This window comes from Nicotiana tabacum, chromosome 23, assembly GCF_000715075.1.
Source record: "Nicotiana tabacum cultivar K326 chromosome 23, ASM71507v2, whole genome shotgun sequence".
Taxonomy (NCBI): domain Eukaryota; kingdom Viridiplantae; phylum Streptophyta; class Magnoliopsida; order Solanales; family Solanaceae; genus Nicotiana; species Nicotiana tabacum.
The window spans coordinates 91,804,128-91,876,216 of NC_134102.1; the positions used below are offsets into that span (position 1 = coordinate 91,804,128).

The 72,089-nt window shown below is 38.1% G+C and overlaps 3 protein-coding genes across 3 annotated transcripts; 1 reads left to right on the plus strand and 2 right to left on the minus strand.

Moving 5' to 3' along the window:
• The first annotated feature begins 22,846 nt into the window (after positions 1–22,846).
• On the plus strand, positions 22,847–26,090 carry LOC107822850 (uncharacterized). The gene is made up of 3 exons (XM_016649422.2): positions 22,847–23,036; positions 24,049–24,477; positions 25,070–26,090. Exons 2-3 carry the CDS (start codon positions 24,427–24,429, stop codon positions 25,913–25,915), a joined length of 897 nt encoding a protein of 298 aa, XP_016504908.2. The 5' UTR covers positions 22,847–23,036; positions 24,049–24,426; the 3' UTR covers positions 25,916–26,090.
• Positions 26,091–30,042: 3,952 nt separating this feature from the next.
• Positions 30,043–32,472, minus strand: LOC107787005 (GTP-binding nuclear protein Ran-A1-like). Its single transcript, XM_016608521.2, has 8 exons — positions 32,367–32,472; positions 32,153–32,222; positions 31,795–31,851; positions 31,586–31,703; positions 30,993–31,082; positions 30,706–30,885; positions 30,474–30,551; positions 30,043–30,375 (listed from the first exon to the last, which is right to left on the minus strand). Exons 1-8 carry the CDS (start codon positions 32,367–32,369, stop codon positions 30,306–30,308), a joined length of 666 nt encoding a protein of 221 aa, XP_016464007.1. The 5' UTR covers positions 32,370–32,472; the 3' UTR covers positions 30,043–30,305.
• Positions 32,473–40,001: 7,529 nt separating this feature from the next.
• LOC142177270 (uncharacterized) lies at positions 40,002–43,017 on the minus strand. Its single transcript, XM_075245742.1, has 6 exons — positions 42,900–43,017; positions 42,329–42,626; positions 41,509–42,217; positions 41,315–41,439; positions 40,485–40,834; positions 40,002–40,240 (listed from the first exon to the last, which is right to left on the minus strand). Exons 1-6 carry the CDS (start codon positions 43,015–43,017, stop codon positions 40,002–40,004), a joined length of 1,839 nt encoding a protein of 612 aa, XP_075101843.1.
• Positions 43,018–72,089: the final 29,072 nt, after the last annotated feature.

Genomic DNA, 72,089 nt, shown 5'->3' on the forward strand with positions numbered 1-72,089 from the left:
TCCGGTGGATGGGAATCCCAACAGCGATCTGTGGTGGTGGCCCTGGTGGTGCTAGAATCTCAGCTAGCCAAGGACGGACTTCCTCTTTCAGTGCTCACTTCTCCAAATAATATGTTAGCTCAACATCCTCAAAGCCCAAGTACGGGTTTAGTGTATGCTGATCAAACCTCACCTTGAGGTTGTGTATTTTGGTAACCTTTGTCCCTTTCTTTATATGAGCCACATTGGCATAGAATTCATGGACGAGATATTTTTTGGCATCCTCTACACTCTGGGTGAACCACATCCACCCCTTTCGTGCCCTGAACTATCTCAATATAGCTGGGTTGTATTTCTCCAAGTCCTTTAACAGAAACTGTCGCTCAAGAGTTAGCGATCTCACTGGCCACCACATACGGAAGCTGGTGAAGGTGGCTAGGCTGACAAAGCGATCCTCCTAAATCTCTTTCTTCTTAGATCTTTCAAGGCCTGAAGTTGTAGCATCTCCGCATATGCCATTATCGGGGATATCATGTGTAATTTGTGCCTCAAGGACTGGTGTAGTCGATGGCTCAGAAGCCTGACTATCACTCTCCGATCAGTCGGAAGTGCTGTGAGATGAAGACGGCTCGTCCCTCAGCTGGCATCTCCCCTGTGGCCTCGACTATGTGGTCGGATGCTCCTCTTGAACAAAGGCTGAATTTCCCTCTGACACTTCCCTAGACGGGATATATGAGATAGACTTGGAGAGGTCTGCACCTCTCCCTCTGCCTGCTGGTGTTTTCTTTCTTATCGTCTTTGGCTGGCCAAGGGGCAAGGCATTTTTGCCTCGACCCCAAGAAGATTCACCTCCCCCTTTTGAAGTTTTGCCTCGTCCTCTTGATCGAACCATTGTCTGTATCAAACATATGAGATTTTTAGTTGCAATTCGATGTTCAAACACATACAAGATTCATATAGGTAAGGGAGAAACACTTGGACACAATGGGGTTATGAAGTTAATACATGTTTGCAGGATAAAGGATCTGCGGTCCGCACATTTTAACTTGTGCGGCCACAGATGGGTGTTGCGATCCGCAAATCTGGTGTGCGGCACATTTTGACTTGCAGCCGCACTTCTGAGTCTTAAAAATGGTGACTCTCTAATGACAGAGAATGGGCTGATCTGCGGCCGCAAAGGGAATTCTGCGGTCTGCACATTTTAACTTACGGCCGTAGATTCCTTCTTCACCGAGTTGCCCAAATTCAACATCTACGAACCACACAAATATGACATGACAAGTAGACATGACAACATTGTAAAAATATGAAATTGTACTGCCCCAACCCCCACTAAAGCATGTATCATGGTTACCCAGTCCAGATCTACCCAATATGGACACATAATGAAACTCTAATAACAGATGGCCTAAAAAGAACTAAAAATCTACAAATTAAACTAATTAAAAAGATTATTATGAAATTGAAGCATACCAGATAGAGTGAATGTAATGAGTGAGTGATCTAGGTGACTGTGTATGTGGACAGTTGAAATCTCCAAGAATATTTAGCAGGACAACAGTGTTTGTTCAAAGTGGGAAAAGAGTAAAATGAGCCCTACTGTTCTATTTATACCGTTCAAAAAGGCAAGGGATCAGAGACATGTGCGGTCCGCACTTTTTAACATGGGAGATTACTTTTGGAAACCATTTTGTTGTCCGCACATTTTTTGGGTGCGGCCGCAGATTTCTCGTGCGGTCGCAGATCGACCTCCGTACTAACAAGCTCAAACTTCATAGAGTTTGTGTTTTTGACATTTCAATTCTGCGGTCTGCAAGATAAATGTGTGACCGCAATGCTCATCTACTATGGCACCTAAAAATGTGCGGTCCGCACTCTTTTGAACACTCAGCCATATTTTTGTCCACAATTCCTGTAAGTCACACTCACCCCTGTAGCACACTTCAAATCAAGTTAGAATAAAAATAGCACCTAACTACAAAAGAAAAAGGAAAAGAAACATGGGTTGCCTCCCAAGAAGTGCCTGATTTAACTTCACGGCACGTCGCAAAATACCCTCAAGTGAGATGAATGATTGCCACCATGTGGCCATATCCAACCTTTCCCAAGTAGTGCTTCACCTGGTGAGCATTACTTCATTACTTTTGTTCTTCAAGTCAAATGCACCAAAAGGTGTCACACCCACAAATTCAAAAGGACCACTCTATTTGGATTTTAGCTTCCCGGGAAACATCCTCAACCTTGAGTTGAACAACAATACAAGATCGCCCATCTTGAACTCTTTGTTCCAAATGTATTTGTCATGAAGATATTTCATCTTTTCTTTGTACAAGGATGAACTCGCATAAGCATGGTACTGGAACTCATCCAATTCATTCAAATGTGCAACCCTCAAGTTAGCGACTACATCCTAATCAAGATTCAACTTCTTTAGAGCCCACATGGCCTTGTTCTCTAGTTCCACCGGAAGATGAAAAGCTTTACTGAACACCAACCGGTATGGTGACATTCCGATAGATGTTTTGTAAGCCATACGATAAGCCCATAATGCATCATCAAGCTTCTTGGACCAATCTGTCTGATTAGCAGTCACCGTTTTGGACAAGATACTCTTTATCTCTCGGTTGGAGAATTCCACTTGTCCACTAGATTGTGGGTGATAGGGAGTCGTGACTTTGTGAGTAGCAGTATACTTTCTAAGAAAAGTGTCGAACTCCTTGTTTCAAAAATGTGACTCCCCCCCCCCCCAATCGCTTATAATTACATGTGGAGTACCAAACCTTGTGAAGATATTCTTCTTCAAGAAATCCACCACACTTCTTGCCCCATTGTTGGGTAAAGCAACGGCTTCAACCCATTTGGACACATAATCCACCGCGACCAAGATGTAGGTACTTCCACAAGAACTCACAAAAGGGCCCATGAAGTCAATACCCCACACATCAAAAATATCAATCTCCAAAATGATTGTGAGAGGAATTTTATTTTTCTTTGAGATTCCACCTGCCCGTTGACATTCATCACATATTTTCACTAACTCCCTAGCATCTTTGTAAAGAGTAGGCCAATAGAACCTGCAACTAAGCATTTTGGTCGTCGTTCTTGCTCCACCATGATGACCACCATATGGCGAAGAATGGCAAGCCCCAAGAATTTCATCTTGCTCTTCTTCCGGTACACATCTTCTAATCACCCCATCCATACAAATCCGGAAAAGGTATGGTTCATCCCAATAATAATCTTGACAATCCCGTTTTAGCTTCTTCCTTTGGCTTGAAAAGAACTCATCTGGAATGATTTCACACACAAGAAACTTTGCTAGATCCGCGAACTATGGCACCTCTTTCATTGAAATTGCCAAGAGTTTCTCATCGGGGAATGAGTCATTAATTTCAAGTCCATCATGCGGCCTCCGCTCCTCCTCCAAACGAGATAAGTGGTCCGCCACTTGGTTTTCACTACCTTTCCTATCGTGGATGTCAATATAAAATTCTTGCAACAAGAGCACCCATCTCATCAACCGAGCTTAGGAGTCCTTTTTGCTCATAAGGTAACGAAACACTGCATGATCCGTGTGGACAAAGACTTTTGCACCCATCAAGTACGGGCGGAACTTCTCAATTGCAAATATAATAGCAAAAAGCTCTTTCTCCGTAACGGTATAGTTGACTTTGGCACTATTCATGGTCTTACTAGCATAGTATATCGGATGAAAATTTTTTGTTGATGTGTTGCCCCAAAATAGCCCCAACCGCTACGTCACTTGCATCACACATGAGTTCAAAAAGGACACTCCAATTTGGAACGGTGATGATGAGAGTAGTTGTCAACTTGAGCTTCAAAAATTCAAAAGCTCTCATGCAATCATCATTGAATTTAAACTCAACATCCTTCTCAAGAAGCCTGCACAACGGGTTCACAACTTTAGAGAAGTCTTTGATGAAGTGCCGGTAAAAACCTGCGTGGCCTAAGAAACTCCGCACACCCTTCACCGAAGTTGGAGGCGGAAGCTTAGAAATTACCTCAATCTTTGCCTAGTCAACTTTAATTCCACTCCTTTAGATTTTGTGGCCAAGTACAATACCTTCCTCGACCATGAAATGGAATTTCTCCCAATTGAGCATTGAATTGTTTTCTTTACATCTAGCCAACACTTTGTCCAAATTTGCAAGACAATCATCAAAAGAATCTTCAACCACCGAGAAGTCATCCATGAAAACTTCAAGGTAGTCCTCCACCATATCCGTGAAAACAGCCATCATACACCTTTGAAAAGTCGTCGATGCATTACACAAACCAGATGGCATCCGCTTGAAAGTAAAAGTATAATAGGGACATGTAAAGGTTGTTTTCTCTTGATCTTCTGGAGCAATGAGAATTTGGTTGTAGCCCGAGTACCCATCAAGAAAGAAACAGAAAGCACGACCGGCCAATCTATCGAGCATTTGATCTAAGAAAGGAAGTGGAAAATGATCCTTCCTTATGACTTTGTTGAGCTTGCGATAGTCCATACACACCCTACAAATGGTCACTGTTCTTGTAGGAATAAACACATTCTTGTCATTGGTGACCACTGTCATGCCCCCCTTCTTTGGGACATATTGAATCGGATAAGTCCACGAACTATCGGAGATGGGGTAGACAACCCTGGCATCCAACCACTTGATAATCTCCTTCTTGACAACTTCTTGCATAGCCTCATTGAGTCTCCTTTGATGTTCAATAGATAGTTTGGCGCCATCCTGCAACTTGATCTTATGCATGCAAAAAGCATGGCTTATCCCCCGAATATCCGCCAAGGTCCACCCAATTTCCTTCTTTCTCTTTTTTAGCACCGCCAAAGTAGAATCTACCTGCATGTTAGTCAAACAAGAGGAAAAAATAATCGGTAAAGTAGAACAAGGACCAAGAAATTCATACAGGAGATGTGGAGGCAATGGCTTCAACTCCAAAGTAGGAGGCTCTTCAATAGAAAGCTTTATCGGAGGAGTTGTTCTATTTTCAAGAACCAAGGATAATTTTCGGGGTGCATAGTTGTACGACCTCATTCCTTGCAAAGAATTCACACATTCCATGAAGCCATCCATCTCGTCATCATTAAAGTTGAGCAAGACGGCCTCCAACATATCACCAACATTGATTGTAGTACTTGTTTCATCAATAATAACATCGGTTACCAAGTCCACAAAACAACACACCTCATTGCTATTTGGTTGCCGCATGGACTTACACACATGGAATATCACTTTTTCATTACCAACCCGGAAAGTGAGTTCTCCGGCTTCAACATCACAAAGAGCCTTACTCGTAGCAAGGAAAGGTCTCCCTAGAATAATTGGTACTTCATAATCAACCTCACAATCTAGAATGACAAAATCTGCCGGAAGAATAAATTTATCAACTTGAACCAAAACATCTTCAATCACTCCCAAGGGCCTCTTCATGGTACGGTCGGACATTTGCAATCTCATAGAGGTGTGTCTTGGTTTCCCAATTCCCAAAGTCTTGAAAACCGAATAGGGCATCAAATTGATACTTGTCCCAAAATCACAAAGAGCTTTAGCAAACTCGGTACTTTCAATTGTACAAGGAATCATGAAAGAACCTGGATCCTCCAACTTAGGAGCCATTAAATGTACAATTGCACTCACTTGATGAGTGACCTTGATGGTCTCAAAGTTCATTGACCGATTTTGTCACAAGATCCTTCATAAACTTTGCATAACCGGATATTTGTTCCAAAGCTTCAACTAATGGCACATTGATTGAGAGACTCTTCATCATTTAAATGAATTTCTTAAATTGATTCTAACCATTTTGCTTGGCAAGTCTTTGATGGTATGGAGGTAGAGGCTTAGGCAATGGTGCCTTATCCTTTTGCACTACCGGCTCCGGTATGTCAATAATGTGTTCCCTAGACGGGTTCACCTCCTCTTGAGTATCTTCCACACTATCATTAATATCAATACTAACTTCATAATTAAGTTGCACTACATTGTTCGAGATCCCTTCGTCTTTCATCACTTGATCATCATCAACAAGTTGCCTTCCATTTAAGGTGGGTGCGTTCCCGCCTCTTCCACTTCTTATGATAACCGCCATGGCATGCCCCGTGTTATTACCACCCTTTGGGTTTACCACCGTGTCACTTGGTAGTGCCCCCTTAGGATGAGAATTTAAGGCTTGTGTGAGGCAGGTTGGGCATCCGAATCGACATTCTTTTCCATCATTTGTTTGAATATATTTTCAATATGCCCCATCTTATTGTTTGAAGAACTCGAACAATGGGAAGGATAAGTATGTGGGTTGCTTGGTTGTTGGTACATTGGGGCGTTTGAAAACCTGACCCTCGGTTGCCTTGATTGTTGTTCCATCCGCCTTAATTGTTACCTCCCCAATTGCCTTGGTTGTTTCCACTCCAATTTTCTTGATTATTGTTGTTATGCCAATTCCCTTTATTGTTGTCTCCACTCCAATTTCTTTGATTGTTAGAATTATAATTGCCTTGATTATTTTGAGGTCGACATTGTTGTTGGCTTGGGCCTTGGGAGTTGTTTTTTTGCCCTTGAAAATTATTCACATATTGAACCTCCTCTTCTTATTCTTATAGGAATCATCTTGCTCAAAACTACCATCTTCTTACACATAGTTCTCCACTCGATTTTGCACTTGTGGACCCTTGGTCCTTCTTTTGTTCACTATCATGTTTACTCCTTCCATAACATTGACTTGCTTAGGATTTTGCACTTGATTTAGTTAGGCCTTCGCTAGTTGAGTCATGGAAGTTGTTAATTCGGCAATGGCTTGCCCATGGTCTTACAATTCTTTGTGAAGGTGGATCATATTCGGTTCCCCTTGTGGAACATTAGCCCAGGATTGCCAAGGCGATGACGTTTCCGCCATCTCATCCAAAATCTCACACGCCTCCGCATAAGGCGTAGTCATAAAGTTTCCATCGGCTAGTTGATTCACTACACATTGGTTGGTTGTGTTAATCTCATGGTAGAAGGTTTGTTGAATCATGTTTTCCGTCATATCATTGCTGGGACATTCCTTGACCATAGTTCTATAGCGTTCCCATATCTCGTGTAGTGGTTCATTCGGCTCTTCCTTGAATGTTAGGATCTCATATCGAAGTGTAGCCATGTGTCTGGGAGAGAAGAACTTAGCAATGAACTTTTTCGCTAACTCATCCCAAGTGTGAATTGAATGGTTCGATAATCGTTCCAACCAATCTAAAGCTTTCCCCCATAGAGAGAAGGTAAAAAGCCTTAGCCTTAGTGCATCCTCAGAGACATTTATTTGCTTGCTCCCCAACAAGTGTCCACAAACCCCTTCAGATGTTTATAAACATTTTGTGTTGGAGCACCGGTGAAGAATCCCCGTTGCTCAAGCAAAGTGAGCATCACATTGGTGATTTGGAAGTTGCCTGCCCTAATACGGGGAGGGACTATTGCACTAACATAACCTTCATTGGGAAATATGCGGTATGGAGCTGCTCGTGGTGGAGGTGGGGGTAGAACTGGCACATTTTCATGAGGTACTCGGCCTGTCCGATTGGCTTGTGGCTCATGAGGTATCTCCTCTACTTGCTCGTCCTCCGCATCCAAATCCCCCAAAGGCAAATTTCTGAACTCATTGTTCGCCATGGTTGTACCTAAGATTTCTCACATAAGTTAGTAACACGGAAGGAAAAGAAGATATTCCAAAAACAAATCCAAATATATAGCTAACACCGCTTTAACTCCCCGACAACGGCGCCAAAAATTGATCCACGTCCAATCCGCACTCAATAATGAGTGGAAACGGTCGTAGGAAGAATAGTACCAACAAGAGTCGGGGTCGATTTCCACAGGGAGTTACAATGGGTGTTAGGAGTATAAACTTGATGGGAGTGAATGGATTAACTAAATTTTCACTTCCACCAAAGGTTTTGATTTCTAATTCTACTTTTACTCTAACAATTGTAAGCTAAGATAAGAATCTAGAAGCGAATGATTGTTTTGGTATTTTTTCAAATAGTTAAAAAGCCTAGGGATGTGACCATAACCTAGGTGTTCGCCTAATAAGTTAAATACGTTAATACTTGTTTTGTTGATTGGGGTGTATTATAGCTCTCAACTTTACGTTACTCACTCAATACCTCTCGGTAGAGAGTGATTTTGCCTAATTTTGCTTTCTCAAGTCCAAATGGGTATCAAACAAAATAGTTGATATGAGCTCAAGTCGGGTTCTTACTATCTCTAGTTTGAACTCTTTAATTAGGCTAACCAAACTCTCAATTAACCCAATTCCTTGTTAGCCAAGTTATCCTAGACTAGGTCCATTTTTCTCAAGTAGAGACTATGTCAAAAAGGCATGAATCAATGTTTGCAACCATTAATTCTAAAATTGAAGCATGAACTAAGCTAAATAATTAACACCCAATCATAAACAGACATTAAATTAAGTACCCATAAGGTTTACATACTAGGGTTGGGTCACAACCCTAGTAAGACTCTAGCTACTCGTAGTGGGAATTGAAGAAAATAAAGAAAAAATACTAATTAAACCCATAATCAAAGATTAAAATGATAAAATATAATGTTTAAACACTAAAATAATCACAAACTTCCTAAAATGGCAAAATGTAACGGCTACAGCAGCCCAAACTTTGAAACTTGACCTAAAGATGTGAAACTCGTCTATTTATAGTGGCCCAAAATTCACTAACAAAAATGTCCCTCGGGAGGTTCTATGGCCGCCCAAATCTATGTGCGGCATATATTTTCAGTTGGCATGAGCTTGGATTTTGCAGCCACACATTTCTGGATTGCGGCTGCGAAGCATCTTCTACGGCCGCATAATTCTTGTACGGTCCGCACTTCAGCAAGCCTTCAGGACATGGTCTTTTGCACACTCTCTGAACTTGGAATCATTTGTCAGTGCAGACGTTGTTCTGTGGACATACATTGGCCAAAGTCCTGTTGGGTTCTTTCACTTGGTTTGCGGCCGCAGATGGAATTCTGCGGTCTGCATTTTCTTCTGCGGCTGCAAAAATCCTTCTACGGACCGCACTTCTTTGATTCTTCGCCCTTATTGGCTTGTGATTCAGAACACTCCTTTTTGAGTTGGATTTTATCACAAGAGACCAAACTTCCAACATTCCTGCAATTTGCATATTTTTATTAGTTTTGGGAACATAAACCAATACTATCAGACTAAAACAAAAGCAAAAAGGTGCTAATAAGTAGTTAAAATCCCCACTTATCAAGAGGTTTTTGAGTGTGTTAGAGAGAGAGAGAGAGATGATGGGGCTGGTAGTGAGTTTTGAGCATGGGGTTCTTGGGAGGGGATTTAAAAGGGATTGGCGTGTATAAAAAAGGAAAGGAAACTCTTAACTGGCCTCCCGAGCTTGGATGCAGGGCCTTTCTTGCAACGGGGTCAGCAACGCAGGGGATGGGGAAAGGGGAAAACTGGGCAGGGCGAGGGCTATCACGAGCCTGATCTCGCGCCTGGGCAAGCGGCACCAGGATTTGCACGAAGGGGTTGGGGGGTCGCGACACAAAGGTTAACGCGAGATATTTCTCGCATCTAGCTAAGCAACGCCATGCCTATAGCGAGATCCCTACCTCGCTGGGCGGGGCCCGAAATGCACACAAATAATTTTTAGTCCATTTTTTGGACTCCTTTATGTGTTTTGACCTCCCTATTTCGCTCCCGATCATATCGTTCTATTGGATTGCACTCATGACTATTTAAACACCAAAAATCAACCCATCAGTACCTCAAAATCAAAAATAAAAATCTAACTAAGCTAAACTACTCTATGAATTGGGTTGCCTCCCAACAAGCGCCTTAGTTAATGTTATGGCATGACATTTACAACCTCACTATGAGTTGCCTCCCACTAAGTGCTTGATTTAACCTCGTGGCACGACGCAAAATATTCCTTCATGCATCCACCAAGTTTATCGAGGTTTTGTGATGAGGACCCTCCCCTCCCCAATAATGTTCAACTCTTTGACCATTGACTAAGAATGTGCCCCCACTTTCAGGATCCCGTAACTCAACAACTCTATGCTTCATAACACGTACCACTTCAAATGGACCTGACCATCTAGACATAAACTTCTCATGAAAAAGCTTTAACCTTGAATTGAACAATAGAACGGTTTGACCCGGTTCAAACTCATGATGCATAATGTGTTTGTCATGCCATCTCTTTGTCTTTTATTTGTACAACTTCACATTCTCTTGTGCGTGATACCGAAACTCCTCGAGCTCATTGAGTTGCAACAATCATTATTTCCCAACTAGATCCATATCAAAATTGAGCTCCTTGATTGCCCAATATGCCTTATGCCCAAGATCAATGGGCAATTGATAAGACTTATCATAAACCAATATGTACGGAGAAGTACCAATTGGAGTCTTGTTAGTAGTTCGATACTCCTATCGAGTTCCATCTAGCTTACTAGCCCAATCGTTTCTACTTGCATTCACTATTTTCTCTAAAATTTGTTTTACCTCCCTATTTGAAACTTTGACTTAACTACTAGTTTTCAGATAATTGGTTGTTGCGACCTTGTGTTTCACCCATACTTAGCCAAGAGGTTTCCCAACAGTTTGTTACAAAAGTGAGTACCTCCATCACTAATCAAAGCACGCGAAGTTCCAAATCTCGTAAAGATGTTGTTCTTCACAAAGTTCACCATAACCCTTGCATCATTTGTAGGCAAAGCCATGGCCTCTACCCACTTGGACACATAATCAGCTACAACCAAGATGTACTTGTGACCATTGCATGATGGAAATAGCCCCATTAAGTCTATTCCCCAAACATTGAAGATTTCGACCTCAAGTATGCCCTTCAGGGGCATCTCATGCCTCCTTGAAATTATGCCCGTTCTTTGGAACCTATCATATCTTTTCACAAAATCATATGCATCTTTGAACAGAGTGGGCCAATAGAATCCCGACTGCAACACATTTGTAGTCGTTTTGTCTCCACCATGGTGCCTTCTATAAGCCGATGCATGACAATCATGCAAAATTACTTCCAACTCTTCCCTAGGAACACAACGGTGCACCAACTGATCCGCACAATGCTTAAATAAAAATGGATCATCCAATAAATAAAATCTAACATCATGATTGAATCTTCTCTTACCATCCAGTGACAACTCTGGAGGCGTCACCTCACTTATGATGAAGTTCACATAGTCAGCATACCATGGGGCTACGCTAGCCGTAACAACTAACAATTGGTCATCAGAAAAACTTTCTTGGAACTTACCTTCTTCATCAACATGCGTGCGAGTTTCCAAGCGCGACAAGTGATTGGCCACCTGATTTTTGGTCCACTTTCGATATCTGATTTCCACACCAAATTCCTGCAAAATAAGAACTTATCGAATTAGTCTAGGCTTAGCATCCTTTTCTCAAACAAGTACATGATGGTTGTATGGTCCATGTAGACGATGATTTTAGTTCCCACCAAGTAGGCTCTAAATTTGTCAAACACCCATACTACCGCCAACAAATATTTTTCTGTAACTGCATAATTTATCTCTGCTAGATTCAGTGTTTTGCTAGCATAGTAAATAGAGTGGAATGCTTTATTTTTTCTTTGGCCCAAAATGACCCTAATTGTCGTGTCACTGGCATCACACATTAACTCAAAAGGCTCCTCCCAGTCTGAGGCGATGATAATTGCTTCAATTATCAATTTCTTTTTTAGCTCCTCATAAGCCTTCAAACAACCGTCACCAAACTTGAAAGAAGTGTCCTTCTTAAGAAACCTGCACAAGGGAGCAAAAATGGGCCGCAAGGAGTGTCCTTCTTAAGCAACTTGATGTCAGCTATGGTCCATCCAATCGCATAATTTTGCTCTTGAAGCACGTGAAATAGCTTTTTTTCCTGCAAATCAGATAACTCAAAAGATATAATAACAAGTAATATTTTATTAGAACTCAAATAAGCATAATGGAGGTGAGAGGGTAAGGGCTTGAGCTCCAACTTGGGAGCTTCTTTGATAAACAGTTTGGGTTGTGGCCTAGTAGGTCAATCTAGGGGCTTGAAATTTATCGTCCCTTTTATGTTAGCACATGCATCTAGATGATGTACCATCTCTTTGACCTTATCATCCAAGTCAATGTTGTCGAAAAACATAAGTACTTTCTCTAGAGGGCCATCCAGATATGCACCTACATCACTTTTTTCCTTTTTCTTTTCAACCACAAAAATCGTTGTGAAGTCTTCATAGTGACTTGGAAACTGAATTGCCTTGTACACATTAAAAACTTCTTCCACATTGTCAACTTTGAGAATTAATTTTTCCTTCCCGAACTTTTATCACTACGTCAGTGGTGGCCAAGAGAGGTCGTCCCAAGATGATTAGGACATGTTCATCAGCTTCGTAATCTAATATGATAAATCTGTCGGGAGAATAAATTGCCTAATTTGTGATAATATATCTTCCATCATCCCCTCGGGATGGACAATATATCTATCAGCAAGCTACAATATGATTGTGGTTGGTCTTGGGCCCCCCAATCCCATTTGACTGTAGACCGATAAGGGCATTAAATTTATGCTTGCCCCCAAATCATAAAATGCTCGTGCTTCTCAGTGACTTTGTTTTCTTTGTGGGGATTTTTTTATCAAGAATTTCCATGCTAGATCATCCCACGTATGGATTGATCTTGCTGGCTCTTTCTTCAACCATTCCTTTGTTTCTCCCAACATAGAAAAGGGAAACAAGGTTAGTCTGACATAATCTTTGGAGACGTTCGGATAGTTGTATGTATTCATAATCTCCAAAATGTTCTGTATATGCCTTTATGGATCTTCATGAGATAAACCCACAAATTGCCCTGTGGACTGGACTAGTTGTACCATGTACTGCTTCAACTTAAAGTGATCAGTTATGTCAGGATTCACAATAGCCTGAGTCATGTTTCCTTAACTTGTGAAAAAGTCTTTGGGGTTCAGGCTCATGAGGGGGAAGATTGTTCAAACTATTACTTCTTATTAGCATTCAATGTGAAGACATGTAGGGTCAAAAACAGTAAAGAAATTAAAACTTGAACAAATAACGAATAACAGCTTATTTTAGATAAGTAGCTAATTTCTAAATTCCCGGTAACAGTGCCAAAAACTTGTTGGGGCCAAACGCATACGCAAGTATACGCGGTCAACAAGTAATAAAGTGATGAGAAAGTATCATCCCACGAGTATTTATGATTAACTATCGTCCAATCTAAACTACTCATAAGTTAATTGCTCAAGCGGGTATGAATAAGTTGATTGTGATTTTTACTACTAAAAATTCCTACGAAACTAAGAAATAAGCAAGAAATCAAGGATGCAAAGCAAGCAAACAAACACTTAGGAGAAATTTAATGAGATGAAATTATTCCGGGGTTATGGAATTAATGTCTCTCTTATTGTGTTCTTTCGGTTGATTCAATTACTTGATGTATCTAATTTGTTGGTTAACATGATTTATTGTGCTTGTGAAGTTCTTTCAATGCTTCGCTCGCCTATTCAAGCCAACCTAATACTATACGTCTATAGAATCAGAATTAATGAGAATGCATATATATCTCCTGAAACATAACCAAGTAAGGCAACTGGAATATGTTTATCCTAATCGTGAATCTATTCTCTGATGTCCGGATTCAAGAAATTACTCTATTCAATCTTATATGCAATCTATAGTTCCCATTTTTAAGTTCAATAATAAATTCATAGATAGTATTCTACTATTAGCTACGCTGTAAAATAATGAAGTGCAAGATTGAATAAATTAATTAATATGATAATTCAAGCAATATAATCTGCCGTCAAACAACAATAATCAATAACAACCCATAACTCCAGAATAATGGGGTTCTTAGCCGCTCATGTTCATAACAACAATCAAAATATTATTTTTAAATATAAAAGCTATGAATACTAGATGAAGGATGGAAGAATCGATGAAATCCGTGCTCTGTTCATATTTCTAAGCCTTTTCCGCCTTCAAAATATGACCAACCCCTCACTAATCATGTTTAGGGGATATTTATTAGGGGTGGGTATAAAATCTGATAAAACCGGATCGGACCGAATTAATTCGGTATTTTGGTATTGGTTCTTTGATTATTCGGTACTACGTTTTCAAAAGTTCGGTACTTTGGTATGATTTTCGGTATTAATCTTTCGATACTTCGGTAAACCAAAATACCGAAGTACTGAAATACTTAAGTAAGCCTGCCCAACAATGAGTTTCCTGGCTTTTCTTTTCAATTACATTGTTCTTTCTAAATTGGCGTTGGCTGTTTGGTTGCATCAACTATGTTGTTTGTCCTTCTATCTTCTACTTCACTTATTAATTTATACTTTAATATCTCATAAGTTGATTGTAATCTTTCTTGTTTCTTTGTTTCTTGGCCATATGAAATGTAACGACCCAACCGGTCATTTTGAGATCTAGTGCGTTGTTCAGAGGTTTGAGGCCTTGAGTAGCTTCACTTCAGGTATTATGACTTGTACGTGTGGTCGTAATTGAATTTCGGGCAAGTTCGAAGTTGATTCGGATGGAAAATTTTAAATTCGAAAGCTTTAAGTTGGAAGAATTGACTAAGGTATGACTTTTGAGTAAACGACCTTGGAATCGGGATTGGGAGGTACCAATAGGTTCGCATGATGATTTCGGACTGGGGCGTATTTTCGGATTGAGTATCGGATCAACCGGGAGCATTTCAGCGCTTATTATGGAAGGTTGGTATTTTAAAAGTTTAAGAAATTCTAAGTTTGACTTGAAGTAGATTTAATGTTATCCATGTCCGTTTGGGATTCCGAGCTTTGGAATAACTTCGTTATGGCATTTATGACTTGTGTGCAAAATTTGAAGTCATTCCACATTGATTTGATACGTTTCGGCACAAGATATAGAATTTGAAAATTTAGAAATTTATAAGTTTTATTCGAGGCGCGATTCATGATTTTGATGTTGTTTGACGTAGTTTAAGGCTTCGACTAGGTTCATATTGTACTTTGGGATGTGTTGGTACGTTTGGACGAGGTTCCGGGAGCCTCGGGTGCGAATCAGATTGAAAACAGATCGAGTTTGGACTTGGGAGAAATGCTGAAGCAGCTGACATCTGGTGTAACCGCACCTGCGAGGTTTTGGCCTCAAGTGCGGAGCCGCAGAAGCGGCCAAGGGGGTCACAGAGGCGGCCAGGCGTGACTGGGGCTGGGGTCGCAGAAGCGAGCAGGTGGACCACAGAAGCGGAGTCGCACCTGCGGCGGATCGATCGCAGAAGCGGAAAGTCTGAGAGAGGGATGCTTTGCAGAAGCGACAATGTTGCCGCAGAAGCGAGTCCACAAAAGCGGACCTTTTGTCAACAGAAGCAAGGGAAGCCACAGAAGCGAGGAGGAGCATCGCATCTACGGAGCCGCATAAGCGGCTAATGGACCGCAGATGCGAGAGGTCGCTGGGCAGTAAAGTTTGTATAAAAACGGGACTTGTCCTATTTTCTTTCATTTTTACTTGGTTGGGGCGATTTTGGAGAGATTCAAGGGGAGATTTTGATCAAGCAACACAAGGTAAGTGACTCCCACCTATTACAAGTTAAATACATAGTTTGTATAAGGATTTAAACATAAAAATTTATAGAAATTGTGGGGTTTTGGTGGAAAACCTAAAATTTGATATTTTTGGATTTTGACCACGAAATTGGACGTGAAATTGAGAATAAACTTTATATTTGAGTTCGTAACATGGTGAGTAATATTTATCTTCAGATATTTTTGGAATCCGGGCACGTGAGCCCGAGGGTTAACTTTATCGACTTTTAGGACGGAGTTGAAAATTTATTTAAATTGATTATGGGTATTAGAGTATTTTTTGATTGGTTTGCATATTGTTTGACCAGTTTTGGACCGACGGGCATTGGTTTGAGGTGTTGAGAGGCTTTGGAGCCGGTTATGGAACTTCAAAGTAAGGTAAGTCTCCTGTCTAACCTTGTGAGGGAGAAGATAGCCCCTAGGTGACATTTATTATTATGTGCTACTAGTTGTGGGTGCTACGTACGTACGAGGTGACGAGAGTCCGTACGTAGCTAAAGCATGTTTATGTCCGGGTAGACTTAGGATCTCATCATGAAATGTTTGAATTACTTGAACTCATTCTGCTAGCTTAATTAATTGAAGTTATAAATGAAATTGATTTAGAAATAAATATATGTACACTAGGCCAAGCCTTAACACTTTGAGTTGTGGACGAGTAATTTGAGAAATGGTAAAAATATTATATTAAGTTGATGCTCATGCGTTGTCTTGTAAACACGTGTCTCGTAATTCCGTGATTTCTTTCCTTTTCTTGTGGAGCGTACCGAACACCTCGGCAGTATATAGATGCATCTATGGATCGTGCCACACGTCCCTCGGCAGTGTACACGTTATTCTGGATCGGGCCAAACGACCTTGGCAGTATCGTGTATTATATCGCTAGTAGCCCGAATATTTACGAGCTTGATGCCCGGCATTTTATGGTATTTTATATTTATATGATAATGACACTTGACATTTTTTTTCTGAGTTGTTAAGGTAGAATATAAGGATTAGAAATTCATGCTTTAAAAGAGTAATTGGAAGGTTATGTAACTTACAAATTTACCCCATAATTGTCGTATGCTTCCTATCTGCTCATGTTTTATTATATTATTTTATTGGACCTTTAGTAAGTGTCGATGTCGACCCCTCGCCACTACTTCTCCGGGGTTAGGCTAGATACTTACTGGGTACGTGTTGATTTACGTACTCATGTTGCACTTCTGTACTAAATGTGCGGGATCTGACAGGTTCATTGATGATTACCTTAGCGCGTAGGCGCACCTGTTGAGGAGACTTTAGGTGAGCTGCATTTCAATCTACGCATCGCAGTCCATCGAGTCCCCATCGTACTATTTATTTTATTCTGTCTTATTACATTCGGGACAGACGTTGTATTATTATTATATTTCCTAGAAAATGCATGCCACTTGTGACACCGATTTTGGGACTTTCTCCAGGTTATTCATCATTGTGGTTCGTGTAAATATTTTCATTTACTCTGTAAATTCTATTTTATACTGTTCAATTAAGGAAAATTATGATTTTAAAAATACTAAAATGAGTAATTAAATTGGCAAATCACCATTGGCTTGTCTGACGCTGACGTTAGGCGCCATCACGACCTATAGGGGATTTTGGATCGTGACATGAAACATGCAAAAATGTGGGAATATTGACATTTAAGGAGTTAACTCAACTAATTCATGCTATGGTGGACCTGCTGCATTGTTCAACTGTGTGAATTTGGTGGAGAGATCTTCATGGGAATGGATGCTATGGATTTGTTGTATGCACAGATAGTGAAGTAATGATCATCACCTATAAACATTTTCATAGCATTTGTACTGTCTAATAGACTTTGAATCAGTGGCATGTAGCTAGAAATAGATTGGGGCCTCTTAGTTGCAGTTGTATCCATCTTCCATTTAATATGATACATAGGTATACTTGTAAAATGTGTTCATCTTTAGGTCTATGCCGAAGGACCTGCTAGGCCAATGGGAGTTGTTGCTATTGCTATGCTAATTGGCTAGTGATCTTATATTCTTATGTGATTTCTAATGAATTATAATTCACCATTTTTGTTCACAAAGACTTGGTATGATATCGAAATCGTACCGAAACCATACCGAACTAAATAAGAAAATACTAAATCGTACCGACTACTTTGATATGGTATTTGGTATGCATAATTGATAAAACGAATACCGAAATACCGTACCAAAATTCTTAAAAACAATATCAAAGTACCAAACGCTCATCCCTAATATTTATAGGGTAGGGTCGGAGTCTCCATGTCCAAAATCAAGTAGGAAATACTTAATTCACGGAATGGGAAAGAGTCCAAGCCCCTAAGCTTGCGAGGCCTGGAAAGGGGCGTGCTAAGGACCTCGCTAGGAGCCAGGTGTTGTCTGGCCTGGCGCCCGGTTCTTGGTCTTCTCCGATTTTTGCCTTTTTATGCTCTTTTTATATATTTTTGGCATCTTTGTGTGCAACCTTTACTCATTTTCATCTTCCAACGATCCTATACATAATACAGTTCAATTAATCTCAAACGTCGTACATATTAACATTGAAACACCAAAATGTAAGGTACTAAAAATATACATTTATAACCAAATATCACCAAACATGGGCCCAACATGTGAGCTAGTGTACCTTGACATGTTTGATTCAAAATAGTGAAATTTTAGTAGAGAAATCCAAGCTTTCAGTTTGCGTATCTTGTAGATAAACTGATCTAAAATTATATTATAATAGTATTTTAGATCAAATATGCATCTAATTTTAAAAGCCTGTAAAATAATAATTCACGTGTAATTTGATGAACTATGTTAGCTGATTTTGGATATCCTTAGAAGGAAAAATATTTTGTTTCCAAATAATTCGAAACTCTTAAAGGAGTTTTACACTCACATAATCGGGAATTTATAAGTCTGAAAATGATTTGCAAAGTGAAGTGTTTGTATTTTCTTGGATGATCCAATAAGTATATATAAACAACTTAAATGTTTGTCCTTTTCGACGGACCGTAAAACTTTTTGAAGAGAATTCGTAAGTCTAACTTTACGACAAATCTTGTCAATGACGACATCAGAGACAAGTCAAAAATTATTTTAACCAAACTCTCTGATGACATTCGTTACAAGATTAATAAAATTAAAAAAAAAATATTTAAAATTTCGATAGTTCTCATCGAAAATTTAGCGAAAACCATGATTATAGCGAAAAATCATTTGTAAGGTAATATTTAAGCAAATATGTCAGTTTTATAGGTAAAAGACTATAATAGTAGAATGCAAGATTGATGAAAAATAGATTGTCAATTGACAATACCATGATAAGATGTTGCTGTTGCAGAGAACCTAAAGAAGAGACGTTGGATCATCTATTTGGGGACAGTGAAATTGCAACAATTGTGTGAAGATTCTTTTGCAACATTTGTGGTGTGAAATTAAGCCCTATTCTTCGACATAGGATCATGGTTTGGTGGCTGCAGAAGCCTATGAACAAGGTTGAAGAAGTAATGTTCCAATGCCTGCCGTCTGTTTGGAAATCCAGGTGTTCAACTAAATATGAGGGCACCAATATTTCCTACAGGTATGTTATTGATCAAATCAACTATATCATGATTTTATTTTCTTAAACTCGGCTTTTCCTGCTCTATCTTTTAGTGGGAGATGGTTGGAGGTTAGCGCAACTACCTTTTGATTAAAAGGCGTAAATGGATAAACCAGAACTTTTTGAACTTAAGTTGAATATTGATGGTTGCTCTAAGGCGGGTTGCTTCGATGGTAAGCACCGTTCACTTCCAATCAAGAAATTGTGAGTTCGAGTCACCCTAAGAGCAAGGTGGGAAGTTCTGGAAGGGAAGGATGCCGAGAGTCATTTTAGAAACAGCCTCTCTACCCCAGGGTAGGGGTAAGGTCTGCGTACACACTAGCCTCCCCAGACCCCACTAGTGAGATTATATTGGGTTGTTGTTATTGTTGTTGTTGTTGTTGCTCTAAAGGCGACCCAGGACAGACAGAAGCAGGAGGTGGAAGGGTCACAAGACATTATAGAAGAGATATGAGGCCAATGCTCTGCTATTTGGGATCAGTTGGTGTATCCAAAATCAATTCACAGAGTTAAAGATTGAATCTGACTCTATGTTAATTGCGAACATGGTCAAAGGAAAAATTAAATAAAACTGGCAATTGATGGAGATTATTATAGGGGGTGTACATAGATCGGGTTAGTTCAAAATTTTCAATTACTAAACCAAACCAATAAAGTCGGGTTTTTCAATCTCGGTTTTTCTCGGGTTTTTTAATTTTTTCGAGTTTTCGGGGTTTTTCCCGGTAAAGTCTTAATAGCACAAAATATGTAACTTATGCTCCAAATATTTATTTTAGTCCTAGTAGGATACAATTATATAATGTATTTTTCAAGAAAATAAAATAATAATATGAGATGAGTCATAACATTGTAATAAAATATTCAATAACATAGATAATAAAATCGCATAAAGAAAATATTACTAATTAATACATCATAATAAAAATTAACATAATCTAAAAATACTATATAGGTCGTGCTAAAATAAGTACAACTAATAAGTACTATTAATTACACAACTAAGTATAAAAAAAGATAAATTAGATTATACATTTTCATTATAAATCAATGCAAAACTAAAAAATAGATATCCAATACTATTGTCATTCCTAGTGTTGAATTGAATTTCCTTTATTAGCATTAGTATTGATTTGAATTTTATTTGACTTACTACCTTTTTGGGCTATAAAATTTATTGGACCATTCGAAAATGTTAAGTCTAAACTTTAAATAATACTTTTAAAGATAAAAATGTGAACAAGTTTAAGAAATATTTATAAATTATATTACAATAAATATTTATATGCATAAAATATATTTTTAAATTATATAAATGTAATGTCGGGTTGGTTTGGTTTCGGTTTGACTTTTTTTAGTTAAAACCAAACCAAACCAATTATGGTCGGATTTTTTTTCCCAACACCAAACCAAATCAAACCAAACCACAATCGGATTTTTTTTCTCAGTTTGACTCGGATTATCGGGTTGGTGCGGATTATCGGTTTTCTTTGTACACCCCTAATTATTACCATTATCAGAAAAATGGTAATCCAAGGACATTTTGTTATTAACCACTGCTATAGGGAATCCAACATGGTTGCGGTTAATTTGGGGGTGATTAATAAAAATAGAACTATTTTCACCTATGGCAGTAACTCTGCCCGGTGAGCTTCAGTGTTCAGTGTTCATCTTGTTAAAGAGGACTCTCCCCTATTTCTTTTTAAGCATAGTCATCGGTGGCGGATTCAGATTTTTTAACTCGTGGGTGCTCAATTATTTTTCCTATAAAGTTACTACAGAGATTGGGTGCTCAGTTAATATATTTATATGAATTATTAGTTTTTCTATCTAAATAATAGTATTTGGTTCCAAAGTTAATGGGTGCTTGAGCACCCATAACCTTAAATGTAGATCAGCCACTGATAGTCATAGTTTAGATTGCACTACCTACATCTCACCCTCTCTTTTGTGCAACTATTGGTAAGGGTCTGCCAAACCCCCCTCCACCTCAAAGAGGCTTGAAAAGAATATATTTTATCTCAAACTCAGGAATGCTCTATACATATATATATATATAAAATTAGGAGAAGTATCATAAAGAGGAAAGGCACAATTTTTTCATAGAGCATGAATCATTTGTAATACTCTTTTTGGAGAATTTTACAAGAATGTATATGAGCATACTGAATTCACACCTTTGCTCAGAACAACGAATCTCAATTTGACTGCAATACCATTAATCAATTATTTGGCCCGCCTAATATTGAGGCTGGCAAGTACATTATCCTTGGAGAAATGAGGATATATGAAATTATGATTACGCTTCGCCTTAAGACCTTGACGAAATATGCAAGAGAAGAAAGTGTATCTTTTAAGGCGCAATATTGAGTGTAAGGCTCGTCACAAGAACAACAAAAGTACGTATTACATGCGAAGTCTATGCTATTGTAACTACCATTGAGATTGATGTTGGTTTTTTTTGGGTGTGTATCTCTAATATTTCGTATTTTGTGCATACTCTTTACGTCTTGAGTTTTAATCTTTTCTCTTAAATGTTTGCTATATGTGATTACGATGATCTACGAGATGGACCTTAATTTTGTGAATTAAAATTTGCTTAATATGTAATGAAATTTTGCGTTGGGTAAATTTTGTAAGAAATAATATTGTAAAATATCTCTTTAGAGTCTGTTTGGAAAGTCACCTAGGAATTGGATTTGAGTGTAATTGGATGTAATTATATAGTTTGGTATGTTTGTCTGGCCAAGTAATTACTTGGTCGGCATGGAATTGGGCATAATTGAAGATGTGTAATTACACTCTCCAATTCTCAAGGAGGAGGTGAGACTTGGTGGTAATTACACTGTGTAATTACAAGGTTACTTTTTAATTTCTTTTTTGTTTTTATTTAATTTATTTTCTTTATAACTTTTTATTTCCATTATTTTTATTTCTTATATTTATGGTTCCAATTTACTTGTTTCAGTAGTATTTACTTATCATTTCACATTGCATGTTGTTCATTTTTTAGTTAGAATTGATAGATAAGTTTTGTCGAACATTTGCATAATGTTATGACATTATATTTATAAATATTAATTTATCTTATCAAACATGCATTTCATGATAATCTTAAAAAATGTATATTTAACTAAATGAAATATTATTAATTTGAAAAATATATATCAATTATTTTTACAATATTAGTTATAAATATATGATTACAAATTAATGTATATTAAAAAAAATGCATCTTTAATATCAAATCTAATATCATTTATACTTATAAAAAAATATTTATAGGCATATATTTATTATATTAACTTTTAAGTTTTGATAATTACCTCACTTAAAATTTAATCTAATTGTGCAATTACACTTGTGACCAAATAATTAGCTTGTAATTACATTGTAATTCCGTTATGACAGACAAACAAGTCATTGTAATTACTAGGATGTGTAATTACTGTCCTAATAATTACATCAATTTTAATTATCGGGTTGGTTCTCAAACAGACCCTTAAAGAATATGCTTGACTTTGTTTTAATAATTAATTAGATTTAGAAGGTAAGTTAAACTTTTATATTCAATTCAAAACCGCTGGCAAGAAGGAAAAAGAAGAGAATTAACAAAGTAGAGGCAAGTGAAAACACGCTCTATTTGACAGATCTTCCCAAAGTACCCTCACCCCAATATTTATTCACTGATCTATCCTTTCTCCTCGAACCCCAAAATATATTTGAAAACCCTAGAACCGCAATATCTAATTATAATTTCTAAAAGCTTTGTGTTCTCCGGGAGCAATTACAATCCAGAATACTGAGAAATACTTGTTCAATTAAATATCTATTTCATCAATTCTTCGATAAAGGTGCGTTTTCTTAGCTTATTACCTTGTAATTTTTGGGTTTTTGTAACCCTAATTCTTCCATATTTGGGAACGTATTGAGTGTTTTATTTCATTTGGGGTTTTTAATTACCTTAAATTGAATATATTATTTCTGTGCTTAACTGAATTTCTTAAAATATTTTGGGCATTTATTGTATTTTTTTCTTTATTTGCTAAAAAGTTCCCCCTCATTGTTTAGGGTTTTAATTTCCGCAATATTCAACCGATTACTTCTATTTGATCTTATCGAAATTTCTAGTTATATAAGTTTTAGGAATTTCATAGATTTTTTTGTGCTAATCATGATCCGAATCTAATTAAATATTTCTTTTATTTTGTATTTTTTAGGGTTGTAAATTTCATAACTTCAGTTCACGACTTCTATGAGATTTCATCTGAATATTTTCATTTTTATTGTTCTAGGGAATTTCATCGAATTTATTTATTGCTAATCACAACTTTAAGCCAATTACGAGAATTGTTTCTCTAATTTTTATTTTTTTTATGATTTTATTGGGACCATTTTCCTTATTTGATAATCAATCCTAATTTCTTCAAGAAACAGCAATAAAATCCTTAAATCTCGAAAATCCAAAAAGATTATGAGCTAATGATTTAACAGTTGTGCAACTTGGTTCAGTATTGCAATTAATTTGTAGGCGATTTGGCATATTAAACGATTTTTTCAGGTAATTGTGATGTTTTGAAGGCTTCTTTTTAGTTCGGGGTCTATGGTCAACTTTGGTTTTGTCTATTTTAACTTATTCGTTTTGTATAATGAAGGAGGGTTGTGTATAAGTTTTTTGAGATATTTAGCCTATCGGTTTACTGAGTTTTTGGTATAATGCGTGAACAGTTAACATAATAGAGTTTTCGACTGGAATTCAAACATGTTCTCCTCTAGTCTATTTGAACTTAATTTTCAGTGCTTATGTTGTATTGGGATCTTTTTACAGGATTTTGCTTAGTATTATATCTTTTTGTCTTATCACAGGTTGTGGCTGTTGGAAAGAATTTTTTCTCACATGAGGTTCAAAAAGGGTGATAAGGTGGAAGTAATGAACAGAGCTGAGGTGCCAATCTCATGGCGTGCTGCCGAGATAGTGTCTGGTAATGGCCTCACTTGCAGTGTTAGATATGGTTCTGGTTCACCAATGCAAAGTGAAAATATCAAAGAAAGGGTATCAAGGAAGATGATAAGGCCCTGCCCCCTGTAGTGCAGTGTGTGGAAACTTGGGCACCTGGAGACATTGTGGAGGTATATAATGACTGCTCTTGGAAAGTTGCGATCGTGCTCAGTATTTTACCATGTGATCGTTATTTGGTGAGACTACTTGGTTGCTCTCTGGAACTTAGCATTCATAAATCAGGCATGAGAGATCGACAAAATTGGAAAGATGGCAAATGGATTTTTATAAGAAAGGTACATATTCTTTTTCATTTTATTATTATGTTTGGCTTTACAGAGAACAAGCTTGTTATAAAAGTTTGTAATAACTTGGAGTTGCTCTCATCATTTATTTGCTCTTTTCCCTGCCTTTGTTTTTAATTAGAAAAAGTTCATTTGACAGGATTATTTTGTATTGCTGTCTACGTCAGATCCATTATGTTTTGTTTGAGTCCATATATGTTTTTAACTAGATCTTTTTGTGAGAACTGTTTCATTTGTGTATATGTGTCTCTATGCATTCGTTCTCTGGACAAGGTATAGTCCGTGTAGCTTGAACAATATGGGAAGTGGGTTTGACCCTGGTGGTTAAGTGTTCTAGATTATACGCATCATATCAAATTATAAAATTATTATTCTAATTGATGGCAGTTCTATGTGAAGAGGGAACACTTTTGAACATCTGTTTAGTTGTCCTTACACAGTATTGTATTTGATGTGCTTATAGTAATAAGCAGGTGAATTTTTTATTTTATGCATATGGCGTATCTTTCAATAATTTGTATAAAAAATTCAGAATCTATTTCTTCCTTGCCTTCCCTGATCTCACTATTGTTTTCTTTTGTAGGGTTGTGATAAAGCTGGGACCCAGAGATCTAACAAAATTTCAGCTCAAGATTATAGTCAGAAGACTAAGTCGCAGCCGCTGCAACTTGATGCACATACTAAAGGTCTTGGAGAAACTGATGGTTTAGCCACTGAAGGAAAAAATAGAGGACAAGAGTCTTGTTTAATCTCATCAAGATCCCTAAAGAGAATGTCTCCTTATTGCACATCTGGTGTTGATTCACTTTATGAGAATGCTCAGAAACTTCAAGCAATCGAGACAGATAATCGCAGGCAACGAGCAGCTCTGGTGACCTTACAGGAAAAGGTAGATGCTGTTGCTTACCCAAGAGGAACTCTGGGTGAAAAATACGTGCATACTTCCATTAACATTAGATCAAATGGATTTAATGAATTGGAGAGAGAAGATTTAGGTGGTGTCATTGGCTTTTTCCCTAGGAGAAGTTTGGAACCTAGCGATTCCGATAGCGATGCCTGCTCTGTTGATAGTTGTAGTGTCACTAGTGAGAGACCAAACGAATTATTAGGTCATCTTCCACGAGTTTCACGTCGAGTTTCAGGTGGCCTTTGTAGTGATGCGGAGTCAGTTTGTGGTTCAGGTCCTTCAGGATATAAGGAGAAAAGTCACAATAATCCTCCAGAAGAGGAATTGGCAACAAGTGTTCATAGATTAGAGTTGCATGCTTATCACTGCACCCTGGTGGCATTATATGCTTATGGACCATTAACTTGGGAAAAAGAAGCATTATTAACTGATCTTCGTATAACACTGCATATTTCAAATGATGAACATTTGATGGAGCTAAAGAACCTAATTTCTTCTAAAGGTTCATATTATATCAAATAGCGGCTGTAATGTTTTTCTTTCTTTTCTTCTCTATGTTAGGTTCCTGTTGCTAACAGAATTGTAAAAAGCTAGTCATGTTATGTTTTGTAACTTGGGAGGTTCAGTTAAATACAGTTTTTCTAACTGTTCACTTTTGTAGTATGGGATGTTGTATCTATTTTTTTTATATTGGAAACATGTATCAACATATCATGGTGAATGACTGTACTGATTCCTGTCCTTGTGCGGTCAGGGTTTTCTTCAGTTCACTTTTATCTTGTGATTCCTATATGCAGTATAGGAATACATTGCAGAAATTAGAAATATCTATTTTAGAGGCAAAAACATCCTGTAGCACAAAATAAACGAGATGTGAATGATGTTTTAGCAACAGCAGGTATAGGAGTGATAATACACTGTATCCTTCATTGAAATGTGTGTTAAAGTTCTTTCGTACCTCTTAAATGATTGTATGAGGAGCTTTTGCAGACTAGATGCCAAAATATTTGAAGGAGGGCACATGCCCATTAATGTAGGCTGTAGTTGAAGTTTAGCTGATACAAATAGTTGAAGGATAAGCCTGGAACTTTTTTATCTGATTATTTAGTTTGTACAGAAGGTTGTACCTTCAGATGTAATTTGGAATGTTGCTTACCTGTATGAAATGGTGGTTATAACTTGGGACTAGAAACTTTAAGTCTTATCTACGTTTTCTGTGAATCTTTGTATATGCTCTAATTCTGCACAACTTCCCAATTTTACTAATGGTTTTAACTATGGATTTATGGGCAGAATTTTGCTGTCTATAAAAAATTTGGCAGCATATGAAGCTCCTTTTTGAGGATATTATTAATCAGTCCCATGCATATTCCAGGGCCAAAAATTGAAGCATCATCCCTTGCTTCCATATTTATAAAGATGATGCTGGGATTTGCGGCCATTCAAGTGGCATAAAATGGGGATACTGTATGCATCCGCTTTCCCAGAAATCTGCAAATCTCTCATATCACAGGTTTCCTATTTTGTTTTGCAGTTTAACATTGTTTGTATCCGAGCTTCAAATCTGCATAAATTCCGTTTTTTCGAAGGAAGTAAAAGAGTTGATATGTTTCATTGCAGTTCCTCATGGAAGATTTGTTGTTGGAAAATGTAGACATGTAGTGAATTTTGTTTGGTACATTCTGTATAACTTTAGGTAAGCCCACATTTGCTATCAAATAATTTGGATTTCATTACCGTGGATGGTGGTTAGATTTAAGATCTTCTGGTGATTCTATAATGTGGTTTATTTCTGTATCTGTTTACCATGTTTCCGTATTATAAGTAGGTCAATTGCCACTGTTTCCTTTGCATTGTGAATTATTCCTTGAGCAGATATATAATTATAGCAAATTTTAATTTCACGCTGATGGTGTATTCTTCTTATTCTTTATTTGTCCATTTCAGGCTGTTTGTTGGTTTATGGATAATTTTTTGGCATTTGGAAAATCTATAGCAATTTATTGTTTCATATTGGAATTTTTCAGGCAGGTTCTCATAATATGTTCCTTATAGAAAAAAGGGAGAATTCTTTTTTTTTTTGTTCTCTTATAAATAATAAGAAAAAGTGAGAGAGAGAATGCAGTATATGTGCTGGAATGAGTTCTTAGCTTCATCTTATTAAGTTTTGGAGCAAATAACAAACAAGTTAAATAAGCTTGACAAAGTTTTTTCACTACTTTTACGATGTCAATCAATTGGTAACATGTTAAACTCCATGCACGATGATGCCATTTAAAGGAAGTTGGTTCCAGTTCAGTTCTATTAAGGCTGCAGAATCGTATTTATTGATTTTTAGTCCCCAAATATGAATCATTATATCTGTTCCACTCTACTCAGACCCCCAACAAATTCATTACTATGTGGATTCATCATAAATTGATTATATTCCTGCAGCCTTAATCAACTACAAGGTAAGTGCTAAACATAATGGTTGACCTTCTCCTAACCTTGCTTACCCTGGCTACACTTTTCATAATATTAGTTAAGGAATATTACTCTCTCAAATTTTTTCTGGTTGTATTGGGTCGGGGAGGGTGGGACTGTGGTTGAAGGGGCGTTTCACTTGGCAGAGGTGCCAGTTGATACCTCAAGTGATGATTCCAGATATCTGTTTGGTAGTCATCCTTGTTTTTTCTTTATTTTCAATGTGATCTTATCATCCTGCCCAATTTGATGATTCTCTCATCTACCAAATTACTCTAGGACATCTGCACTTTGGATATTTCTCCAAGCTAATGTTATACATTTGCACTTTAGCAAAACTATGTATTTCAAAACGAGAATCTGCTCAAGTACGAATGCTTAAGATTGCTCAGTTTTAATGAATTACACCCAGATTTCTATACTTCATGAATGATTTTTGGCATTTCTCTATGTTCTCTGTTATGATGGAAGAGAGACAACAAAAAGTTGAAGGTGTTCAGGATTCCATTATTGCCCTTTGAGGTGTTGAGTTCCGGTTAGACCTTTTTGAGTTTCTATCTTTTGAAAGGTGTTTACAGCAGGCCAAATCGGGCATGTGGAAACATGATGAGGGGTTTTAGATAGTGGTGTTGCCTTTTTTTACTTTGAGAATGCCTTGATCCACTATTATAATGATGCTGTAACTGTTAATGATGTGCTTGATCCTCTCTTTTGTACTTCTATAGTACCTTCTTTGTACTTCATATTATAAAATACCTTATTTTACGACAGAAAAAAGGAGTTGAGGTAAGGAGTTTGCAATCTTATTACTTTGCTCCGCAACCACGCCAGACGTTTTCTCTTTTTCCTTTTGTCGAGGCATGGATTGCTCAAGCTTGTAAACAAGCCATTAAAACTCGGTATGCATCAGCCTTGTTATCTTTGCAGCGCCCCGAGACAATGAATTGTCTTATAGAAACCAATTTGTTTTCCTTTATGCAGTTAATTTCACTGCCTGGGAGTTGGGGACATGACAATTGGCACTGAGATCTTCTAGGAGGAATGATTGCAGCAAGTAACAGCAGAGTATTTGATCTAAGAAAATGAAGTGTTTGTTATGTTGTATGTAGGGTATGTTTCATACTTGATGTTTATAGATGCTCTACTGCAATATGGATGCTCATACCGCATTTATATACAATGTTCACAAGACCGGCGAAGCTATCATTTAGTAGTTGAGAATCATAATGGGAATTGGGAGAAATATTTGAGAAGTGATGCTGTTGAAAGGGGCTTAGCCCCACCCCGTCATTGGCACCACCCTCAATTCTGTGTTTCTATGTATAACAACATGCCTCTTGAATTCAAAGTATAATTAGCCGGAGAATATGCCTTTTCAGTCTATGCGTTAATCCTCGTGTTTTTGTTTGTAATCGTGGTTGCATTTTCTTGTTGTTTTACTTATGGCTTTCAGAGAACTTATCTAAAGTTAGCTGTGTTTGAATTTGTATTTTCAGTCTGTTAATCCTTGTGTTTGTGTAGTCTATATGTTTAAAAAGCACAGCCGAAACTCCTCTGTTGATGTAAGAATTCCGACGGTAGACGCACTGAAATTTGTTCAATCATTTATCTTATTTGTCAACTACTAAGCTTCCGTAGTTTTTCCAACTGAAAATAGTGCCGATGTTAACTCTCCATGGAAGAGGCGCTTCCTTCTCACTCGATAGGGGGGATCATCAAGCCAACACCATAGTTCATTAAGAAGCAATTATTGTTTAAAATTTAATTGATAGTAGCTCAGATCTTGATTCTTTTTGCTATGTGACAATCAACCTACTAACTTTGTCATACATTAAAATAATTCATTTAAGATTTTAACTTTTCGAACAAAGAGCATGGTAATAAACATTCTTTAATCCCCGACTTGAAAGGATTCATCTGGAGCTTTTTCGGGTGACTCGTATGAGAGCCCAAGTAGGGATAACAAGGCGGCTGTTAAGTTTAATGCAACGATCTTTTATTATGTCTCTGTTCACCTATCATTCTTATATAAAGCGCATGCACATTACCTCATCCGAAAGATTAACATCATCCAGAACTTGTTCAATCAAACTTCGTAGCTTCTGCATGGTCGGAGCTACAAAGTAGTAACACATTTCTAACTAGGATAGAACGGAAATACTGTTGAACAAGAACACATAAAATAAGCAACCACAGTAGCTTCATCTATCCAAATCGGTCCATCCAAACAAATCGCAATCCACATTCAGAAGATATGAATAAAAACTTCATACCGTTCCCACAAACCAGAAAGAAAATAGAACAGAGTTCAAAAAGCCTACATATTCTGGAACAGAGAGTCCTCAGAAGCCCATCAATGGTGGGAAAAAATGGGACACCAGTACATAGGAAAAAAGAAAAATCATAGCTGCATCCACAATGCTGTCTGGGAAGGCTGATTACTCTCTTAATCAAAGGTCTCATCATCGTCATCTGGGAGGGGTTGACTGGCAGCAGCTGCAAGCTCAGCCTCATGCCTGCAACAACACATCACAGTTACAATAACATATGGAAGACATGAAATCAAAATCTAAATAAAACTGGAAGAGAAGAGGTAAATTGGTGAAGAACTTACTGTTGCTGTGCAGCCAAGTCGATTTGTACTTCAGGAGGAGCAAGGGCAGGAGACTCCACAAAGTGCAAGTTAGGATCCCTAAAACAGGAACATCATATTGAAAACATCATCAAAATCTGATTCTACTATGTTTCTTCTACAGAATGGCACATTTTAGCTAATAGTCGAATGATCTACTATGTTTCTTCTACAGAATGGCACATTTTAGCTAATAGTCGAATGAAGAAAGTACCCAGCAAGTTTCCTGGCAAGGTAAAGAAAAGGCTTCTCAAAGTTGTAGTTACTCTTTGCCGATATCTCATAGTATTGCAGATTCTTCTTCCGGTGGAAAGTAACCTGCTTAGCCTTAACTTGACGGTTCTTCACATCAACCTTGTTCCCGCAAAGAACAATCGGAATATTTTCACAGACACTGATTCAACAGATGTAAATATCTATCAGTTTGAAAACAAAACAAGAAAGTTTGAAAACACAAACCAGAGAATAAAATCAATTGAAAAATAGGATGCTTAGACATACCGGCAAAGATCCCTATGCCATGTGGGGACATTCTTGTATGTCAATCGGGCTGTCACATCAAACATGATGATAGCACATTGACCGTGAATGCTGCAGACATGCAGTAAAAAATCAATATGGAATACACACAGCACACTTGAAAATACATAGAGATTCCATAATGGTACTGTAAAAAGAACACTGAACAACCTTCTGCTATGCTCATTTTACAAAAACAGTAGACCCTTACAGCTGATAAAAGAGATGCATTTAACCATACAACATTCCACATTGGGTTCAATCAGCATGTAATACATCTCACTTTAATCTTGGAGAATGGTAAGCTATTTATGGGAACCCAAGAAATACCCTAACAAATTACTTTAGGTCCATTTTTTCCTCAAAAAATTTATTTAGGCTCATTCACTTAGCATATAATTAGCAGTTGGAATTAAAACCACAAAAGAAACGGGTTATATTGGAGCAATACATATCGCCTCATAAAACAACAATGGAATAGGTATTTTTTAAGTATTGCATATAACGTCATTGCAAATTATAGCTATACCAATAACAAAGAGTACAGAGTGAAATTAAATGGAATGACTACTTACTAGTATCCATCCCTAAGGCCACCAAATTTCTCCTGACCAGCTGTATCCCAGCAGTAAAACCTAATCTTCCCACAGTTTGTGAAGAAATCCAATGGGTGCACCTCCACTCCAATGGTGGCTGTTCCAAAATACAAAATTAAAATCAGTATTACAAAGACAAAAGGCCAAGAAATAACAACCAAGTTGTGCTTCATACAGCAAACACTTACGTTCATATTTCTTTTCGAATTCACCAGTAAGATGCCTCTTCACAAATGTAGTTTTTCCTATACAAAAAGGAAAACTTCCAAATCAGATGAGCAATTAAAAAACAAGAAAAAAACTAAACAGTTTAATCCACAAAACCATCATTCCTTTTCCAACCCAACATAAAAACTAGTTAGAACAGCAGCTCAATAGATCTAAGACTTTCACTAACCATACTGATTTAGAGCCACGTATAAACATACTCTCATTAGAGAATTCACTTATACCGAAATCAAACAAATCATTCTAATCACAGCCTAAACACACTTCAAATTAATTAAGATACAAGACTTACTCCTCAAAGAAAGAGAGAAAAATTACCAGTTCCACCATCGCCAACAATAACAAGTTTAAAACTGGGATAATCCACGGTTTGCTGATTTGGAAGAGCCTACACAAAAAACGATCCACATAAATTACAAGACATTCAGATACATAAAAAAAACACAAATCGACAAAAGAAAAAACTAAATATATAACAGTCCAAAATAGCAGCAAAAACAAAACTTTTGAGAGATAAAGATAGCGTACTAACCATGTTTGTTTTGAGGAGAATGCTGCGAGGGTTTTGAGAGGAATGAGGAGGATTAAGGAGGAGGGATATATATAGTTGGGAGAAAAAGGGTTTTGTAATCAGCGTTTTCGTTCACATCATAGCTTTGCCCAAACGCGATTCTCTGGACCGTTGGATCAGTCTGTTCCTCGATTCGGCGCTGCTGCACGTGACTCTCACGTTCTTCTCCAAATTTGAATTTCAAACTACAAGAGCTTTGTTTTTTTTTTCCAACCGTAAGTTTGGTTGGATAATTAAAACCATTATGTGATTATTTAAATAACGGAAAAATTATTTGAATAAGTAACAGTTAAATATTTAATAATTACTATTACTATTTTTTGCACATGCAACAAAAAATTCGATTCAGAAACAGGTTAATTAGACATCTAAAATATAACTTGTTTTCGAGAAGGTATAAAAGTTCTGAACACCAAGTATCATACTCCTGAAAACTTTGATTGTTTTTGGTTGAATAGTTCTCACTAACTAACATAAGTTTTTAATTTAAAAAATAAGCTTATTTTGAAAAGTGTTTTTCTTAAAAGTATTTTTTGTGAGAAATTATTTGTATTTGGCTAATTAATTTTAAAGGCACTTCTAAGCAGCAATTAGTATTTGGTCAAATTTTTAAAAAGTATTTTAAGTGTATTTTTCTCAAAAGTATTATTTTAAAAAAGTACTTTTAGGAAAAAAACTATTTTTTTCTGCTTCTCTAAAATTGTTTCTGCTTCTATCCAAGAATATTTTTTTTTCTTCTAAAAATTTAGTCAAACACTTCAACTTTAAAAAAAATATTTTTTCTTATAAAACAAATACTTTTGACTTCGTAAAAACTTGACCAAACAACCTATTAGAGTAGCACCACTCAAGTGTTAACCTTAAATTCTTCTCACGCTACGGCACGGTTTTCAGCATAACACATTTATGATCATGGTCTTCTGACATAAAGTTTGCCCTCTTGTGTTTTTTAGCTAGGATCTTCCGGAAATAATCTTTCTACTATTATAAGATATGGGTAAGGATTGTGTAAACACTATCTTTTTCAAACTCCACTTGTAAGATTTCATTGAATTTGTTATTGTTGTCGACATAAAGTTTCAGCATAAAAATAAATCGTTAAGTCTTTTGGAATACTTAATTAGGTTGTGAAGAATAATTCAAACCAAATTGCTTCTTACAATTAAGGTATTAGAATTCTCAACTTGAATCCGTATAAAAAAGATTGGTGCATGTCATGATTTAAAGCTCAAAATCACATTTATATGAAATATTTGGCGACCTTAATCATGTTTGTAATTATGGCCAATATTTTGGCTAATGGTGTCCATCTCACATAAGCATAAGCATCTTTGCAAAGTTTAAACTTTGTTAGCAATATTCTTTGGGACCCAAAAATATTGCATTGTGTGGTGGACATCATTTGCACAAGTTGTATCTCTTCTTTTACACCTAAGAAGCCAACACTTTTTTGCATATAAAAGGGAAGGTCATTAGTTCATTTTAGACACACCAACAAGACTTGAGTCTTCATTTCTTGTTTATTCCTTTCCTCATTTATTAAGAGTGTTTTGTATGAGAGTTAAGTGTTGGGAAGCACTTGTGTGAACCATTTCTTTTGAGTGATCTTGTGAGGTTATTCTCTTAGGGTATTTGGGATTAATTAGAGTATTTACTCTAATTTTATACTCTCTTTTGTACTCTTGTTGGTATAGTGAAATTGCTCATCTCCGCTAGTGGACGTAGGTCACTTTGACTGAACCACGTTAAATTGGTGTCTTCTTTATCTGCTTTAATTGTCGTTGTTATCAACTTTCATTATCTTTGTTATTATCATTATACCATTGTTTGGCTAAATTCCGCATTACCCGAGTTTCCGATCCTAACAAATTGGTATCAGAGCCGAATCTAACCGGATTTATTTCAGTAGCTAATATGACTTTAACAAAGACTTATGTTGAGAAATTTGACCGAAGTGCAAACTTCACAATGTGACAATTAAAGATGGAACCTATCTTAATTCAGGATGGCTTAGACTTGGCGTTGCAAGGAAAGGAGAAGAAGCCGGATAAAATGACGAACGAGGAGTTTGCCTTCATAAATAAAAAGGCAAAATCACGTATCATCTTAAATCTCTCGAATGAGGTTATACATGAAGTTTCTGTAGATATCACAGCCAAAGGCATGCGGAAAAAAATAAAAATCTTATATATAAAGAGGACAGTGAAAAATAAACTTTACTTGAAGCAGAAGCTTTATACAATTCGTATGGGTAAAAATACTTCTATTCTCTCACATCTTGACACCTTTGATTCCATTCTTATGGATTTGAGTAATATAGATGCTGAAATTAAAGATGAGGATCAAGCTGTGTTACTCTTTTGTTCTCTACCCCCATCTTTTAAGCATATAAGAGATACTATGCTTTATGCAAAGGATAATATCTCTTATAATGATATTAAATCTATCTTAAAATCAAAAGAATAGATAGATAATGATATTACTAGGAAAACTAGTGGAACTCAAGCAGAAGTTGGCTTATTTGTTAGGGTCAAATCCGACTCCATATCCAGATATAATAATTTAGAGTGTCGCTATTGTCATAAGAAAGATCACATTATCTCTGAATGCTATAAGCTGAAAAATAATGAAAAACATAAGGAAAGAAAAAATGAGTACAAAAATACTGACACTACCGAAGCAAGTGTAGCTGCTGATGAGACTGAGAGAACTGTTATTTTAGCAACTAATAATAGTTTCAAATCTAACAATGAGTGAATTTTAGATTTGGGTTGTTCTTATCATATGTATCCCAGTCGGAATTTATTTACCACATATGAATCTATTGGAAGTGGAGTTGTCTTGATGAGTAACAATGTTGCCTGCAAAGTTTTTGGAAAGGGTACAGTCCGAATCAAAATGCATGATGGTGTGGTGAGAATTCTCACCGATGTTAGATATGTTCCTAACTTGAAGAAAAATCTCATCTCTTTGTGCACTCTAGAATCTCCTAGGTGCAAGTACGCAGGTGAAGGTGGAGTTCTGAAAGTTTCTCATAGTGCTCTTGTGATCATGAAAGCACACAGATCTGGTTCGTTGTATACTTTATTGGGATCCACTATTATAGGCCCTACTACAGTTTCGGTATCAGGCAACTTGTCTGATTTTGATGGCATTAAATTTTGAGATATGCCCATTGGGGCTTTTGCGGAGAAGGTGGAGCAAACTTACTATATCTGCCAAAATTAGGCCAATGTGGAGATTTGTAATTATGGCCAATTTTTTGGCTAATGGTCGTCATCTCACATAAGCATACACATCTTTGCAAAGTGTAGACTTTGTTGGCAATATTTTTTGGGACCCAAAAATATTGCATTGTGTGGTGTACATTATTTGCACAAGTTGTATCTTTCTTTTACACCTAAGAGGCCAATACTTTTTTGCATATAAAAGGGAAGGCCAATAGTTCATTTTAGGCACACCAACAAGACTTAAGTCTTCATTTCTTGTTTCTTCCTTTCCTCATTTATTAAGAGTGTTTTGTATGAGAGTTAAGTGTTGGAAAGCACTTGTGTGAATCCTTTTTTTAGAGTGATCGTGTGAGGTTATTCTCTTAGGGTATTTGAGATTAATTAGAGTATTTACACTAATTTTATACTCTTGTTGGTATAGTGAAATTGCTCCTCTCCGCTAGTGGACGTAAGTCACTTTGACCGAACCACGTTAAATTTGTGTCTTCTTTATATACTTTAATTGCCGTTGTTATCAACTTTTATTGTCTTTGTTATTGTCATTATACCGTTGTTTGGCTAAATTCTGCACTACCCGAGTTTCCGATCCTAAGTTGATTATTTCTATTGAAACTTCATTTTATAGCAATTAGAACTTATTGTTCTATTGAAAGTGCATATTTCGTGATAAGGCTATAAATTTAAGCTACATGCATGTTGATATCTTACTTGCTCAAATGAAAATTATGTTTATCAAATCATTTAACTATTTGACGTTTCATGCAACTTATGTTGGCCAGATGTTGTCAAATTAATAAACCTTTTTAAGATTGATTCAACTAAAATTTGCAGTGTAATGAAACTTTTGCAATATCAGCTTACTCTATTGTAAAAAAGTAACTTGCCTTATATATTTTCAAGTTACTTATTCCAATTGCTATGACAAAATTACTTACTATTATCTTTCAACTGTTCTAACTGTCACAAAAGTAGACTATTTCCAAATATATCTATTTTTGCACTTTTATCTTGCTTTAGATTAATCCATTATTTCCCCAACACATAACAATAGATTCTTTATTCGCATACGTATAGATACTGGTATTTTCTCACTATATCTTAGGCATAAAATTTAATATGAATTTCTACCTGGGGACTGTTAAAATTGTTTCTAATTATTTTTCAGTAAATTCACATGTTACCTAAATTTTGCAAAACTATGGTTCATGTAACTATTTAATGAGCATATTGCATTTTAGTATCTAGTCTGTAACGATTAATTCGTTTTATCTTTTTTATTAATTGTGCATAAATCAAATGTCCTAAATTAAAATTTTGGTGTAAATATGGAACTCTGTCAGCTGTAAATGAAAAAAAGGCCATGTGATCCGGTATATCCACTTATCAGCCGGAAAGATAGTAGGGGTATTATACTTTTAGCCCACGCCAGAAACTATTTATATTCGATAGCCGAAAAAGTGTATAAAATTTATATAATTTTTGTATATAACATACATAATGTATACATATACAAAAAATACATATTTTTTTGGCTATTATTTTGAGAGCGGCTATACAGTGTCATTTTCTCAGGATAGTAAAATTTTTGCTTTATGCTCCAAAAAATTTTAATAGTGGATTTTATGATATTCTTTTAGCTTAGACAGTATTAAAATTTGAAGGAAGAAAGAAATAATTTTAAAATCTTAATAAATAAATAAATCAAAGATATAAATCAAAGAGTGCCTACTTTTTGACATTTAAAATATTTTAGAACTTTGATTTTAAGCCACTCAAATATTTGTATTAGTAAATAAAAATTTTACAACGATATCCTAGATATTGTATTGCAAACACATGGCTAGCATTTTATTAATTTAATTAACCCTTATCAATATAAATAAAATATTACCATGTGAATCTTCACTCTTATTCGGTCTTACTAATTGTTAAGAGTAATATTGTGAATTATCCCAATCATGAAATCTAATACATGCGATGGATCATCATAATATTTTCGCAGCATGAAAACATGGAACACCGGGTGAACTGCTGATAAGCTGGGTGGCAATGCAAGTCTGTAGGCCACCTCACCAACTTTCTCAAGAATCTCAAAAGGACCAACATACCTAGGGCCCCTTCTTCCAAATCTCATCACACTTTTCATAGGTGAAACTCTAAGCAAAACTCTCTCTCCCACCATAAATGCTACATCACAAGTCCTCCGATCAACATAAGTCTTCTGCCTAGACTGTGTTATACGAAGCTGATCCTGAATCAACTTGACTTTCTCCAAGGCATCTCGAACCAAATCAGTGCCCAACAACCTAGCTCCCCCGGATCAAACCAACCAACTGAAGAACGACAATGTCTCCCATATAAGGCCTCATAAGGAGCCATATGAATACTCGATTGGTAGCTATTGTTGTAGGCGAACTTGCCAGGAGCCAATTATGGATCTAAATTCAATTGCAACTGGAATTGAAATAAACACTTTTATGGGACAATTTTCTGTATTTTATAAACTATAAATTGGAGCACAATTACAAGAGAAGAAATAAGAGAATTAAACTAAGAAAACATAAAAATGAAAGTCGCCATTGCCACTGGGAATATGCAGAATTAGATGAGAAGAGAATTAGAGTGAGATCGGAGAGAGAACAGAAAGTCAGAAAGAGAGTGAAGGTCGAAAAGAAATGAGGGAGAATGAACTACCGAAAATTCGTTATCGTCTCTCTCTTGCCATTGGGGTTTTATAACAACCTAATAACCTGCTGACGTGGCACGATTGTGACCCTTTCTGCTTATTAGCGAACTTATAATCTCGACCCTTTGTTTGAGTGAATTGAGCATTCCCTTACCTTCCGAAATTCAGGTTCGAACCTCCCTAACTACAATTTATTTTAGTAATAAATTTCGGAATCTCTAGATCATAACATTCTCTTCCCCTTCAAACAATCCTTGACCTCAAGGATTAGAATCAAAACCAGGAAATTTAGTCTGCAAATATTGGTAATCTACCCAAGTTGCATCTTCTGGAGGAAGGTTGGACCATTGGACTAGAACCTTAACCGCAACCATATTATTCTTCTTAACCAACTGCCTTTGAAGAATAGCTACTGGTCGAACCAAAAACCGGCCATCATCCCCAGTAATTGGAAGAACAATTTGCACCACCACTCGATCACCAACCATCTTCTTGAGCAAAGACACATGGAAAACTGGATGAATTCTGGATGTAGGAGGTAATTCCAGCTTATATGCCACATCACCTACTCTAGAAAAGATCTTATAAGGACCATAGTACTTGGAACTTAGCTTCAAATTTCTTCTCAATGCAATAGATGTTTGTCTATAGGGTTGAAGCTTCAAATAAACTAAGTCTCACACCTGAAACTCCCTATCAGTTCTTCTATTATCAGTAAAGAACTTCATCCTTTCTTGAGCTATGCTCAAATTATCCTTTAGCAATTGGAGCATCTGTTGTCTTCTCATCACAACATCCTCAGCTGCCGGCACAATAGTTTCAAGCAAGGGACCAATAGATAATTGAGGAGAAATGTAGCCATATAAAGCTTCAAATGCGGTGCATTGCAAACTGGTGTGGAAATTAGTATTGTTCCACCATTCAGCAGTTGATAACCATTATTTCCACTGGTTTGGCCTACTAGCAGTCATACACCTGAGATAATTCTCAAGACACATATTCACTCTTTCAGTTTGGCCATCACTTTGTGGGTGATAAGTTGTACTGTAATGCAGTTGAGTGCCAAGGAGCTTGAATAGGGATTGCCAGAAGTTGCTCAAAACGATCATGTCCCTATCAGTAACTATGGTTTCAGGTGTGCCATGTAGACTATGTATTCTTTTCCAGAACACCTCTGCCACTGTTGCTGTTATATACGGATGTGTTAGAGCAATAAAATGAGCATATTTGGTGAACCTATCTACCACCACTAATATCACTTCCTTGTTCTTAGATTTGGGCAGTCCTTCAAAATAATCCATGCTAATATGGCTTCATGCTTGATTGGGAATGGGAAGGGGTTATAGGAGGCCAGGGTAAGCTACATTGTCGTCCTTACTTTTGTGACACACATCACAACTGGACACATAATCAATCACCATTTATTTCATTTTTGGCCAAGTGAAAAGTTGAGCTAGTCTTTTAAGGGTGCTCAGCTGCCCAGAATGCCCTCCACAGGGAGAATCATGGAAGGAGGCAATCAACTGATGCCTGAGGTTACCATTTTCACCAATATACACTTTCCCTTTTTTTCTGAGAATTCCAGCCGAGTAATGCCAAACACTAAGACCTTGCAAGTCTGTGGAGAGTTGGAGGATTAGTTCATGTACCTGAGAGTCCCCTTCATAGCTAGCAGTCACTTCATGCATCAAAGTGGGAATGGAAGCACTGATGGCTAAAAGCTGCCCTGAACTCTTGGCTTGGTTGATTGTCTAGCCCTTCCCGCTGTCTCGAAAGTGCATCAGCAACTTTATTCTCAGCTCCTTTTTTGTATTGCACTTCATAATCAAGCCCAAGCAATTTAGTTAATCCCTTCTGTTGGATAGCTGAAGTCACTTTTTGCTCTAAAAGATACTTCAAACCGTGATGATCTGTCCTAACTACAAAATATTTGAACTGTAAATAGTGCCTCCATTTATCCACAACACTCAATAAGGCCATGTATTCCTTCTCATAAATGAATTTTTCCCCATGTTTCTGAGCCAAAACCTTACTAAAATAAGCCACCGATTTACCCCTTGCATGAGTACGACTCCAATTCCCCCATGGCTGGCATCAGTTTCTACCACAAACTCCTTAGTATAGTCAGGTAATACAAGCACTGGGGTTGAGGACATGACAGACTTGAGAGCTGAAAAGGCCAATTCAGCCTTGGATTCCACTTAAAGACATCCTTCTTGAGAAAATCAGTGAGGGGTCTACATATGGTTCCATAGTTAGCCACATATTTTCTGTAGTAGCCAGTCAGCCCCAGAAATCCTTTGAGCGCCCTAAGGGAGCTTGGTCTTGTCCAATCTACCATTGCCTGAATCTTATTAGGATCAGTAGAGACTCCTTCCTTTTTAATGACATGGCCTAGGTATTCCACTTGTGCTTGTCCAAAGGAACACTTGGACTTCTTAGCAAACAAGGCATGCTCCCTCAATATGTCAAACACAACCATCAAATGCTTTACATGATCCTCCAAGTTCAAACTATAGATGAGTATGTCATCAAAGAAAACTAAAACAAACTTTCTCAGATAAGGTTAAAAAACCTGGTTCATTAGGGCCTGAAAGGTTGCTGGTGCATTTGTGAGCCCGAAGGGCATCACTCTGAACTCATAGTGTCCCATGTGTGCTCTGAATGCAGTTTTGTGAACATCATCCACCTTCATCCTGATCTGATGGTATCTAGCTCTGAGATCTACCTAAGAAAAAATTACAGATCCATGAAGTTCATCCAGTAAATCATCCACAATAGGGATGAGATATTTGTCCTTAATAGTAATGTCATTCAATCCCCTGTAATCCACACAGAATCTCCAAGTGTCATCTTTCTTCTTGACTAGCAAAGCAGGTGAGGAAAAGGGAGATTTGAATTTGTTGAATGATTCCACTGCCTAGCATCTCATTCACCTATTTTTCTAACTCATCCTTCTGGTGGTAATTATATCTATAAGGCCTCAGGTTGACTGGTAGCTTCCAGGCTTAAGATGTATGGCATGGTCCAAAGCTCTGACTGGAGGTAAGGATTTTGTTTCTGCAAACACATCAGCATATTGACTCAACACCTCCTGAATAGCTTCATCAGTATGCTCCTGATCATTTTACACCTCAACACCCATCATGAACAAATGAGCTATGAGAGCTTGCCCTTTCTTAAGCACCTTACACATTGATCTACTAGTCATCATGTTTAATCTACCTTCCTCTGTAATGCCATGCAACACCAGTTTGTTGTTCTTCCTACCAATAGTAACACACTTTTTTTCATGATCAAACTTGATAGGATTATGCTTTTTCATCCAATTGTTCCCTAAAACTAGATCACACCCTCCCAATGGAATGATGAGAAGATCTTCTTGGAATGACCTGCCATGCATTTTCCATATGAATCCCTTGCAGTGGGTAGTGCACATAACATAATTGCCATCAGCTACTGTCACCCTCACTGGTGGACAAAAACTAGCTTGATAGCCAGTTTCCTTCACAGTATGCTCATCTATGAAACTATGTGTGCTCCCCGAGTCAATTATCACCGTTATATGCCTTTTTTTCACAGTTTCCCCTATTAAAATAGTATTCTCTCCTTGGTTATTGCCAGATAGTGCATTCATATAAATGGCTTCCTGAATTTCTTGTTCTACCCCTCCTTCAATAATCAAATCAGGTGGTATTGGTACTTCTGTAATCTCAAATTCATCTAGTTGAGCTTCAGCTTCCACTTCTCCTTTGAGACAATTCAATTGCCTTCTTTTACACTGGTGATCAGGGGCATATTTTTCCCCACATATGTAACACAAGCGATTGTTCTTCTTGTGTTCATATACCTCAGGGCTTAGCCTAAATGCAGTGGTCCTGTTCGCTGGTAGGTTTCTAGTTGTAGTTGTGTTATTCACGATAGGTAGGCTCTTTGTATTAGCCTTCTTCTTTTTCTGTGCAGCTTCAATAGCTTTTTCCTATAGCCTAGCCTGTTCAATAGCAAACTTCAATGTCTCAGGCTTGAACAACTTGATACCAAACTTGATTTCCTCCTTAAGAGCCCCTATAAAACTGGATAGGAAGTGAGATTCATTCAGTTGAGGATTTCTAACAAGCATTTGAGCTTTGCGGTCTTCAAATTTACCTAGAAACTCATCCACAGTTCCCTTCTGAGAGAGCTTATTAAACTCCTCTACTACATCCTCATCCAACACCACTCCAAACCTACTGACCAGTTCCTTGTTAAATTCAGCCCATGTCAACACTCCTTTACTTAGCAACAAGGAATGATACCACACCTCAACTAGTCCATTCAAATGGAGAGCAGCAACTTCTACTTTTTGATCTTCCTGAGTTTTATACAAATTAAAGTATCTCTTATATTTGTGGATCCATACCTTGGGTTCATGTCCTTCAAAGCCGGGTAGTTCCCATTTAGGAGGTGGTATGGGCACATTCTAAGGTCTGTTCTGCCTGTTTTCCAGAATTGGAATAGGTAGCAATCCTCCTCACTTGTTTTGGCATGCTGAAGCTCTTTCTAGTGCTGTCAACCTCTCGAGGATCAGCTCCAAGGTACCTTGAATCCCAGTCTGAGTGTTTTGAAATTCCTCCTGGTTGTTCAACACATCAGCCAATAGTTCATCATGCCTAGCAAGCTTGTCATCCATCAGCTTCAAACGAGTTCCTTCTACCATTCCTACCACATAAGTCACAAAATTGCTGCTCTGATACCAATTGTCAGGAGCCAACTACGGATCTAAATTCAATTGCAACTGGAATCGAAATAAACACTTTTAGTGGGACAATTTTCTGTATTTTATAAAATGTAAACTGGAGCGCAATTACAAGAGAAAAAGTAAGAGAATTAAACTAAGAAAACATGAAAATGAAAGTCACCATTGCCACTGGGAATCTGCAGAATTAGATGAGGAGAGAATTGGAGTGAGATGGGAGAGAGAACAGAAAGAGAGTGAAGGTCGAAAAGAAATGAGGCAGAATGAATTACCGGAAATTCATTATCGTCTCTCTCTTGCCGTTGGGGTTTTATAACAACCTAACAACCTGCTGATGTGGCACGATCGTGACCCTTCCTGCTTATTAGCGAACTTATAATCTCGACCCTTTGTTTGAGTGAATCGAGCATCCCTTACCTTTCGAAATTCAGCTTCGAACCTCACTAACTACAATTTATTTTGGTAATAAATTTCGAAACCTCTAGATCATAACAGAACTCTGCAAGCGGTAGAAATTGATCCCATGAACCTCCGAAATCCATGACACGGGTATATAGCATATCCTCCAACATCTGAATAGTGTGCTCGGGCTGCCCTTCTGTCCGGAGGTGAAACGTCATACTGAGCTCGACCTGTGTGCCTAACTCACGTTGCACAACTCTCCAAAAATGCGATGTGAGCTTCATGCCTCGATCGGAGATCATGGACACCGGTAAACCATGAAGACGAGCAATCTCACGGATATAGATCTGAGCCAGCTGCTCTGAAGAGTAGGTAGTCACAACCGGAATGAAGTGTGCAGACTTGGTTAATATATCCACAATAACCTACATTGCGTTAAATTTCTTCGAAGTCCATGAGAGCCCGACAACAAAATTCATGGTAGTACGCTCCCACTTCCACTTGGGAATCTCAAGTCTCAGAAGCAAACCGCCCGGCCTTTGATGCTCATATTTCACCTGCTGACAGTTTGAACATCGAGCCATAAACTCTACTATATCTTTCTTCATTCTTCTCCCCCAGTAGTGATGCATCAAATCCTGATACGTCTTAGCGGCACCCGGATGAATATAATACCGCGAACTGTGGGCCTCCTCAAGTATCAATTCACGCAACCCATCCACATTGGGCAGAAAAATTCGGCCATGCATCCGCAACACCCCATCATCTCCAATAGGAACCTCCTTGGCATCGCTATGTTGCACCGTGTCCTTACGGACAAGAAAATGGGGGTCATCATATTGACGTGCTTTGATGCGCTCATACAAAGAAGACTGAGAAACCACGCAAGCAATAACCCGGCTAGGCTCCGAAACATCCAACCTCACGAACCGATTGGCCAAAGCCTGAACATCCAATACAAATGGTCTCTTTCCGACTAGAATATATGCAAGGCTACCCATACTCTTAGCATTTGTATGTCGTTCCGACCATACACTGGTTTACTGTGTGCAATATATTCCCATCAAGGGAATAAATTGTTGACCGACTAATCACTGACAAGAACTTAGGGTATGAAGACTAAAATAAAGCTAAACCTACCTACAACCCCATTTCAAAAGCAAACGTTCTGATATTTAATAAAGCACATCGCGTTAATTAGTGATGGGTGGTGATATCTATAAACCTAATGCCAAATATCATAAGTAATGTAAAATGAATCTTAGGGGATATCACTTGGTCGGGTCATCCCGAAGAGGATGGATATTGTTGGTGAATTATGGAACACACAGTTTCTATTTTTATGACATGTCCACAGCAACATAAGACAATGGCATAACTTGCTCATGTACGAAAGATTGATAACAGATAAGGATTTTATTGGTGTTTGTGATGGAGTTTCAAAAGTTTTCCTATTAGAAATATTAGGAAAAGGGAGATATTAGTTTATTCAGTCAAGTATCAAGATAGTAAAACAGTTATTCAGCATCCAATTGATCAACATACCCTTAAAGGCAGAATCAACACCACTATGTTGGGCCACGTGAGGAATGTTTTATATTTCGTTATCAAGGAAAATATTTTTTCGACTGTTATACTAGAAATCTTTTAGAAGTTGTCTTTAGATACTAATTTTGTTAAGCCCCTTCTTATATGGTAAACATTAATAATATTCCTAAATCTGCTAAAGACTCTTGTGCTCTAACACCTTGTTGGGAGGAGGTTTTGAGATTGTGATTTACGTTGTCGTGATTACCCTATGATAATATTTACTCCTCCTTTTTGTCTTATAAATTGTGGAGAGTAGTATTATGAATTATCTCAATAATTGAAATAATATTGTTAAGTCTCTAAAGTTATATAAAGTTTCAACTATAAGCCAGTTTACTATGCCAAACCTATCCCCATCAGGAACAAATCGTTGACTGACTACTCACTGACAAGGTCTTAGGGGAATCACGTCCAGGATTGCATTTGAGATCATTAGATAAAAATCCGAAGATGAAGAGAGAAACAAAAAATACGTAAACGAATAGTTGAGAGTAATCATTACACAATCTCCAAGATGATTTTTTTTAAAAAATAAGTCATCCATATAAGTGCAAAAATTAATGCAATTAACATGCATAGTTAATAACCCTATTCCCTTTTAGGCATGGAAAACAATTACCCACATGGATATATAAGCATCAATTAAGCATGATCTTGAGATTTTGGCATGTATTAAACCTTAACCTAAAAGAAAAATTAAAAGTTGAAGAAAAAAAAATCAAAAGATGAAATTAATGTAAAGATTTGAGCATACCAGATGTGGATTTGTAGTAGGAAATAGCTTCTTGACTATGAGATATGAAATTGAAATTTTACGAAGTGGGAGATGAACAGTGGCCTATTTCCCTGAGAGCGTGAGTTCGAAAAAGTGTAAAAGACCTAAGAACTTTCTATTTATAAAAACCCCAAAGGTCACCTGAGCGCGGTCCGCATAATTCCACCGCGTCCGCGCTTTTTACCTTTTGAAGAACCTTTTCAGAAACAAGTCCGCTGAGAGTAGAATAACGGGCGCGGCCGCATAATATCAACGCGAACCGCGAAATTACGAACGCGGACGCGAATACAACTTCAGAGAGTTGATATTCTGGACTTTTCAAATCCGCGTTCGTTGACAATATACGCCCCCGCGAAAAGCTCTCGCTGACCGCAAAATTTTGAGCGTGATCCGCGTAATTCCCCACTCTTAGGCAAATTTTTCCAGCAACAGTCCTGTACTGCATAAACAATTCCTACACAAAGCTCACAACCAGTTAGTTCAAAATTAAGCCTGATCTAAGAAGGAAATCAAAGAAGAAAGAAAACACATGGGTTGCCTCCCAAGAAGTGCCTGATTTAATGTCGCGGCACGACGCATGTTACCAACATCATTGGAAATTGATCAAGGCTACCACATGGCTGTCATCAAACTTGCTGAGGTAATGCTTCACTCGGTGCCCACCATTTTTGTTTTTCAAGTCAAGAGCACCAAACGGAGTCACGTGTACCACCTCAAAGGGGCCACTCCATTTTGACTTGAGCTTTCCCGAAAACAGTCGTAACCGGGAGTTGAATAGAAGAACCAAGTCACCCTCCTTGAATTCTTTGTTTCAGGCATATTTGTCATGTAAGTAATTCATTTTGTCCTTATACAAGGACGAGCTGGAATAAGCATGAAACCGGAATTCATCAAGTTCATTGAGTTGCTCTACCCGGAGGTTGGCTGCTACATCCTATTCAAGGTTTAACTTCTTGAGTGCCCACATGGCCTTGTGCACTAACTCAACCGGAAGATGGCATGCTTTCCCAAATACCAACCGGTATAGAGACATACCAATTGGAGTCTTGTACGCAGTTCTATAAGTCCACAAAGCATCGTCAAGTTTCTTTGACCAATCCGTCCGATTTGCATTGACAGTTTTTGATAATATGCTCTTTATCTCCCTGTTGGAGACCTCAACTTGCCCACCAGCCTGGGGATGATAAAGGTTTGACACGTTATGATTGACACCATACTAGGAAAGCAAAGTGCAGAAAGCCTTATTGCAGAAATGAGAACCCCAATCACTGCTGATTGCCCGAGGGGTGCCAAACAGTGTGGAGATATTTTTCTTTAGGAATGCCACCACACTCCGTGCCTCATTGTTGGGCAAAGCTACAGCTTCAACCCACTTGGAAACATAATCAACAGCAACCAGAATATAAGTGTTACCACAGGAACTCACAAATGGCCCCATGAAGTTTATCTCCCACACGTCAAAAATATCGATCTCAAGAATAGTGGTGAGAGGCATTTCATCCTTCTTGGAAATTCCACCAGCTCTTTGGCATTCATCACACCTCTTAACAAGCTTACTTGCATCTTTATACAGGGTAGGCCAATAAAATCCACAGCTAAGAACCTTTGAAGCAGTTCTCGCCCCACCATGATGACCACCGTAGGGCGAGGAATGGCAAGTATCAAGAATATTTATTTGCTCCTCTTCCGGGACACATCTCCGGATCACACAATCATTGTAAATCTTGAAAAGATAGGGCTCATCCCAATAATAATCCAAGTTGTCCCATTTGAGTTTCTTCCTTTGGTTAGAAGAGAGCTCACTCGGGACAATGCCGGTCACAAGAAAGTTAGCCACATCGGCGAACCAAGGCATACCATTCAAAGACACGGAGAAGAGTTGTTCATCCGGGAACGAATCATTGATTTCAAGACCATTGTGGGGCCTTCCCTCCTCTTCTAAGCGGGACAAGTGGTCCGCCACTTGGTTATCACTTCCTTTTCTATCAATGATTTCAAGGTCAAACTCTTGAAGCAGAAGAACCCATCTCATCAACCTAGCCTTTGAGTACTTCTTGGTCATTAAGTAACGGAGTGTCGCGTGATCGGTGTGTACAATCACTTTGGCACCCATGAGATATGGCCTGAACTTTTCCATGGAGAAGACAATGGCTAATAACTTTTTCTTAGTCACTGTATAATTGACTTGGGCGTCATTCATCGTTTTGCTTGCATAATAGACCGGATGAAATATCTTGTTGACCCTGTACCCCAAAACTGCTCCTACCGCAACATCACTAGCATCGCACATAAGCTAAAATGGTAAGTTTCAATTGGGTGCGGTGATGATGGGAGTGGTTGTTAATTTATACTTGAGAAGCTCAAAAGTTTTCATGTAATCTTCATTGAACACAAACTTTGCATCCTTTTCTAGCAGCTTGTACAAGGGGTTCACCAATTTTGAGGGCGGATCCTACCTAAGCGCTAATATAAAGCTAATATGTCCTGTTGCGGCGTGCAACCCGATCCCATCAATAATAATAAAGCCTATAGGGCCTCCTTCGACGTGCAACCCAAACTATATAATAATATATATAAAGACAATATGGCCTGCTACGGCATGCAACTCGATCCCATCATGAGTCAATAAAATCTGTTGTGGCATGCAGCCCGATCCCATCAATATCACTCACATTCCGGCCCTCAGGCCCCAACTCAGGCATCAATCTCTCCAGTCTCTCGGGCTCACAAAATCTTTTGCCAATCAGCCCAAACAATGATAACATGATGTGACAACAAATGATAACAGAGACTGGGATATGATATGAAAATGAATGAATATGACTGAGTATGTAATTGCAATTTAAGCAAATAACTCAACAGTAGAAATGACCTCAGTAGGTCCCAACAGAATAAGCATATAGTCTAAACATGGATCACAACTCAATTACTCAATCACGCAGATATTTCATGGATAAAAAGAAGATTAGGTAACTACACAGTACCACAGAATCAACCAAGTCATAATTCACACGGTGCACGCCCACACACCCGTCACCTCGACACCAAACACATAACACGTATATTCAGGGGTTCATACCCTCAGCACCAAGTTTAGAAGTTTACCTCGAACAAGACGAATCCAATATCGAGCAAGCCAAACAATACTCTAGAAATTCCATCCCGCGCGTGCCGACCTCCGAACAGCTCGAAACTAGCCCAAAAGCAACTCAAGAACTTCAAATAATACCAAAGGAAACAATCTCAATCGATAAATGTCGAATCTTTAATCAAAAGCCCAAAGTCAACCAAAAAGTCAAACCCGAGCTTGCACATCGGAACCCGACATAACTCACAAAATCCAACAACTCATTCAATTACGAGTCCAACCATACTAGTTTCACTCAAATCCGACTCTGAATCGATGTTCAAAACTCAAAAATTCACTTTAGGAAAATTTAGACAAAACCACTCAATTTCTCTTTTAAAATTCATACTCCAAATGACAAAATCAAAGATAGATTCGTGAAATATAATAAAAAAACGAGTCAAGAATACTTACCCTAATCCATGTGGTGAAATTCCTCTCCAAAGTTGCCCCAAAACTGAGCTCCAAATCTCAAAATGTGAATAAAATGACCAAGCCCTCGATTTATAGCTTCTGCCCAGATCTTTTCGCATATGCGGAACAGTATTTGCTTTTGCGACCAAAAACATGCTTCTGTGAAGAATCACTGAAAACCCGCCCATCTCACCTGCGGAATAAGCCCCGCTTCTGCGCACACATAGGTGCGACAACAAATCATGCTTTTGCGCTACACTTCACTTCTGCGCTCCATGCCCCGCATCTGAGATGTCGCAGATGCGCTAAAAATCCCGCTTCTGCGGAGGTAGCCAAACTCTAGCCTTCGTCACAGGTGCGGCCAAATTTCCGCTTTCGCGAACACCGCACCTGCGCAAAACCAGCCGCAGATGCTATCACACCAGATCCTGCTACAAACCAGCCTTAACCAATAAGTTCCAAAATGATCTGAATCATGTCAGTAACTCTCCCAAGCCCCTCGGGACCCCTGATAAGTAGGGATTTTGACCACTTATTTTCTCTCTTTTACTTACGTTTTAGCTCAAAAATACTTAAAGGTATTCCCGAAAACTAATAAAATGTGCTTTCTTGCAGGAATATTGGGAAACGAGCTAAAGAAGTGAAAATCAACTCAAAAAGAAGTAAAATTGGACAAGAGCCAAAACAAGGCAAAAAGGCTACAGTGAGGATTGCACAATACTGTGTGCGACCGCAAACTCTGAAGATGCACTGATAGAATTTCTTCACAGAGTGCGGACTGCACAATTATTGTGCGGCCGCAGAAAACTAGATTCAGAGACTTGTAGTTTGGGAGCTTGAAGATGTGCGGACCACACTATTATTGTGCGGCCGCACTCATAAATGTGCGGTCCGCAGAATAAAGCCCAGATCCAGTCCAAGAGCAAGAGTGCAGCCGCACTCAAAAATGTGCGGTCCGCACAATTAGAGGAAGTGCGGCCGCATCTCGCTTTTATGCGACCACAGAAAGCCAACCTGACCAGTCAATCTCAAATTGCGGACCTCACACATAATTGTGCGGCCGCACAACCTTCACAGGGGCAATTTTGTCAGATATTTTCAACTGGGTATAAATAGATCTTTTTGTCATTTTTAGGTCAAGTTTGGTGCACCTGAACACTTAGAGCTATTTTTATTTACTGTATTGGGTAACTTTGTGCTAGTTTAGCATTTAAACATTAGATTTTCTTTCCTTAATCAATTATTATGTATTTTATTTTAGTTTCTTCTTTAATTTCTTCATTTTCCATGAGTAGTTAAACCCTTAGCTAGGGTTGTGACTCAATCCTAGTATGGGTACTAAATGAATGATTGATTTAGGGCTTATTTATGATTGAGTATATGATATTTAGCCTAGTTCTTGCTTGAATTTGAGAATTGATGGTTGTAAATGTTGATTCATGCCTAATTAACTTAGTTTTTACTTGAGAAAGTGAGACTAAGTCTAGGAAAACTTGGCTAACAAGAATTTGGGGTGAACTCAAGAAATTGATAGCCCTAATTAAAGGGTCGAATCTAGAGATAGTAAGACCCTACTTGAGCATTTATCACTTGTTTCGTGAGATACCCATTTGGACTTGAGAAAGCCAAATTGGGAAAAATCACTCAAACTACTGAGAGGTATAGAGTGAGTAACTGAGTGTGATTGCTATATTGTAGCCCAATCAACCAAACATGCCCTAACGCTCTAAATCTGTTAGGTAACCAACTAGGCGGAAGTCGCAACCCTAGATCTTTTATAACTTGAAAATCTACCTAAACCAAAAACATTGTCTCTTAGCTTTACAATTACAAGCATTAGCGTAAAAGTAGAAATAGAAAAAACAATTGAAAATGTGGAAGTGTAATTTAAGCACGTCGTACATTCACACTAGGTATATATCTAATCCCATATCAAGCTCCCTGTGGAATCGACCCCGACTCGCGTTGGGTTTTTATTATTGCATCGGCCGCCTCACAACCAAAATTAGTGGTGTGAGTTTGGGCGACATCAACCCGTCCGAACGTACCAACAAGTCCTAAAATATAACGCGGACCTATTCGAGGCCTCAAATCACACATAACAACATCAAAACCACGAATCGTCGATCAAGATCAATCTCTTAATTTCATAAACTTCAAACTTCGAACCAAGCGTCGGATTCAAGCCTAACCAATCCAGAATGAACCCACGACCTGTGCCCCATTAGCACAACAACACCCAAAGAAGTAATCCACACCTCTAAGCAACTGAGTGAATCATTTTTCTTGGTATATTGCATCCTTCACGAACAACAACCCTAGTCCATTTCCAAGACTCTCATATATCCATATGGTGAAATACATCATGCATCCATGTCAATAAGTCATCCTCAAAACCAACGTCAACAAGTCATAACCGACCCACAAGTACATCTCTATGCCTAAATTTTCAATGTGCATGTGAAGTCCTGAATGTCACAAAACCGTGTAGCATGAGGAAATGCATCTCCATGCCGGTATGTCAAGTATGCATATCACATGCAATGCATCACAGTGATGAACTCATGTACTCACACTCTCATATGCTCAATCACTCAACACTCCCAATCACTCAACACTCTCAATCACTCGGCACTCGCTTCACTCGGCACTCGACGGTACCTGTGCTCACTGTTGGTATATCAGACTCCGGAGGGGCAGATCCTGCCCAAGCGCTAATATAAGCCAACATGGCATGTTGCGGCGTGTAGCCCGATCCCATCATGAATCAATAAAGCATGTTGTGTTGTATAGCCCGATCCCATAATCATCACTCACAAACAGGACCTCGGCCTCATTCAGTTATCAATCTCTCCAGTTTCTCGGGCTCACAAATCTTATGTCAATGTGCAGCCTGATCCCATCAATATCACTCACAATCTGTCCCTCAGGCCCCAACTTAGGCATCAATCTCTCCAGTCTCTCGGGCTCACAAAATCTCATGCCAATCAACCCAAACAATGATAACATGATATGACAACAAATGATAATAAAGACTGAGATATAATATGCAAAATGATGAATATGATTGAGTATGTAATTGTAATTTAAGCAAATAATGCAACAACAGAAATGACCTCAGTGGGTCCTAGCAGAATAAGCATATAGCCTAAACATGGTTTCTAACATGGATCACAACTCAATTACTCTAGCACGTAGAAATTTCATGGATAAAAACAAGATTAGGTAACTACACAGTACCACAAAATCAACTGAGTAATAATTCACACGGGCATGCCCACACGCCCGTCACCTAGCATGTGCGTCACCTCTACACCAAACACATAACACGTATATTCAGAGGTTCATACCCTCAGCACCAAGTTTAGAAGTGTTACTTACCTTGAACAAGCCGAATCCAATACCGAGCAAGCCGAACAATACTCTAGAAATGACATCCCGCGTGTATCGACCTCTGAACGGCTCGAAACTAGCCCACAAGCAACTCAAGAACATCAAACAATGCCAAAGAAAACAAACCCCGATAAAGGTCGAATCTTTAATCACAAGCCCAAAGTCAACCAAATAGTCAAACCCGAGCCCTTACCTCGAAACCTGACAAAACTCACAAAATCCGACAACCCATTCAATTACGAGTCCAACCATTCTAGTTTCACTCAAATCCGACTCCGAATCGATGTTCAAAACTCAAAATTTCACTTTAGGGAAATTTAGACAAAAACCCTAAATTTCTCTTAAAAATTCATACTTTAAATGACAAAATCGAAGATAGATTCGTGAAATATAATCAAAAACGAGTCAAGAATGCTTACCCCAATCCATGTGGTGAAATTCCTCTTTAAAGTCACCCAAAAACCGAGCTCCAAATCTCAAAATGTGAATAAAATGACCAAGCCCTCGATTTATAGCTTCTGCCCAGGCCTTTCCGCATATGCGGAATAGTAGCCGCTTCTGCGGAGGCACTTTTGCGACTAAAAATACGCTTTTGCGGCGAATCACTGAAAACCCGCCCATCGCACCTGTGGAATAAGCCTCGTTTTTGTGCACACGCAGGTGCGACAACAAATCATGCTTATGTGCTACACTTCACTTTTGTGCTCCATGCCCCGCATCTGCGATGTCGCAGATGCACTAAAACTCCCGCTTCTGCGGAGGTAACCCAACTCCAGCCTTCGTCACAGGTGCGACCAAATTTCCGCTTCCGCAACCACTGCATCCCCGTAAAACCAGCTGCAGGTGCTATACACCAGATCCTGCCACAAACCAGCCTTAACCAATAAGTTCCAAAATGATCCGGATCATGTCCGAAACTCTCCCGAGCCCTTCGGGACCCCGTCCGAACATACCCACAAGTCCCAAAACATAACACGGACCTATTCGAGGTCTCAAATAACATATAACAACATCAAAATCACGAATCGTCGATCAAGATCAATCTCTGAAGTTCATAAACTTCAAACTTCGAATCAAGCATTCAAGCCTAACCAATCTAGAATGAACCCAAATTTTTCATACAAGTTCCAAATGACATAACGAACCTATTCCAACTCCCGGAACAACAATTCGAACCTAATATCATCAAAGTCAACTCTCGGTCAAACTTATGAACATTCCAAACCTTCAAATTTTTAACTTTTGCCAATTAGTGCTGAAACCTTCATATGCCAATTAGAAATATCCAAACGCAAATCTGAGCATATGCCCAAGTCCAAAATCACCATACGGACCTAACAGGGCCATCAAAACTCCGATCCGAGGTCAAATACTAAAAAGTCAAACTTGGTCAACTCTTCCAACTTAAAGCTTCCTAGTTGAGAATCATTCTTCCAAATCAATTTTGAATCACCTGAAAACCAAAACCAACGATTTACACAAGTCATAATACATCATACGAAGCTACTTAAGACTTCAAATAGCTGAATAAAATGCAAATACTCAAAATAACTGGTCAGGTCGTTACAAGTTGGGTCACAACCCTAGATAAAATCTAGCTACTCATGCTTGAATACATATAAAATAAAAATATAAGAAGTAATTGAAGACATAAAACTAAAATCAAAAGATAAAAGTAGGTTCTGCGGTCGCACAATTTGGTGTGCGGACCACATTTTCTTCTACTCTTGCAATGGGAGGAGTTTTGCGGTCGCATAATAATCTTTGTGGCTGCACTTCAGCTTCTACGGCCACACATTTTGGCTCCGGACTGCATTCTTAAGAGGCTTCACACTTGGTCTTCTACAACTTCTCTGAACTTTTTAGCTTGTCAATGCGAACTACTTTTGCGGCCGCACAATTTGGTGTTCGGACCGCACCTCTGCTAACTTCCTCTGAGGCTTCAAGGGTACATCTGCGGCCGTACTTGCATTTCTGCGGACCGCATCTCTATCTGCGGCCGCAGAATAAGTTATGCGGACCATACTTTCCTTTGCATTACTCCTCTTTGCCTTGTTGAGTTGGAACACTCCTTTTTTAGTTAGATTTCTCCATTGATCTTGAATCCTCCAACATGCCTACATTTCACACAATTTTATTAGATTCAGAAAAAAAAAATCACTACTTTTGGACTAAACACTAAAGCAAGAAGGTACTAATAAGTGATTAAAATCCACACTTATCAACTCACCCAAACATAAGTCTTTGCTTGTCCTCAAGCAAATAGATTAGTTTTCACCACCTCTAAGTGAAAGGTCATTTTAAAGAGTCAATTGTAAGTCATTAATACTCAGTTGAGACTAACAATTACCCATAATACTCATGCATTTTCAACAAGGTGAACAAATATATGTGACTTGAATATAATTCTAATATTACATTTGAGCTTAAAGAATTGACTTCACTCATCAGGGACTCTTGTTCTATCATGTAAATCATGGTGGACTCCAAACTCTTCCTCTTCTACCTTCCATTTGCCATGCTCACTTCAAGATTTAATACTCAATATCTAGAGCAATAAAGTATTCACTCTTCTCTCATAAAGAAATGTTACAAATAAGGCTTCAAGTACCATAGACTTGCCTCTCATGTAGATCTCCACTAATGTAAGCTCACTCGGTTCAAAATCAAGTAGGACTCCTTTCGGGTTGTAAGAGAGGCTTTTGGATTAGGGCAGGATACCATATGGGATAATTGGTTATATCCTTCCTTAAGCACTCCACTATTCATTTCTTGGCTCACATTTGCCAAACCCTTAGAGACATTTCTTTTTCTTGGGGGCTAGAGATTTATTGTTCATTTCATTCTTTTTCTCCCTTTGATGCTTATACTAGAGATAATTGCCTCTTTTTCAATTTTTTCAATCTCCCTTTTTATTTTCTTTTTGTTATTTCTTTTCTTGCTTTCTCTTTTCATGGAGATCATTTCTTTTCTCTCTTTTCAGTGCCTTGATACCTCTTTTAGATTTCTCAACTTTTTCCCCAAACTTAGGCTTTGAGCCACTTATTACATATGAGTGTTAAGGAAGGTTCGGGTGCCAAGAGAGGATTATCAAAACGGGTAAAGACTTGTAGCATGGTTACCAATAGAGAAAGGCTAAAGGCACAAAGGGGTTGACTAGAGATAACGATCATATGATGGCAATAGAAAGCTCAAACGGTCCAAGGAAAGCCTACAATCATCTTTCAAACCAAGCAAACTTAGAATTTCGCCTTGAAACATATTCAGGGCAAGTTCTAGACTGTTCACTCAAGTACTTGGACTAGCAGCAAGAATTCACCTTACCTCTCATGCAACTAGACCGTAAAAGAAGATAGAGTCTAAAGCCCACAACGATCACAGTCAAGTTAAAGATCACTATGGTCCATTCAACCACCTAATGATTATCAAAGTCAACTCAAGAACCTCAAAGTCACTAAACTAGAGCTATTTTCTTCCAAAACCTTATTTCAAACCATAAGCATGCAGTTAAATGTGTTGGTGCCAAATGAAGCATGAATAACTCTTTTTAGAGAATGACTTAGTTAAAGCTTTTATTCATTACTACTTACTACTATTATTACCTAAACATGAAATAGACTCATTCCTTTAAGAAAGTTGTCACGCTATCCATCCTCGGGAAGAGTCACCCAGTTCACACAAAAGACCACATTTGGAAAGAACTGTGGCATTAAGAAAACTAAAAGCTTATTATCAACACTACTAAGAAAAACATAAAAGCTACTAAACCAAACACAATTAAAGATACACAACTAAAGAAGCTAATGAAAGTAACAACTATTAAAGATAAATAAAAAAGTAGAATCATCCAATTATTAGGACCCTAGATAAAATCTAGCTACTCATGCTTGAAGACATTGAAAATAAAAATAGAAGAAGTAATTGAAGACATAAAACTACAATTAAAAGATAAAAGTAATGGGTCTTCTCTAATTTTGATCACAACTTTCCCAAAGCAGTAAACTATAACCGCTACAGCTGTTAAGAATACAAAAGTTGCCCTAAAAAGTATTTCTCATCTATTTATAGTGTCCAAAAATTCGCTGACAAAAATAACCTTCGGGGGGTTCTGCGGCCGCACAATTTGGTGTGTGGACCGCATTTTCTTCTGCACTTGCAATGGGAGGATTTCTACGGTTGCATAATAATCTTTGCGGCTGCACTTCAGCTTCTGCGGTCGCATATTTTGGCTGCAGACCGCATTCTCAAGAGTCTTCACATTTGGTCTTCTGCAACTTCTTTGAACTTTTCAAGCTTGTTAGTGCGAACTACTTTTGCGGCCGCATAATTTGGTGTGTGGACCGCACCTCTGCTAACTTCCTCTGAGGCTTCAAGGGTCCATCTGTGGCCGCACTTGCATTTCTGCGGATCGTATCTCCATCTGTGGTCGCAGAATAAGTTCTGCAGACCGCACTTTCTTTTGCATTACTCCTCTTTGCCTTGTTGAGATGGAACATTCCTTTTCGAGTTAGATTTCTCCATTGAGCTCGAATCCTCCAACATGCCTGCATTTCACACAACTTATCAGTCATCAACTTGCATCCATTAGGCCTAATCATGACACTGAATTTGAGAATGCTAAATTTGTTGAATTTTGTGGTGAGCATGGTATAGATCATAACTTTTCTGCCCCTAGAACTCCACAGCAAAATGAAGTGATTGAAAATAAAAATAGAACTCTAGAGGAAATGGCAAAAACCATGTAAATTTCTAGTAATTTGCCTCATAACTTCTGGACAGAAGCTGTAAACACTGCGTGATATATCATAAATAGGTGCATGATTAGACCTCTTGTTGAGAAAACTCCCTATGAATTACTTAAAGGGAGAAAGCCCAATATATCCCACCTTAGGGAATTTGTATGTAAGTGCTTTGTTCACATTAATGGAAAAAACTCCTTAGGAAAGTTTGATCCTAAAAGTGATGAGGGAGTATTTTGGGATGCTCTTCATATAGTAAAGCCTATAAAGTATATAATAGAAGAACGATGTGTATAGAAGAGAGTATGCATGTTGTATTCGATGAATCTAACATTCTCTTTGAGAGGCAGGAACATAAAGATAAAGAGATTGGACTGACCAAAAATTTCAATGGTGAAGACGCAGTCCAGCCAGAAGCTGCACCACATAAAGGAACAGGTGATGGACCAGGTCCTTCCACCCATGGCAACCTGACAGGGGGAACTAATCAGCAAGGAACAGATCCTCAAACCTCGAAGGAATATGTCCCTGAATTTGTTCCTAAGCATCAAGGCAAGGAAGGAACATCTAAAGAAAATCAGCTGGTTGTGAAACCCTACTAGATTCATATTGGGTGAATGCAATGCAAGATTAGCTCAATCAACTTGAAAGAAGTCCAGTTTGGCATCTGGTACCAAGACCCAAAGACATATCAGTAATGGGTACAAAATTGGGCCTTCAGAAACAAACTAGGAATAGTTACAAGTAACAAGGCAATACTTGTGGTTGGAAGCAATTAGACTCCTTATGGTCTTTACTGCTTATATGAAATTCACTCTCCATTAAATGGATGTCAAGAGTGTCTTCCTCAATGGCTATTTAAAGGAAGAAGCTTTTGTCAAGAAATCTCCTGGCTTTGAAAGCAAGGAATGTCCTGAGCATGTGTACAAGCTTGATCAGACACTCTATGGGCTTAAGCAGGCTCCAAGAGCATGGTATGAAAGATTGTCAAAATTCTTGCTAGCATAGATAAAAGAGAGGCTTATATATCAAACAAATTGCGAATGGAACTATGATCCATCAACAAAAGTATGAAAGAGAGTTGTTTAAAAGGTTTAACATGGATCACTCACAAAGAAATTGACACCCTTATTGCCACAACAACATTATTAAATTTGGATGAACCTGGTTCATCGGTGGATTAGAAAATGTATAGGGGGATGACTTGCCTCTTTGTCATATCTCATTGTTAGTAGAACTGGCATTGTTTTTAATCTAGGACTTTGTGCCAGGTTTCAGACAAATCCAAATGTGTCTCACTTGAAGGCAGTCGAAAGGATCTCGAGATACTTAAAAGGCACAAATGATATTTGCCTATGGTATCTAAAAAGTAGTAATTTTGATCTAGTAGGATATGCTAATGTTGATTATGCACGTTTTCTTGTGGATAGAAAAAGTACTTTAGGTATGACATATTTGTTTTAGCTCATGTCTTGTATACCAAAAAGCAAAATTTAGTGGTCTTGTTTATTATAAAGCTGAGTATGTGGATGTAGCATCATGATGTGCTTAATTTTTGTGCATTAAGAACCAATTAATGGACTTTAAAATTGATGTAGATTGTATTCTTATCTTTTGTGACAACACAAGTGCAATCAGCATGACCAAGAACCCGGTTCATCACAAAAATAAATAAGCACATAGATGTTAGGCATCATTTTCTAAGGGATAATTTTGAGAAGGTTTTGATAACTGTGAAATTTTATGCTGCTGATAAGTAAATTGCTAACATCTTCACAAAATCATCAAGTAAGAATCACTTTGAAAGAAACATGTTAGAATTAGGCTTGCTTAAGATCACCTAAAAGAAATCGTTTCTACCTCAATGATTGGTTAGATGATTTGTGAATTTTATAAATTATTAGATTAGATAATGCTCACTCTCATACATTTATTAGTATACTCTTATGCCATATTTTAAAATTTCTCACTGATGTCTAATGATATTACCCTTATTTTCTCAGAAAATTCAGTCTTACACAAGAGAACTTTCAGTGAAGAACCTGGTTTATCTATCTTATAACATATGTATTATACACTCTGCATAAGTTAAAATAATTGCTAAAGGATCATGATCAAGAAATGTAACCCACTTCACCTCAAACTCTTTTAAACTAAGCAGTTGTAAATGAACTAGTTCCCACCAATCAAACCCCTACGTGCCATGATTGCTAGGATTTTGGAAGAGTACAACATCTTTTCAAACTGACACACCCAATAAGAGAAGACCTCTAAGTTAAAAAGGCTGTCGTTGGACACTCAAACTCTTCTCTCTTTAAATTGATCTGACATTACCCTCTTTTTTTCCAAAATTTGAAAGATCAAAATTTCAAAATCCTAAAACATTAATCACCACTCACAGAAGCTCCTACGTTGTCCAAATGGCCAACACCTCTAAAAATCCAAAGAAATTGACAAACCCCTCTTCTCCAATAAAATATCCATCACTTCTATCATCACCCACACCTTAGCCTCTCAAACTCCGAAAAAATATCGCTTCAAAATAGTAGCGCATAAAATAGTGCTGAGCACAGAAAAACCATAGAAATTGAATGAACAATCTAAAGCTAGTCAAGTAGAGAAACCCCAGAATTCTGAAGAATCTTTCCAGTCTGTGACTGAGGGGGAAGAACTAGTTTTATTTAAAACTGAGAAGGTAGCTTCTGAGGTTCCCTCTTTTGTTATTAAGTCTGTGATAGAAGAAAATAGGGAAATAAGATTTGTTTTGGTTGGGTCTATGGTTGGCACTAAAATAGGAGCTGTTGGTGATGAGGATATTGGTGGTAAAAATGAAAAAAGGAAAAGAAAAAGGGAGTAAGGATGTTGAGGTTGATGCGATGGGAATGATGGAAGAATAAGTGGTTGGATTTGATTCACTCATTAATTATAGATTACATGAGGGGACAAGTGCAATGGTGGTCTGGAGTAAAGAGATTGGTGATAATAAGGAGACTATGGATGAAAGTATGGGGATAGAATCGTAGAAGATGTGTGATGGTTTTGGTGATAGAAGTACGGAAGAGGGGCTAGTTAGGATAAGGAAACGGTTTCATGAACCAGTGCCTTCTCTTGCTAAAAATAGACAAGAGTCCCTTCATGATCTGCTGCAAAAGGTGTCAGATAGTTACAATCCAAAGAAGAACAACAAAGTTGGAAAGGCTGCAGGAAAGGGCATGGGTGGCACTAAGAGAAAGACTGCTCCTTCTATCCATGTAGCAATTCCTCCCACAAGAGGAAGAACTACAAAGATCCAGAAGAAGCAAAGTGGGGTCAATATAAATAAGGCCTTAGCTGAGAGTGACAAGAAAGCCACTTTGAAAGGAAAGAAAAGGTTGGTAAGCCAAGTGGAGTAGTCCAGATTGAGGAGATAAACCTGGTTCTTGAAGATGAAAATGAGGATGTGGAAGTACCCACACCTAGTGCAAAAAAGAGAAAGATTTCTCAAAAGAATTCTCAAGAAACGAGGCGGAGGCAGAGGGCTCAGTTGTGTCTAAAAGAACTAGGTCTGCTAAAAGGAGTAAGAAGGCTTAAATTGTGGAAGAAAATAGTGAAGGATGTTGAGATTGAGAGGCTGTAGAAAAAGCTTGCAGAAGTCGAAGCTGAGAGAGATTCTCTCAAACCTGAGCTGACAAAAGAAAAGGAGAAGAATGATTGCATTCTCCAGGATGTGCTGAAACTGCTTCAAACCAAAATCCAAGAACCTGGTCCTTCCCAATCTTAAACCCTTCCTAGCCCAATAGTAATCATTCCTTTCTAAGACTCAAGTGGGATTTTTCTTTTGTTTTTGCTCAAATTTTTTGATGTTGATATTTCTTAGATGGCTAATATCTTTATATGAAAGATAGAGAAGTTTGAATCCATGATTACATTTGAGTAGCCCAAGTGGTCATAAATAATATTTGTTAAAATTTGGTTACTTAACTTAATTATTCAATTTTTTGATGATGCCAAATGAGGGAAGGTAGGTTGTGATTTTGCGTAGGATTGTGATGTTATAACCTAATGAACCCGGTCCTTGATGATTTTTTGACTTTAAACAAACAATGTTATGATATTGTGTTTGATATTGAGCTGAATTGAAATAGGTTGTATACTTCTGAAGAGCAGAGAGTTTGTCATCATCAAAAAGGAGAAAATTGTTGACCTAAGTGGTATAGGTTTTGATGATTTGACAAAGGAACACATGCATGCACCAAGTTCATGAATGCTGGACATAGATCACAGCCACAAACAAACAAAAAGCATGCACGTGCAAGGGATAAGTATAAGTGCTTATTCCTGATAATCCCTGAACGAAAACATTGCATATTTTGATAAGGAGCATGACTCCTTACTTGAAGAAAACTAACAATTAGGGATTTTAGCCTATTATTTGCTCTCTTTTGCTTAGGTTTTGGGTAAAAAATGCTAAAGGTAGTCCCGAAAACTAACATAATGTGCTTGCTTGCAGGGTTTGGTCAAAATGAGGCTAAGAAGCCAAAATAAGCTCATGAAGGAGTCAAACTTGCACAAGCCAAAGGCTGAAACTGAACCGCGGACCGCGATGGAAAAGCACGGCCGTGTAGGGTTCACCGCTGAGGCGGATAATATTCCGTGGTCGGCGAGATAGAGGTTCAGAGAAGCTGCAATCTAGAGAAAACACCACCGCTGCCCGCAAATGAATTACGCGGCCGCGAAGTTATCAGACGCGGACGCGGTGGAAATTCCGCTGGAAGCGTGATAAAAGGTTCAGAGACTTGGCAAGTGAAACCTAACTGAAGAATGCGGTCCGCGAACATAATACACGGCCGCGATTGAAGCTAACGCGGACGCGAATGTATTTACGCTGTCCGCGAAACCTAGTCCAGTCCAAGCCCAGTATTGAAGAAACGCGGACCGCGCTTATTATTATGCGGACGCGGTCAGAATTACGCGTCCGCGAATACTCTGCAGGGGCATTTTTGTCCGAAAATTTTAGCTGTATATAAATAGATCTTTTTGACATTTTTAGGTCAAGTTTTGTAGAGCAGAGCACGTGAACGGCTAGTTTTTTCCCTTTTGGGCAATTTTATAATAGATTTACCTTCAAACTTTAGATTTTCATCTTGTACTTTAATACTATGGCTTATATTTCATCTTCACCTTTGATTTCTGTTGTATTCATGAGTAGCTAGACCCCATAGCTAGGGTGGTGACCCAATCCTAGTGTGGGTATTTAATGGGTCTTGACTTTTAAAGCTTAATAGTTTATGGGTTAGTGATATTTAGCCTAATTCATGCTAAAATTATAGAATTAGTGGTTGCAAACACTGATTCATGCCTTTATGACTTAGGCTCTTCTTGAGAAAGAGAGATTAAGTCTAGAAAAATTAGACTAACAAGGAATTGGGGTGAACTCAAGAGGTTGATAGCCCCGATTAAAGGGTTAAACCTAGAGATAGTAATACCCGACTTGAGCCAATTTCATTTGGATTGTGCGAACACCCATTTGGGCTTGAGAAAGCCAAATCAGGCAAAGTCACTCAAACTACCGAGAGGTATAGAGTGAGCACTTATGTGTGATGGTTATATCACGACCCCAATCATAACAAGCTTGTCCTATATTCTTGATACCCATTAGATACTCACCTAGGCGGAAGTCACTACCCTAGTGCCTTTTAACACTTGAAAACTTTCACCAAAAATATTGTACTTAGATTACGCTTGGCATACAATAGTATAAAAATTAGAATAGAATCAACCACAACAATGTTTGGAAGTGCAATTAGAAACAACACACACATCTAGATTAGTTAGATACCCGACTCCTAACCAAATTAACTCCCTGTGGAAATCGATCCCGACCTCATCGGGTAAAACTGCATCGACCACTCTTTGCTACTATATAGGGGTGTAAGTTTGGCCACGATCACTTTATGGCGCCGTTGTCGGGGAGTTAGACGGTGTTGACTATCTATCTAACTATTTGTGTGTCTTATTTTTTTTTCTTTCCTTCTGTTTTTCTAACTTTTGTGTATCTATCGCTTTAGGTACCAAATGACTCATAATGATGCTCTCGGACATGTTCTTCCGGGGGAGGAGGTTGATAACAATGGTGAGGATGAGGTTAATCTAGAACCTCAAGTCTAAAGAAGAGGCCTCCAGGCTAATGACAACATTCCAAACCCTCTCCCACCTCCTCCACGGGCAGCACACTGGGTGCTACCCAATGAAGGTTACGCAAGTGCAATTGTCCCGCCCCGGATTCGGGTGGGCAATTTTCAAATTACAAATGTCATGCTGACCCTACTGGAGCAAAGGGGCTTCTTCACTAGAGCTCTTCATCAGAACGCATACAAGCATCTAAAGGGTTTTGTAGACACATGATGGGGGAGCAAGCAGACGAATGTGTCGGAAGACGCTCTGAGATTGAGACTTTTCCCATTTTCACTTAGAGGAAAAGCTTTGGACTGGCTCGAGAGGCTACCCAACCACTCCATACACATATGGGATGAGTTGGCAGAAAAGTTTACAACCAAGTTTTTCTCACCGGGTCATATGGCAACATTGAGGGATGAGATCTTAGCCTTTAAACAAGAACCTAATGAACCCCTACATGAAATCTGGGAGCGATACTGGACAATGGTTAAGGAATGCCCAAATAATGATATGACTGAAGCAATGATTCAGCAGACATTCTATAGGGGCATCAACATGACCAACCAGTGTGTGGTGAATCAGCTAGCTGGGGGAAATTTTATGAAGACGCCTTATGCCGATGCTTGTGACATACTTGATGAGATGGCTGACACATCTTTAGCTTGGTAGAGTCGGGCAAATGTTCCTCGGGGTGACCCTAATGTCATATATCTTTACAAGGAACTTCATGATCACAGACAAGTCATAGCCGAGTTGACAACTACTATGAATCAGTTAGCAAAGGCCCAACTTCAGCAAGTTCAAGGGACAAAGCAAGTAAATGCCATGGAAGGGGTAAATGTCATGGTCAACAAGAGGAAACAGTGTGGTCAACAAGTGCAAAACAATCAAGATCAATATGAGCAAAGTGGTAGTGGTGACAATCAAGACGATTCTTATGATGATCAAAGTGAGGAAGTGTTATATGCCAATAAATACCAAGGTCAACAAAGCAATGTTCTAAATCAACAATGGAGATCGCAAGGGAACTATCAAAATTTGGGCAACCAAGGCCAAGGGAATTGGAACAATGGCAACAACAATAATCAGAAATGGGGAAACAACAATAACAATTGGGGCAGAAATGGAAACCAAGGGTGTTGGAATAATAATAATCAAGACAACCGGGGATCGGGCGTCCAAAGACCCCCGATGTATCAACAACCAAACAATCCACCTCCATATTCGTCTCAAGGGCAAAGTTCTTCAAACAATGAGATGGGGCGAATAGAGAATATGTTCAAACAAATGCTGGAAAGGAATGTTGACTCCAATGCCCAAATAGCCTCCCATACTACCTCTATTCGCAACTGGGAAGTACAGCTGGGTCAAATTTCTCAAGCATTGAATACTCGCCCTAAGGGGGCACTACCAAGTGATACGGTAGTAAACCCGAAGGGAGGTAACCATACAGGCCATGCTATGGCAGTGACCACAAGAAGCGGTAGAGGTGGGGATGCAAGTACTTCTGATCCAAAGAAGATTGTGAATGAAGATGTTGTGTTGCAAGAAGATGATGAGGTTCAAGACAATGATGAGAATGTGAATGATGAAGTGAGGATCGATAGCAATGATAACATGAAGGAGACTCAAAATGATGTGAACCCGTCTAGGGAACACGTGATAGACATACCGGAAACGGTAGTGCCTAAAACCAAGGCCCCTTTGCCAAGGCCTCCTCCACCGTATCCTCAAAGGCTTGCAAAGCAAAATAATGAAAACCAATTCAAGAAGTTTATTGAGATGATGAAAAGTTTGTCAATCAATGTGCCCTTGGTGGAAGCTCTCGAACAAATGTCGGGATATACCAAGTTCATGAAGGACTTGGTAACTAAGAAGAGATCTATGAATTATGAGACTATCAAAATGACTCATCAAGTTAGTGCCATTGTGCACTCAATGGCTCCAAAGCTTGAAGATCCCGGTGCCTTTACAATTCCATGCACCATTAGTAGAGCCGATTTTGCAAAATCCTTGTGTGATCTGGGAGCAAGTATTAATTTGATTCCATATTCCGTGTTCAAAAAACTAGGTATTGGGCAACCAAGAGCTACTTCCATGAGATTACAAACGGCGGATCGGACAATGAAAAGGTCGCTTGGTATTATTGATGATGTTCTAGTCCGGGTCGACAAGTTTATTTTGCCTGCTAATTTTGTGATTCTCGACTGCGAAGTCGACTATGAGGTACCTATAATATTAGGGATACCTTTCCTAGCAACAGGGAAGGCATTGGTGGATGTGGAAGCAGGGGATCTCACCTTCCGAGTGGGCGATGAAAAAGTTGTATTCCACGTGTGCAAATCAATGACGCAACCAAATAGCAATGAAGTTTGCTCTTTTGTGGATCTTGTGATGGAGGTAATAGTTGATGACACGAGTGCCATGATCAATGTGGAAGACCCTTTGGAAGCTGTGTTGCTAAACCATGAGAATGATGAAAAGGATGGCTTGGTTGAATGTGCAAATGCGTTGCAAGGAATGGGATCCTACTCATATGGGGACCGTAAACTTTTATTGGACTTGGAAAATCGGAAGACTCCACCAACAAAGCTCTCAATAGAGGAGCCACCAACATTGGAGTTGAAACCTTTGCCTTTACACCTCAGGTATGAATTCTTAGGCCCTTCTTCCACATTACCTGTTATTCTTTCTGCTTGCCTAACTAACGTGCAGGTAGACTCTACCCTTGCGGTGCTTCAAAGAAGGAAAAGGCAATTAGATGGACTTTGGCTGACATTCGGGGTATAAGCCCCCCCTTTTGCATGCACAAAATTATACTAGAGGATGATGCCAAACCCTCCATGGAACATCAAAAGAGGTTGAACGAGGCTATGCAAGAGGTCGTCAAAAAGGAAATTGTCAAGTGGCTTGATGCAGGGGTTGTGTACCCTATTTCGGATAGCTCATGGACTTCACCGGTACAATATGTGCCAAAGAAGGGGTATGACTGTGGTCACAAATGAGAAAAATGAGTTAATCCCCACTCGTACTGTCACCGGATGGAGGGTATGTATGGACTACAGAAAGCTGAACAAAGTGACCCGCAAAGACCACTTTCCATTGCCTTTCTTGATCAAATGTTGGACAGACTTGCCGGGCGTGCCTACTATTGTTTTTTGGATGGGTACTCAGGATACAACCAGATTCTTATTGCACCGGAGGACCAAAAGAAAACCACCTTCACATGTCCGTATGGCACATTTGCATTCTCACAGATGCTGTTTGGTTTGTGTAATGCACCGGCTACCTTTTAGCGGTGTATGATGGCAATATTTACGGATATGGTGGATGATGTCCTCGAAGTGTTCATGGATGATTTTAGTGTTGTGGGGGACTCATTTGAAGAATGCTTGGATAATCTTGACAAAGTGTTGGCCCGATGTGAAGGGACCAACCTAGTGCTTAATTGGGAAAAGTGCCACTTTATGGTTGAGGAGGGCATTGTCCTCGGCCATAAGATCTCAAAGGACGGTATTGAAGTGGACAAAGCAAAGATTGAAGTTATTTCAAAACTCCCTCCTCCTACTTCCGTCAAGGGAGTTAGGAGCTTTCTTGGGCACGCGGGGTTCTACCGAAGGTTCATTAAGGATTTCTCAAAAGTGGTGAACCCTTTATGCAAGCTGAGTGTGAGTACATGAGTTCATCACTATGATGCATTGCATTTGACATGCATACTTGACATACAAGCATAGAGATGCATTTCCTCATGCTACACGATTTTGTGACATTCATGATTTCACATGCACATTTACATGTAGGCATAGATATCGATGTACTTTCCTCATGCTATCTGAGATTGAAATATCTTATCTGTTATTGAAAGTTTTTGGGAAAAATCACAGTTTTGTGATTTACTCATATTTTGGTGATTTCGGGGAAAGATTTGGGTTTTACAGTTATACCTGAAAAGCATGCCTATTTTCCGTAACTGTGAATGAGCTGAGCATCATATCTTTGCATTATTTCTTGTACTGCTTTTATTATATTGTTATGAGTTGTTCTTGGCTATTGGTGTTGGACTCTGACCGTTGTCCAAGCTCGTCACTATTTTCAACCTAAGGTTAGGTTTGTTACTTATTGAGTACATGTGGTCAGTTGTACTCATACTATACTTTTGCACCTTGCGTGCAGATTTTGGAGCTAATATTGTTGTGTATGGTGGGAGCTGACATTGAATATGTACCTGCGTTCTGGTTATAGCTGCCTCTTCTTCTTGATAGCTTTAGATTTATAAATCTGTTTATGTATATTTCGAACAGATGATGTATTTATTTCGCACCAGCTTTGTAAACTCTAAATCTTAGAAGCTCATAATTTGTACTACCAGTCCTTGGGTTGTTGTATAAAAGTTTAGTTATTTCATCATTATTTTCTCAGTAAATCTCATTTGAAATTGGATTGTTGTTAAATTGGCTTACCTGGCGGTTGGGTTAGTGTCATCGCGACTAGTTGGATTTTGGGTCGTGACACAACTCTAGTGTGTAAAACTTATGGGTTGTTAATATTATGCTTGTTTATGATTGGGTATTTTTTATTTAGCCTAGTTTTTACTTTATATCTAGAATTAATGGTTGCAAATATTGATTCATGCATATTTGACTTAGTTCTTGCTTGAGAAAGAGGAATCTAGTCTAGAAAAACTTGGGTAACAAAAAATTGAGCTAGTTAAGATTTTGACTAGAGGGTTTGAACTAGAGATAGGGATAATCCCACTTGGACTCATATCAATAGCTTAGATTGCTACCCATTAGTTCTTAAGAAAGCCAATTTGCGCATAACCACTCTATGACCAAGAGGTATCGAGTGGGTACTTGAGAATTGAGAGTCATAACACACCCCGATCTACCAAGAAAGCATTAATTTACTATACCCATTAGGTTTACACCTAGGTGAAGGTTACATCCCTAGGCTTTTCCCTTAATTGATTAAAATACCAAAAGCATTTCATTCTCTAGTTGCTATTATTTAGTTTAATTTCTTAGTAGTTAACTTAGATAACAATCACCCACTGTGTTTCAAAGTCTAATTTAGTTATTTCACGTTCCTTCTTGAGTATTTACCTTAATATCGATCTAAACTCCCTGTGAAATTCGACCCTGACTCGCATTAGGTTTTATATTTGCAACAACTGTTTCATACTTGTTATTTGAGTGTCAATTGGACGTGATCAATGACCTAGTTGTTTTTGAGTTTTTCTAACAAATGAAGTAACTATTTCAAATGTTTCATCTTTAGATGTTAAAAATAGAGTCCAAGTAAATCTAGAGTAATCATCAACATGCACCATAACATATCTCTTACCACCTCTACTCATTGTCCTCATTGGTCCACACATATCCATATGGACCAAATCTATCAACCCGGTATTACTGACTACTTTCTTACTTTTGAAGCAAGATTTTACTTGTTTCCCCCTTGAACATGCCTCAGAAATTTTATCTTCCTTGAACTTTATATTAGGTAGCCCTGTCACCAAGTCCATGGATACTAGTTTATTGAGTTGACTTAGGCTACACACACACACACACACACACACACACACACACACACACACACACACACACACACACACACACACACACACACACACACACACACATATATATATATATATATATATATATATATATATATATATATATATATATATATATATATATATATATATATATATATATATATATATTGCCCTTTCTTTCCCTGCAAAACTTTCCAACTCCAATGATTTCACCTTTTTTTTCCATTTCCAAAGGAAACATTACCTCCCTTAATGGTCACGAGTAAAAGGAACCTTTTCTTATTTCTTGTCATGTGTTTTGAGCAACCATTGTCCATATACCATTTTTGGCGGCTCTCTCACACTTGGACCTAAAAAAAAATCAGAGGTTAGTCTTAGGAATCTAAACTAGTTTGGGTCCCTTTCTATGGGCAAATGAATAAATTAAATTTTTCTTTGCCCAACTTGGCAGCCTTTTCTTTTTAAGAACAAAGTTTCTGTTCCTTAGACTTGCTCTTTACTTTGCTCTACATTTACTTTTATAGTGCCTAGTATTACCACAGTGAGTATATATTTTACTCTCAAGAAGTGTTAGGTACTTTGAAGGGGAGTCGGCGTAGCTGGTAAAGTTATTACCATATGACCAAGAGGTCATGGGTTCGATCCGTGGAAATAACCTCTTGTAGAAATACCGGGTAAGGCTACATACAATAGACCCTTATGGCCAGCCCTTCCCGAACCTCACGCATAGCGGGAGCTTAGTGTACCGGGCTACCCTTTTTTTAAGTGTTAGGTACTTTATTTTGGGATCCCATTTGAGTGTATAGTTCCCAAAGCCAAGTCCCTTTCTATTGTTACTATGATATTCTTGTAGCCATGAAAGTGCATCGGAGGACCTGTTCTATTTACATATTCTATCCAGTTCATGTTTAACCTTTTTCAAGTCCTCATTCAAACCTCTTACATGTCCATCCCTTTTGTAAGGCTAATTCTTGACCTTTCCTCTACTGGCTATCTCTTTTTCTGTCCATAACTTTAACTTTATATTTTCAAATCTAAGTTATAAGACAGTTGTATCAAGTGCATGGACCTAGTTTTTCAAAACAATATTTTCCTTTCCAGTTTTACAAGCTTTTATTTTCAGTTTTTTGCATTCTGCTTTTAAAATGTTACATTCTTTTAACAACTATTCTTTTTCAGAACTTATATTCTTAGATTCATCAACTAAAGTTAGCAATAGTTCTGATAGTCTATCTTTAGAAATGAATTTAATTTTATGCTTTAGGTCCAAAAAATTTAACTCAAATTCTACATCATGTTCATCTTCAGATTTTTCAATTGCCATAGAGCTCGTTCAGCCTCACCATCTTCACCAGTGTCCTCATCTGAAATGCCTTCGCAAGCAGCAAACATTGCTTCGGATGTCCCTTTGTTGTAGTTCTTCTTATCATGAACATGTTTCTTCTTCTTGTTCCTTCTTTCAGATCTCTCCTTTTTCTACTTGACTTTCCACATAGGATATTTCTTGATCACGTGGTCATGTTTACCATATCTAAAGCATCCATCAGTCACTTACACATGATCTCTTATCCTCTCCTTCCAAGAATGGTAGTGACAATTGAATAGTGGTCGATTGTCCTTCACAGTTTCTAGGTCATGCATTTATTTTGATCTTCTTCCTAAGATGTTAGCCTCTTCAAAAATAACATGTTCTGATACCAATTGATATTTTGTACTTCAATACCACAAAAGAGGGGGTGATTTGTGTGGCGTCCAATTTTCGTGTGCACTCAATTATCAAAAGATTTGGTTCTTCGATACATTCCTTACACTATTATTGTGGAATAAATAATGCAGAAAGTAAAAAACAGAAGGATTCTTACGTGAAAAACACTCGGTTTAAAAAGGTGAAAAAATCGCGACTTACTTCCCAGTAGGATTTTTTCCAAAACACTTCACTAAACTCTGAGCCAAAACAAAATATACAAACCTCTTGTAAACCTAAATATTAAACTCTAATCCTTGTAGGAACACGTCACAGACTGTTGCAACTACTTCAAGTTAACTCTAACTTGAATGAGACAACTCAAGTACCCAATACAAATGCTTCTAAAGAAAGCTGAAAGGTACAACTCAAAAGCTCCTACAACACTTGAATTAGAATTAAAGACAGACACATGGAACTAGGTCTCCAATATGGTTCATGTAGCTTCAGGTTCGCACCCTTGAATCTCACAGAAAGTGCTCACAAAATGCCTTGCTATTTTTCTCTCAATCCTGCTTTATTTCAGTATATGTGCGTCACTTGTAAAAGAGAACAACCTTATATTTTATAGATTTAATAGAATAAAGAGTAACTAGAAGTTTGATGATTTACTCTTCCTTGGTGGAAGAGTTCTAGTTAACTTCAACTTCTAACTCTTTCTTTATCTTGGATAGAGTTCTCAAGTAAGGAGTCATGCTCCTTATCAAAATATGCAATCTTTTTATTCATAGATTATCAGGAATAACCACTTATACTTATCTCTTATACGTGTATGTGTTTTGCTTGTTTCTGACTGTGACCTGTGTACAACATCCATGAACCTGATTCATGCATGTGTTCCTTTGTCAAATTATCAAAACCTATACCGCTTGGGTCAACACTCTCCATCCGCTAACACGTACAAAAATTCAAAAGTTCCAATCTTGAACAGGCACAAAACTACTCTATTTATTACTCGTTTTAGGCATAAAAGCTATTCAGAAGATACTATTTGCAATTTCAGATCAGTTGAAAGCCTAGTAAATTTCGAGTAAGAAGATTTTGAATAAGAAGTATATGAGTGTTGATAATTACTAATACCCTAATTGTGAGAAGGCAGTTTGATTTGAATTATTTCATACAATTTAATAACG

Excerpts from the sequence above, each read along its gene's own strand:
- LOC107822850 (XM_016649422.2), top strand. The coding sequence starts at position 24,427 with ATGAGAGATCGACAAAATTGGAAAGATGGCAAATGGATTTTTATAAGA. Across the intron at positions 24,478-25,069 it reads AATGGATTTTTATAAGAAAG|GGTTGTGATAAAGCTGGGAC; the intron begins GTACATATTCTT and ends TTTCTTTTGTAG.
- LOC107787005 (XM_016608521.2), bottom strand. Across the intron at positions 30,552-30,705 it reads CTTGCCAGGAAACTTGCTGG|GGATCCTAACTTGCACTTTG; the intron begins GTACTTTCTTCA and ends TTCCTGTTTTAG. Across the intron at positions 30,376-30,473 it reads GACTTGGCTGCACAGCAACA|GCATGAGGCTGAGCTTGCAG; the intron begins GTAAGTTCTTCA and ends GTGTTGTTGCAG.
- LOC142177270 (XM_075245742.1), bottom strand. The coding sequence starts at position 43,017 with ATGGTAGAAGGAACTCGTTTGAAGCTGATGGATGACAAGCTTGCTAGG. Across the intron at positions 40,835-41,314 it reads CTTAAGCCTGGAAGCTACCA|TTTGAACTTGGAGGATCATG; the intron begins GTCAACCTGAGG and ends ACTCATCTATAG. Across the intron at positions 40,241-40,484 it reads TTGGCCTTTTCAGCTCTCAA|TTAGGACAGATCATCACGGT; the intron begins GTCTGTCATGTC and ends AATATTTTGTAG.